The 72,089-nt window shown below is 41.0% G+C and overlaps 1 long non-coding RNA gene and 2 pseudogenes across 1 annotated transcript; all 3 read right to left on the bottom strand.

The window, feature by feature from the left end:
- Positions 1-29,735: 29,735 nt before the first annotated feature.
- On the bottom strand, positions 29,736-33,464 carry LOC141800549 (uncharacterized; annotated as a pseudogene).
- A 17,218-nt stretch (positions 33,465-50,682) lies between these two features.
- Positions 50,683-52,014, bottom strand: LOC141800249 (uncharacterized). The gene is made up of 3 exons (XR_012599310.1): positions 51,835-52,014; positions 51,606-51,681; positions 50,683-50,950 (listed from the first exon to the last, which is right to left on the bottom strand). It is a non-coding gene; the product is annotated as an uncharacterized LOC141800249 (long non-coding RNA).
- Positions 52,015-54,625: 2,611 nt separating this feature from the next.
- LOC141800548 (uncharacterized) overlaps positions 54,626-72,089 on the bottom strand; it is a 21,473-nt pseudogene continuing 4,009 nt past the window's right edge.

Raw genomic sequence — 72,089 nt, 5'->3', positions numbered from 1 at the left:
TGTCAATGAATTTTGATTGGAAATGTGTATGACTTTGATAGTAAGTGTGTGAGTTTGATAGTAAATGCGTACAAGTTTGATAGTAAATGAGTGAGAGTGTGATAGAAAATGTTTATGAGTTTGATAGTAAATGTGTATGAGTTTCATAGTAAATGTAAAAGATTTTAATTGTAATGTGTGAAAGTTTTACAGTCAGTGTGTCAGCATTTGATTGTAAATCTGAGACAGTGTCATTGTAAATGTGTGAGAGAGTTTAATAGTAAATAAGTGAGAGTTTGATAGTTAATGTGTATGAGTTTGATGGTTAATGTGTGAGAGTTTCATGGTAAATGTGTGAGAGTTTGATAAAAAATGTGTATGAGTTTGATCGCAAATGTGTGAGAGTCTAGTAGTAAATGTAAACGATTTTGATTGTAAATGTGTGAGAGATAAATAGTAATTGGTTGAGAGTTTGCTGGTAAATGCTAGAGATTTTGAAATTAAATGTGAGACAATTTGATTGTTTACATGTAAGTTTGATAGTAAATGTTTATGAGTTTGATAGTTAATGTCAATGTATTTTGATAGGAAATGTGTATGACTTTGATAGTAAATGTGTGAGTTTGATAGTAAATGCGTACAAGTTTGATAGTAAATGAGTGAGAGTGTGATAGAAAATGTGTATGAGTTTGATAGTAAATGTGTACAAGTTTGATAGTAAATGTGAAAGATTTTAATTGTAATGTGTGAAAGTTTTACAGTCAGTGTGTCAGCATTTGATAGTAAATTCAAGAGAGAGTGTCATGGTAAATGTGTGAGAGAGTTTAATAGTTAATGTGTGAGAGTTTGATAGTAAATGTGTATGAGTTTGATGGTTAATGTGTGAGAGTTTCATGGTAAATGTGTGAGAGTTTGATAAAGAATGTGTATGAGTTTGATAGTAAATGTGTGAGAGTCTAGTAGTAAATGTAAACGATTTTGATTGTAAATGTGTGAAAGATAAATAGTAATTGGTTGAGAGTTTGCTGGTAAATGCTAGAGATTTTGAAATTAAATGTGAGACAATTTGATTGTTTACATGTAAGTTTGATAGTAAATGTTTATGAGTTTGATAGTTAATGTCAATGTATTTTGATAGGAAATGTGTATGACTTTGATAGTAAATGTGTGAGTTTGATAGTAAATGCGTACAAGTTTGATAGTAAATAAGTGAGAGTGTGATAGAAAATGTGTATGAGTTTGATAGTAAATGTGTACAAGTTTGATAGTAAATGTGAAAGATTTTAATTGTAATGTGTGAAAGTTTTACAGTCAGTGTGTCAGCATTTGATAGTAAATCTGAGAGAGTGTCATTGTAAATGTGTGAGAGAGTTTAATAGTAAATAAGTGAGAGTTTGATAGTAAATGTGTATGAGTTTGATGGTTAATGTGTGAGAGTTTCATGGTAAATGTGTGAGAGTTTGATAAAGAATGTGTATGAGTTTGATAGTAAATGTGTGAGAGTCTAGTAGTAAATGTAAACGATTTTGATTGTAAATGTGTGAGAGATAAAGAGTAATTGGTTGAGAGTTTGCTGGTAAATGCTAGAGATTTTGAAAGTAAATGTGAGACAATTTGATTTTTTACATGTAAGTTTGATAGTTAATGTTAATGAGTTTGATTGTAAATGTGTATGAGTTTGATAGTTAATGTGAATGAATTTTGATAGGAAATGTGTATGACTTTGATAGTAAATGTGTGAGTTTGATAGTAAATGCGTACAAGTTTGATAATAAATGAGTGAGAGTGTGATAGAAAATGTAAATGAGTTTGATAGTAAATGTATATGAGTTTGATAGTATATGCGTACAAGTTGGATAGTAAATGTGTATGAGATTGATGGTAAATGTGTGAGTTTGAAAGTTAATGCGTAGAAGTTGGATAGTACATGTGTATGACTTTCATAGTAAATGTGAAAGATTTTGATTGGTAATGTGTGAAAGTTATACAGTCAGTGTTTCAGAGTTTGATAGTAAATCTGAGCAAGTGTCATTGTAAATGTGTGAGTGAGTTTAATATTAGATGTGTTTGAGTTTGATAGTAAATATGTATGAGTTTGATGGTAAACGTGTATGAGTTTGATAGAAAATGTGTATGAGTTTGATAGTAAACCTGTGAGAGTTTGATGGTAAATCTGTGAGAGTTTCATAGTAAATGAGTGAGAAATAGATAGTAAATGTTAAGAAGTTTTATAGTAAATGTTTATGAGTTTGATAGTTAATGTGAATGAATTTTGATAGTAAATGTGTATGAGTTTGATAGTAATAGTGTTAGTTTGATAGTTAATGAGTACAAGTTGGATAGTAAATGTGTATGAGTTTGATAGTAAATGTGTGAGTTCTATAGTAAATGCGTACAAGTTGGATAGTAAATGTGTATGAGTTTGATAGTAAATGTGTGAGAGTTTAATAGTTAATAATAGAGAGTTTAAAAGTAAAGTGAGAGAGTTTGATAGTTAAATTGTAAAATTTTGATAATAAATGTAAATGAGTTTGATAATAAATGTGTGAGTTTGATAGTTAATGCGTAAACGTTGGATAGTCAATGTGTATAGTTTCAGTGTGTCAGATTTTGATTTTAAATCTGAGAGAGTGTCATTGTAAATGTGTGAGAGAGATTGATAGTACATGTGAGACAATTTGATTGTTAACATGTTAGTTTGATAGTAAATGCGTACAAGTTTGATAGTAAATGAGTGAGAGTTTGATTAAAAATTGTTAATGAGTTTGATAATTAATGTGTATGAGTTTGATAGTAAATGTGTATGAGTTTGATAGTAATTGTGTATGAGTTTGATAGTAAATGTGTGGGTTTGATAGTTAATGCGTAGAAGTTGGATAGTAAATGTGTATGAGTTTCATAGTAAATGTGAAAGATTTTGATTGTTAATGTGTGAAAGTTATACAGTCAGTGTGTCAGAGTTTGATAGTTAATCTGAGAGAGTGTCATTGTAAATGTGTGAGAGAGTTTAATAGTAAATGTGTATGAGTTTGATAGTAAATGTGTATGAGTTTGATGGTAAACATGTATGAGTTTGATAGTAAATGTGTGTAAGTTGGATAGTCAATTTGAGAGATTATGATAGTAAACCTGTGAGGGTTTGATAGTAAATGTGTGAGAGTTTCATAGTAAATGAGTGAGAAATCGATAATAAATGTTAAGAAGTTTTATAGTAAAGCTGTGAGAGTTTGATAGTAAATGTGTATGAGTTTGATAGTTAGTGTCTGAGTTTGATAGTTATCGGTACAAGTTGGATAGTCAATGTGTATGAGTTTCAAAGTAAATGTGAGACAGAGTGATTGTTAACGTGTGAGTTTGATAGACAATGTGAGACAGAGTTTGATTGTAAATTTGATAAAGTGTGATTGTAAAATTGTGAGAGTTTCATTGTAAATGTGTATGAGTTTGCTAATAAATGTGTGAGAGTTTTGATAGTAAATGTGTATGAGTTTAATAGTAAATGTGTATGAGTTTGATTGTTTATATGTGGGAGTTTGATTAGAAATGTGTGAGGGTTTGATAGTAAATGTGTATGAGTTTGATAGAAAATGTGTATGAGTTTGATAGAAAATGTGTGAGAGTTTGATAGTTAACAAAAGAGAGTATGGTAGTAAAATTGTGAGAGTTTGATAGTAAATGTTTGAGAGTTTGATAGTAAATGTATGAGAGTTTGATAGTATATGTAAATGAGTTTAATAGTAAAATCTGCACGAGTTTGATAGAAAATGTGTATGAGTTTGATAGTAAATATGTGAGAGTTTGATAGTAAATGTGTATGAGTTTGAGTGTAAATCTGTGAGAGTTTGATAGTTAATGTTAATCAGTTTTATAGTAAAATGTGTATGAGTTTGATAGTGAATATTTGAGAGTTTAATAGTAAATGTGTATGAGTCTGAATGTAAATGTGTATGAGTTTGATTGTAAAATTGTTAGAGTTTGATAGTTAATATAAATGAAAGTTAGATTTCTCTAGGGGCCTCCCATATGTGTGTGTATGTGTGTGTGTGTGTGTGTGTGTGTGTGTGTGTGTGTGTTTATGTGTGTGTGTCTGTGTGCATGCGTTTATGTGTGAGTGTGTGTTTTTGTCAGTTTGTGGGTGTGTTTCTGTGCGTGCGTGTGTGTATGTGTGTGTGTGTTTTTGTGTGTTTGTGTGTGTGTGTGTAGAGTGTGCATATGATTGTGTGTAGACTTCACCATGAACATGAATTCACAGTTCCTTCCTGTGTCCCAGACGTGTGTTTCTCAGCAGATATTAATCCTGTGATAACAGAGGAGGTTATGGGAAACTGCAGTGAGTCATCTGCACTTTTTGCTAGAACACCTCGACACTGCGGGCAACTATGCCAGGATCTTGTTTGTGGACTTCAGCAGCGCGTTTAACACCATCCTGCCATCCTGCTATCCATCCTGGAGGATCAGCTTTCCTTTCTGCAGGTACCGGCCCCCACCAGGAGGTGGATAACGGACTTCCTTACCGACCGGTCCCAGCGGGTGAAGCTGGGGAAGAGCATCTCCGGCTCTAGGTCCATCAGTATCGGCTCACCACAGGGTTGTGTCCTTTCCCCCCTCCTAATCTCCCTGTATACCAACAGTTGCGTCTCCCTCCACCCCACAGTCAAGCTCCTGAAATTTGCCGACGACACCACCCTGGTGGGCCTCATCTCCAGGGAGGACGAGTCAGCATACAGGAGGGAGATTGATCGGCTGCGGAGTTGGTGCAGACATCACAACTTGGAGCTTGTTGGAAAAGAGGTGAGTTGTATGACATACATCTAAGTGTCACTCCTACTCTGCTTTCCCATACTGCCTTGCAGGGTACCTCTAACTGGGTGCTCAGTATCTTCCCACGCTGCTATCCTGACAGAGCTACTTTTTCTACGCTGCCTTACAGGGTACCTTTAACCGTGCACTAAGTCATGTTCCCACACTGTTATCCTGACAGGGTACATTTTCACACTGCCTTACAGGGTACTTTTTACTGTTCACCTCAGTTAGTTTCCCATACTGCGATCCTGACAGGGTACCTCACAGATAGTTTGTCACTCTCAAATGATGTCTTTGTTCTTAATTCCTCAAATACTTAAACTACTTCTTATTGGAAATGTGATGCTATCAATCTAACCAAAATACACTAAAATTATTAATCTGACTCCAATCTCCTCTCACCTCTTTCCGCGCAGTTCGTTGATGGGGAAGGATCAGGAGACGTCCTGGTTCTCAGTTGAACATAAATTTATTAACAATATGTCAAGAATATGCATTTACAGAGATCTCTGGTGCAGCCTCATTTCCCTGTTCCCTACATGTTGCAGAGACAGTTCATGAGACTGACCCCGACTCTCTCTCTCAGCACCAATATATAGTCACTAACAGAGTTTTTCTAAAGAATGTAGGTTGAGTCATCTTCTTATTGGCTCTCCAGGTGTTGTCCCCCTCTGATTGGCTGCCGGCCGTCTTCTGGCTCTGTCTGTGACTGGCATTCATCAAGTGGGTGATCAGCCCCCCTTCACTTATCTGTAGAGAAACTGTTAGACACACAAATCTCGCTTCCTTCCTTCCTTTAATAGTTTACCTTCCTCACTTCGACTGAAACACCTCAACTCTAAAAGAGTAATTGCTGACTTGCGTTATTGGTGTTACACAGTTACTTCCTTTTATTATTGGGTATAAACATTAACTTCACTTGTGGTCACCCTACACTCTGGGTGCTCCATAAAATCCCAGGAATCCCCAGCCCCCCTCAAGTGTCCTGCAATTCATACCAACAACAATGAGCACATGTGTACAACCAAGTTAGTAAAAGCACATCTGTATAGTATTGTTAATAAAAACATGTCTACATGGGCTAAATATTCTTTCAATTCCCCCTTTTGACCTCATTTACATGAGGTCACCTAAAAGAAGTTACTTTATTCAGTGTTAACAGCAGATCTTATTTTTCTGCAGTTGCCCTGCCATCTAGCAGGGAGGGGGTAATTTATTTTCTAAGAGATACTGGATCAAAGGATACGAAGAAATACAGGAACCCCCACTCAGGACCAGGACCACCACTCCTAAGAACAGAGACAAAAACACCTTTCCATTTGTTAGACCATTTATACATTACCAATGGATGGGAGAGTCTCTGAACACCATCCTGATGTTGCTGAGGTGTTGCTGTCATCCTGCATGGAGTGAGGTGGCCATTTCGTTGAGTTTCACTGCACCCGTCCACCGTGGCTCAGTCCTCTTTCTATTTATGACATTTAGCAACCCATGCTCGGAGAGTCTTGCACTCTTACCCGAGCTCCTCTGCGTCTGTTGCTGGCAGGACTCCTCAACCTGCATAGATATAAAAACTACCAGTGCAATTAGAATGATTTAACAGGATTCATGATCCAGCTTTGATAAGTCTAGGGGCGTCCCCCTTTAGACTTATTGTTGCTGGGTCCTAAATCACTGTCCTGTGCACAGCTCTAAAAGGAAAAAAACAGTACTATTGTTAGTTGAGGTCCTTATAGACGTGTGAGCTACTGGGAGGACCTCCACCCATGTTAGCTGTGAGTCAGCACAAATTATTGAAAATTCTGTCTTCAGGGTTCTGTTCCTGCACCATACCTGTATTTTTGTCTGAGGGTGATGAACAGCATCATCACACTTGTGTTTGATCCCTAAGGCCTCTTCTACTGTTTGGCAGTCTGAATTTTTGAACTGTATACCAATGTTAGACCTGACCTGTATTGAGAAACTTAATCTCCAGATAAACCAGTTACTAGACTATTTAAAAAAATGTACATGTATCTTCTTTCTTTGTTAGAATTGCCTCTATCCACTTGGTGGGAAAATTTTAAATAACCAGAATGTATCTTTACCCCTTATGGCACAAAAAATAGCACATACCTGACCGTTTCAGGGCAATTCTGGCAGAGGATGGACATGAGGTGAGAAGATGACAGAGATGACAAGTTGCAAGAGATAATGAACCCTAAAAAGTTAACTTGTTGCCTTGTATTGTAATTTGGATTTACTAACTTTAATCTGCAATGTTGCAGCCATACTAAAGACTGACAGAGTGGTATTGAGACATGCAAGTTGTAATGCAGCAGCCAAGAGGATATCATCTACATACTGGATCAAGACTGGTCTCTCGTTGACAAAATGTATCTCCCTACACCTTTGGCACAAAGTCTTTTCTTTGTGTCTCTTCAGAAAACGTGTGTATGTGTGTGATTTACGATGACTGGTACTTAGAGGAGCACAGAAAGGAGGAGGGAGTAGGAGGGGGGTTGGGGTAAGGGGTCAAGCTGTTCTTATCTTAAATGGTAGAATGACCTGGCCTCTGCATAGGGGTAAATACTATTCTCTAACTTGTGAAACACACTAAATGTGACTTCAGTGACATTACACAATAACCTATAATATGTGGACCTTATAAGATATCTCCTAAAAATATAATAATGGTACTCCTCCGTCTAATTAATGTGACAGCAGCAACTCCACCCTTTTCACCCACAGAAGGCACAGATAGTCAATTTATTAATTTGTGCCTTCAATCTGGTCATTAAAACACTCCTCATACACAAGATTAGGAGTTTTGGTGTGATTTAGAGTGATGTGGTAAGATCTTTAAGAGAGGCAAACAGCTTGATGGACAGAATCCACGGACACCATTGAGTGAACGGAGAAAGACTGCTTTCTTTCATCAAAGTCTTTGGCATTGACAGTCCCCAGAAAACATCTGCTGAAGTATGAGGAGGCTCTGAGAGATAGGGCAGACTTGCCACATCTCATAGTGTGTCCATCAGGTATTTTACTGTGGTTCTTTCAGGGAGGCAGGTGACTTCAGCACTTGTTTGACAGTCTGTGTCCCCACTTCTGTTGTTTGGGGGTGAATGAGCGGCACTTTGAGCTGAGAGGTGTTGCAGCAGGAGGTGGCACAGGTTGCAGTGGATGAGCTGCTGGAGGCGGCAGCTGTTGCAATGGCGTTTGTGGTTGCTGTTGATCATCTCATCAAGCTCTGGACCAGCAGTGAAGACCTCTGCATCAGAAGCAGCCTTGGGTCTTAGGACCATCACCATCTCGCCCTTTACCCCTCCCTCTGAAACCACCACGTCTGTTATCTGTGGACCATAACCTGGTCTCTGGTTGGGATATTTTGGGGGAGGAGGTTGCTGCTGTGGCCTTTGTCTGTTGTTAATGGGTAATGTTGACGCAGCGCATTGTTGAACTGATTTTAAGTGGGCCATATAGTTCACTATCAAGAATCAAGTTAGTTCCTGCAGTTCTCTTAATACTCATTAACTCTCCTGCACTCGAGGCTGCAACCACTAAGGCATGCATGTCTGCTATACCCAGATTTACGCCCTCTGTTAAACTTTCCAGAGCCCTAATCCAGGGTGCAGCTCCAGTTCTAAGGGGGGGGGGGGAGTTTTTCGAGTAGTAAGTGCATGTCTGTCATCTTTCACGGTTTAAACACATCCGGTCCTCTTCCAACCTGTGGCATTAAGGGGCCATAAAATGAGTCCAGGAAGGGCCGTGGTTATCTATTTGGTATTTATGATGTTTTGACTTTGCATCCCCACTATGCTGTCTGCCTCATTGTCCCTCAAATACACACCTTACCTCTGATGACCTTTTTGTTTGTGGTTTCCTCTCCATGTACAATGGACCCTTTCAAGTGAAACATGCTTTCACCTTCTAACCCCTCGTCATCCTCCTTCACCCCCTCTTCATCTGTTTCCTCTCCTTCTGCTTACTCTTCTCCTATCAGGGGTCAATGAGTCAACTTCTCCTAGTCCTGACACAAGGAGGGGGAGACTGGGCTATAGAAGGTTTGAGCTATGGCTATGAGTGGGATCACTCTTTTCAGGTCTATTTGTTCTGCTGTGGTGTTTTAACTTTCTCTTTAACTACCAATTTAATTAAATATGTCAGTGCTGCTCTATGTGCTGCTTTTTTTTTGTACTTTCTAAGTCTTCGTTTGACCAGGTTTCTTGTATTTCTGTAAGTATTAACTGTTTTTTATGGCATCCTCATGATACTTTCTACACAGAGAGATGATGTTTGCTTCTCCTGGTGCTATTCTTCAAGCTCTTTCTTCAATTTAACTCCTGCCAGCAGGATGTTGTTATTTTAGACTATAGTTGACCAAAGTTTACAAAAACAGGTATTACCATTTTTATGAAACTATGATCACATACAATCAGTTACCACACGTGCTGAGTCTGAGATTGTATGGACACAATGCCCCGAGACCACACTTGACCCGGAAGCTTCTACAGTACTCGGAGGGATTACTGCGCCGGGTCACTGGGGGTTCTATCCCAGTGTGGTTCACGGTTTTAATACAACCTCGACAGAGTCACCAAAATTACAACACAAACCACCCACAGTTTCCCCACACACACTTCTCAGAGCAGAATGCAATTCTTTTAATCACTCAATGAGAAGAGACCCAGCCCACACATTCAACCCCTGCTGGGCCTGGTTACCCCGACTAGAACCAAGGCCCTACATTTTCCTTTTTAGAGGGACATCCAGAGGGAACCCTTAATCTTTATACCATTGTTCCTTGTTTCCTTTACCATTTATTTCCTTTATTTCCCAAATTTCCTTTTTACCTTTTAACCAAAATTCCTTTTCGGTGGGACTTTAACCCCCGATATTAAGGTGGGTCCCCGACCCCCTTTTTTCCTTCCCTTTGAATAATAAGAATATATACGAGTAGGCCTTTATAATATTCTTGACGTATTGTTTTCCCCTAAACTATGACATCTGATTGTTCAATGACAACAACATCTTTTAGAAATCAGCCAATTTGCACAATTCTATTAAAAAGGTTTGTGCTCACCTTATTCCTGAACAGAGGGCTCTTGTTGTTGTTGTCACCGGCCGTAAGGATGTCAGTATTTTCAGCCTGAAATCAGCTGTTACCTAATTTCCAGGAAAAAAGACAATCATGTTAATTTTCATATCAAAATATCAGAATAATTATTTTTACTTACGTCCTCCTGGTCCATCCCCCTCAACGTCGGGGTCACCACTTGTTGGAAAAGAGGTGAGTTGTATGACATACATCTAAGTGTCACTCCTACTCTGCTTTCCCATACTGCCTTGCAGGGTACCTCTAACTGGGTGCTCAGTATCTTCCCACGCTGCTATCCTGACAGAGCTACTTTTTCTACGCTGCCTTACAGGGTACCTTTAACCGTGCACTAAGTCATGTTCCCACACTGTTATCCTGACAGGGTACATTTTCACACTGCCTTACAGGGTACTTTTTACTGTTCACCTCAGTTAGTTTCCCATACTGCGATCCTGACAGGGTACCTCACAGATAGTTTGTCACTCTCAAATGATGTCTTTGTTCTTAATTCCTCAAATACTTAAACTACTTCTTATTGGAAATGTGATGCTATCAATCTAACCAAAATACACTAAAATTATTAATCTGACTCCAATCTCCTCTCACCTCTTTCCGCGCAGTTCGTTGATGGGGAAGGATCAGGAGACGTCCTGGTTCTCAGTTGAACATAAATTTATTAACAATATGTCAAGAATATGCATTTACAGAGATCTCTGGTGCAGCCTCATTTCCCTGTTCCCTACATGTTGCAGAGACAGTTCATGAGACTGACCCCGACTCTCTCTCTCAGCACCAATATATAGTCACTAACAGAGTTTTTCTAAAGAATGTAGGTTGAGTCATCTTCTTATTGGCTCTCCAGGTGTTGTCCCCCTCTGATTGGCTGCCGGCCGTCTTCTGGCTCTGTCTGTGACTGGCATTCATCAAGTGGGTGATCAGCCCCCCTTCACTTATCTGTAGAGAAACTGTTAGACACACAAATCTCACTTCCTTCCTTCCTTTAATAGTTTACCTTCCTCACTTCGACTGAAACACCTCAACTCTAAAAGAGTAATTGCTGACTTGCGTTATTGGTGTTACACAGTTACTTCCTTTTATTATTGGGTATAAACATTAACTTCACTTGTGGTCACCCTACACTCTGGGTGCTCCATAAAATCCCAGGAATCCCCAGCCCCCCTCAAGTGTCCTGCAATTCATACCAACAACAATGAGCACATGTGTACAACCAAGTTAGTAAAAGCACATCTGTATAGTATTGTTAATAAAAACATGTCTACATGGGCTAAATATTCTTTCAAGCTTAACGCTCTAAAACAGTGGAGATGCGGGTAGACTTCTGGAGGAAAGCAGCCCAGCTCCGTCCTCTCATGCTGGGAGACACTCAGGTGGAGTCAGTGGAGTCGTGCCGCTTCCTGGGCATTACCATCACTCTGGACTTAAAGTGGGAACTGAACACCATTGCCCTCCTGAAAAAGGCCCAGAAGCGGCTGTACTTTCTTAGGCAACTGAGGAAATACAAACTGTCCAGGACCATGATAGCACAATTTTACACAGCCATCATAGAGTCCATCATCACCCACTTAATCATCACCTGGTTCCCCGCTGCAGCGGCGAAAGATCTTGCTAAGCTGCAGCAGGTGATACGCACGGCTGAGAAGGTGATAGGCTGCCCCCTGCCCTCTCTGAAGTCCCTCCATGACTCCAGATTACTGAGAAGGGCTAGAAAGATTATGGCTGACCCCTAACATCCTGGCCATGGTCTGTTCACCCTGCTACCCTCTGGTAGAAGGCTGCGCCTGCCGAAGGCTCTCAAAGAGAGATATTACAGACTCAGTTTCTTCCCCTCAGCCACAAGGCTGGTCGATGACTCTGCCCCCCCCTCAGTGTCACCAGCTTCAGATTTATATTTATAAACACACACTGGTCCTCTGCACTGCACTTTTATATTTACTTTATATTTATTTATGCCACTCTTTTTGCACTGAAGTGCTTGTTCTTTGTTACTTATTTGTTTTTGGACTGTTTATTTGTGAAAAAAGTACTTGTTTGCAAATACACACATGTTGTCACCAACACAAACTCCTATGTGTTAATTTACACAAATGGCAAATAAAGGAATCTGAATCTGAAATCTGAATCTGAATCTGAAATCCTACAGGATGTGATGGAAGCATGAGACTGTACTCTAGCCTTGGGCCAGGCAGCAGCTCATCTTTCCTTACCTCAATCTTTGCTGTCCTTCCTCCCACACCCTGTGATCCATGATGTGCTGGAGGCCCATGTTTTTACGTGTTTGATTTCTTCATATAATAATAAGTAATAATAATAATAACAAGTTTGTTTATAAAGCAACTTTTAAAAACAAAGTTTACAAAGTGTTTTAGCAAATGAAAACAAAGCACAGAAACACAAAAACAAAACAAAACAAAACAAAACAAAACAAAACAAAACACACAGTTAAAAGAGGCACTTGAGCAGAAAGACAACATGTATGAAAATATCAGGAAGCAAAGGGACCCAGACAATACAAGAACCATACAACATAAAATGAGACCATGAGGACAGAAATAAAAACTTAAAACATAAAATTCAGTAAGAGAAAGAAGGAAATGACAATGCAAAAGGCAGTACAAGGTAGTTACAGACAAAATCAGAACATCAAATATAAATATATAAAATTGTAAAATAACTATGAACAAAATAATGAAAGAATAATCATAATTAAGCAAAGATATGAACAAAAGATAAAACAATTAAAGGCCTAAAGGGTATAAGTGAAAAGGTTAAAAGTAGAACAATCGTGAAACATAAGTCATGTAAAATCAGGAATAGTAGAAGGTATTTACAATAATGTTAAAATAAAATAGAATAAATAAATAAATAAATAAATAAATAAAAACATATAAATAAAAGAGCGTGGATTTAAAAGGGTAAGAACAACAAGAATATAGAAAGGCTAAGAGAGCAAAAAATGAAAGAATGAAAAAATGAAAGACGAAAAATGACATCACATGAAAGCCAGCCTATAAAAGTGGGTTTTTAAAAGTGATTTAAAAGAAGCAACAGGCTCTGCATGCCTTATCTCTTATGGAAGGTTGTCTCGACTTTGTAACAACCAGGAGACCTTCGCTAGAGGATCTGAGGCTGTGAGCTGGCTCATATTTAATTAAAAGTTTAGAAATGTAGGTAGGGGCAAGACCCGTGAGAGCTTTAAAAGTGATCAATAAAATCGTAAAATCAATTCTAAAACCGACAGGAGGCCAGTGGAGGGAGGCTAAAACTGGGGTGATATGATGATGTCTACTAAAACCAGTTAAAAGCCTAGCTGCTGCATTCTGGACAAGTTGGAGGAGAGAGAGATTTTTCATTTAAACCAGGGAGAAGGGAGTTACAATAGTCCAGTCTTGAGAATATGAATGCATGATTTATTTTTGGATTTTGTATTTGTTTGACTTTTGAAATGGAGGGCAATGGAAGAAACAGGAGTGGGTGATTTTATTGATGTTGGTGGAGAAGGTGAGTTCGGAGTCAAAGATGACTCCTAGATTTCTTGCTGATGGTTTGATGTTTGATGAGAGTGGACCGAGAGAGGACTGTATCAGGGAGGAATTTGGTATGTTACAGAGAATTATTTCAGATTTTGAGTTGTTTAGTTGAAGGAAATTTTCTGCCATCGAACATTTGATATCACTGACACAATTCATGACAGCAGCAAGGCCCTGTGTGTCCTCAGGTCTCAGAGGAAGGTATATCTGTGTGTCGTCCGCATAGCAGTGAAAGGAGACTTGGTGGCACTCAATTAATTGGCCAAGGGGCAGCATATAAATAGAAAATAAAATTGGACCTAAAACTGAACCTTCTAGTACACCACAGGCAATGGTGGAAGTAGAGGAGCTGTGAATGCCCATGGTGACCGCAAAGGTTCGCTCTAAAAGATAAGACTGAAACCAGCTAAGTGCAGTGTTCTTGATACCCACCCAGTTTATAAGACGTTTAATCAAAATAGCATGGTCAACTGTGTCAAAGGCTGCACTGAGATCTAAAAGAATTCAAATTGAGCCCTCCCCTCTGTCTGCTGCTAAAAGAAGATCATTGGTCACTCTGAGGAGGGCTGTCTCAGTGCTGTGACCTGCTCTAATACCAGACTGAAATTTCTCAAAGAGGTTGTGTTCAGACATAAAACGTAAGAACTGTGTAGAAACCACCTTCTCTACGAGTTTGGATAAAAAGGAGAGTTTTGAGATCGGTCTAAAATTGTTAAGATCAGTGGGATCAAGGTTTGGTTTCTTTAAAAGGGGTTGGACCACAGCGTGTTTAAAGGCAGAGGGAAATACACCTTCTGACAGAGAACTGTTAATAATAGATAAAATGCTGGGCCCAACTATGTTAAAAAACCCCTTTGAGAAATCTAGTGGGGATAGAATCAAGACTGCACGTAGCTGGCTTCATATGGGCTAAAATATCAGATAAAAGGGGTAAGAACACCGGCTCAAAACTGCTAAAATAACAGAAAATTTCCCTACTTACAACTAATGGAAGATCAGGAGGAGAGATCTGCTGCCGTATGTCCATCACCTTGTTCGTAAAATGAATCAAAAACTTGTCACAGGTGTCTTGAGAAGCATCAGTAAAATAAGAGGGGGAGGGGTTAGTGAGGGAATCTAAAACTTTAAATAAAACTCTGGGATTTGAATGATTAACTAAAATCAAATTAGAATAAAATGCTGCCCGTGCATCATTAACAGCCTTCTGGTAGTTTTTCATGTAGTTTTTCCAGATTTGAAAAACCACCAGCCCAGTCTTTTTCCAATTACGCTCATATTTCCTGCATAGTCTCTTTAAAACGTGTGGACTCTGTAAGCCAAGGCTGGGGCTCTTTATTAAAGCTTTTTGCCTTTAGAGGAGCTCTGAAAACCTGCTAGCAGACGTTGAATTAAAAACCCTTGGATAAACTGGAGTATGATCAGTAGAAGAAGGCTGGGATAAAACCACAGAGAATAAAACCAGTTTGTGGTCTGACACACAGATATTCTTGGTTAAAAATCCACCAGGACTAAGTCCAGAAGAAAAAAAACAAATCTAGGCAATGTCCCTTTACATGGGTTGGTTCCTGTATTGCCTGGGTTAGATTAAAAGAGTCCAGAGTTTCAATAAAATCAGCGGTCATTGTTTGAGAGGGACAACAAACGTGTACATTGAAATCCCCCAAAATAAGAATTTTATCAAATTTACACATGAAATGGATAAAAACTCTGAAAACTCTTGAATAAAAACAGCTGCCTTTTGGGGCCAGCCTCAAGCTTTAATCAATCCAGCAGATATGTTAATGTTATTTCCATACCTGTATAAGAACCGCATCCAGTTGAAAAGGCTCATCTTGGATTTGCTGAAGACAGACTTGTGCCTCTCTGATTTTGTGGCAATGCCTTTGTGGTTAGTCCTCTGTTGACAAACCCTGTTGACAACACAGCTACTTGATCCGTTGAAATTCAACGCAAAACCATATTGCACAACGATCAACCAATCACACTCAAACCATTAGTTTGAATGTGATAGCAATCTAAAATGAACATTTTTATTGACAAAACTCATTAACAAAATAGACATACAGACAGATAGACGGATTGATAGATACAATAAAAGATTCACATACCTACATACATTCACACATACTTACATACATACATAGAACAACAAAAAGTAGTACTAGTGATAATACTAATTATTCATAAGTAATATGATTACAGATAAAGTTGTAAATACCTAATAAATTAATCAATCAATTTAATACTCTGACATAATCTGGTCCATTCAACAGAGATTGCTTAAATTTACTTACCATTCATAGAAATCTCCACGAGTGCAGTCCTTCATCTTCATTTTGTGGTGGCAAATTCTACATTTCATTTTCTTTTTGAAAAGCTTTCTTTTTTGTAGCCATTTTATAAGTTTCAAGTGGCATCTTTTTTCAGATCTAGAACCTTCAATTAACCCCCTCAATTCAGGGTTAAGCCGGGCATTCTTCTATTCCAGCATGAGCTATACAGATTTCCTGTTTGCGCCAAAAAAAAAAAAAAAGTCACAGTCATGCTGCGTTTGTGGGAAATGCGTCATCTAAGACCTAGGAGCATACGAATAACAAAGTCAGAGGTTGGAGTTATTCAAATTCATAAAAATGCATAAACTGTACAATTCTTAGCTGTTTACATGGTAAAATTGCATGGTCTGAGAAAACATATAACTGATAAAAAACTGCTCTTGTTCAATTTAGCCCTTAAAAAACATAAAACATTAACAACTATCCATAGCATGGTGTTTCGTTAGCATCGGGATGTACGACCCCCGATTCACACTTGAATGCAGCATCACTGGAAGCAGATTCAGGTCGCTGTAGTCCTGCTTCTTTAGCCTTCTGACATTGTGTGTTCTGACAACGTCACTGTTCTGGAACATTTTATTTCAATATGCCAAAAAGACTTTTCACAAGATTTAGAAAAAAACTCAAAGAGGACAACTTGGCGACGTTGCCGCCGTGCAAAGGAAAAATACATCCTGACGACGACAGCTGCACAACTGCACCTGACGTTAGCATCATGGTGGACGACAGTAGCAATGGCGGTGAACGCGGGAATTTGACGGAAACCAACGCTTTCCAAGATGAGGGAGATGATTTTTATATTTCCAGCGACACCCTTGATGCTGCCATAAGAGACGAATCTCAAACTTTAGGTAAGTAGGTTAATGACCTGTGGCTTTGCTTTAGCAGTAACTTTATTATTTGGTTTTCACATCTGAAAGCCCAAAGGAAAAAGGGAGTAAACAAGCGAATATAACATAACAGTATGGATTGGAAATTGAATTCTGTGCTCAAAATTTACATGTTTATATATATATATATATATATATATATATATATATATATATATATATATATATATATATATATATATTCTGTACAACAGCATTACCCCAGATGCTGTACAAAATGTAGATTATACAAAAGCTGGAGAAAATTATAAATACTTTAGTGTATTCATATGGTGATCCAAGTATTTATTTTGTTGAACTCATTTAATAACTTATCCTAATATCTTAAAATAAAAAAAAGAATTAAAAAAAATCATTACTTCAGCTGTTTTTGGATGTTGCTCTCTGTTCACTGGCGGGAGTGTGTTCACCTGTGTGTGGACGCAGCTGTGTGCGTGTGTGTACCATGGCGCGTCTGGTCCAATCTCCCCCTTGTGCAACACAGATAATCTACTGGAAAACCCTAGAAGGCCTGTATAAAACCCAGAAATGTTGTTTCCTATTAACCTTTATGATTAAAATGTCATCATTAGGTTAAGTAGAGGATATAAGCTTGGTTGCTAAAAATTGCATGTTGGGCAATATGAGTAAATAACATAATGAGCTTATTAATGGCAAAAAAAACAAAAAACAAAACAGGAAATGGCGATAATTTTGCTTTTAGTTAACTAAGAAAGGTGATCTATATGTATCTCTTATATGTTAGTTAACTTGATTGCAACCTGGCAAGTTTAAGCCATCACAAATAGGACTGCAAGCAAGATTTTGATTTTGAACGAATTAATCTCAACTTAGAACACTACTTACTTACTTAGACTAGCAAGGAGTGTTACTAAATAAATTAATGTGTTTTTCATTAGAACAAGCTAGTGTTGTTTTTACCTATTTGCATAACACCTTTTGTTCAAGGACAGTATTTGCTTGTGCAACCAAACAGCATGCCCAGTGCACAGTAATAGTAACAAAACACCAGGCTACCTTAAGCAAAGCAAATTCGGAAAGATATAATTGAACTAGAAAAGCAATTTCTGAAGAAATTGCGCTGTGAATGCAGAATGCTGAAGCAGCTTGCGCTGAACTGCTAATGCAGAATGCTGAACATGGATGACTGAAGATATGCCAGAAAATAGCTGAATGAAGTCTTAAATAACTCGCGCTGAAATGCTAAAGCAGAAGCTGAACATGAATGACAGAAGATTTGTCTTAAAATGGTTGAATGAAGTCTTGAAAAGCTTGTGCTCAACTGCTAATGTAGAATGCTGAACATGAATGACTGAGGATATGTCTGAAAATTGTTTTAGGAACTCCTGAAAAGCTTGCACTCAACTGCTAATGCAGAATGCTGAATTAGCCTGCCATGAACTCTGGGATGAAAGGAAATGAATGGACGAATAAATGGAATGGATGAATGAATTTAAAGTTGAAATGGTTGCGTCTATTCAAAAATTAAAGGAAAGAATTAAATTTTAAAGAACATTTATGGAAATAATGACCTGACTGAGGGAAAATGCAAGTCGGATATCTAAAACCCTGTTAAAATGTAATCCTGTGTGTCCTGTGTGTGAGTTTTTTAACCATGTAAGCCTGTAGGCTGAGGCCCATCTGAAGCCAGATGTTGCCATGGTGATCATTGTTTACCAACTGCCATCAGAGAGCTGGTGGAGTCTCTTGATTCCCCAACACATTCCCTTTGAAATCAGGGTGTAAAGGTGCTTGCAATTCTGACAAAAAGAATGATCATGAAGCATGAATCAGTGTAATCTAAAATTGGATTTAAAGGTTTGAATGGCTGAATCAATTCAAGAATTAAAGGAAGGAATTTAAATTTAAAGTAAAAAATCTCAGACAATAAGGAGCTGACTCAAGGAAATGGAAGTCAAATGCTGTTAAAGTGTGATACTTTCTGCCCTGTGTGTGTGTGTGCGTGTGCGTGTGTGTGTGTGTGTGTGTGTGTGTGTGTGTGTGTGTGTGTGTGTGTGCGTGTGATTGTTCAATCATGTAAACCTGTCTGCTGAGGCTTTTCTGAAGCCAGATTTTACATTGGTGATCACTGATAAATAAACACACACACATGCGTGTGTTTGTTCCTGGATGTTTTGATGAGTTACTATAAACAGCTGCATGAGATGAAACGTTTCGACGGAGCCCTGCCCCCTGTTCGTTAAGGGTGCAGGAGCAGAACTTTGCCCTTGTTACAGTAATCTTCTGAAGATTTCGTGGCAAAGCAAGAGTCCGAATCTCCTTGTCACCTTACCAAAACCGTGAGGGCTAGAACAAAAATGAACTCACCATAGGAATCCTGAGACCCAGAGGAAGCTGTCCATCTAAGTTTCATGCATGAAGGTCAAGAAATGGACCCATGAGAGTGATAGATAGATGAGAGAAATTTGACTGATCTCTGAGAAAACCCCTCAGGAATTAACATGGAGGTATATTGGGGTTTTTTTTGGACTTGTCATGACAGTTGGCCATTTTGTGAAAAAGTGCTCCATCCTTTTGCTTTAAAAACCACTTTGTCAGAAGCAGGACAAGCGTACCTCCATTTTGACATATAATATGCCTATGTGGGGCAAAAATAGTAACTAAAAGAGCAGTTTACCCAGGAAATTTCCAGGTCTTGTTTCCCCCTCTCCCTGCTCTGTCGTTTGAATCTCCCACTCTGAGCTGAAACATTCCGTCCAATACACACCAATGTTAAACGGCTCGAAGAGCTGAAAATCATCATGACCTTTGAAGGGTCATTGTGAAGTAACTATGAATGCTAGGAAACATTTGAAACCCACTGAATAAAGCCAAAAGATAGCTGAATATTTTGAAGTTTGAATGGAGTTTGTAGCTGAATGTATGACTGAATTAGGAGGGTTTGAAGCAGGCTGAAAAAATGTCCTGAAGAGAGGAAATTTTGAAAACTCCGCATTCATCTCTATGGGACCGAAATTTCATAAATCATTGAATATGTTAGAAAGTATTTGTGAAAAGTTTCTAAAGAATCATAGCCCCCTTGTCCCCACTGAAATACACGTTTTGAAGTTTGAACGGTGAAAATCGGTTGAAGTTTTTAGGAGCCTTAGCGGTCCAAAAAAGCTGGCGGAAGAATGAAGAAGAAGAAGAAGAAGAAGAAGAAGAAGAATTTTTGTCACAGAAGAACATGTGCTGTGAATGCATTGCTGCATTCACAGCAATTACCAGTAAAAATTAATTTGCCTGTTCATACATATATATATATATATATATGTATATATATATATATATATATATATATATATATATATATATATATATATATATACATACATATGTGTGTGTGTGTGTGTGTGTGTGTGTGTGTGTGTGTGTGTGTATTTTCTTACTTTATCTTAAAATTAGCTTATAATGCCATCATGCAACTCTTAGCAACCAAGTAAATTTCATCCAATATGCGGATAAATAACATTACAATCATAAAAATTCAAATGAAATTTTATGATTGGGTTTGAGAAATTTCCAGCAGGCTATGTAATAACATAAGCTTTAGTATGTTTATTTAAAGCACCTCTTTCATATAAAATATCTCGACTGTTTTGTTATGGTGCAGTGGACCAACAAATACAACTGACTTGACCCTATGCTGTCAGAGTGGAGTGTTCTGCCGATGTTCCATTGTATCTTACTTTGGTCCCAGTTCCCTTAACCAGCATGTCACATAATTCACCTTTTTTACAATATGATTTTAGATACTCAGCTTATTTGTCTTATTTTCAATCATGAGTCTAACAGCAACCATGATAATCAAAAAGGCTAAGAATAAAGGACACCTACTGAGACTGAAAATCCAGAAATTGAACAAGGAGCTTGCTTCCCTTTGTCAAAAAGTTGTAGGTAAGAGTTTTTCTGTCTTTTCAAAATTTTATAAAATTTTATAAAAAATATTATTGTTCTTCTTCTTATTATTATTATTATTATTTGCACTATTGAATTTTCTGTTCTTTTAAGCCCAGGCCAATGCTGGAGTGATGGAGTCCTCATCATCTGCTCAGCTCTCATCAGCAACCAGTTCTTCAGTCACCACCTCCTCAACATCTGCTGACTCCAGCTACTCCTCTTCCTCGTTCTCCCCCACCTCTTCAGAGGAAGAGAAAAGAAAGAAAAGAAGAAAACAGTTCAAAAAGAAAGGGGACAAAAAAGGAGCCACACCAAAAAAGGAAAAAAGATGAAGAAGGTAGCAAAAAGAAGGAAATCACTTGGTAGAAGAGGTAAGTCATGGTGACAGTTCCTACTTGAAAAGGTTTAATTGATGTTAGATTAAAAATCTGAAACTGCTATGTTATGTCAGTAGTGATTTCAAATTTTAACCATTTCAAAACTAAAGTCGTACTCTTCTACCCTAACCTGATATCATCATCAGGAGAACTTTACAAAATTACAAAAGCGAAAAAAACACTAACAGTTTTTTCCACTTCCCCAGATCAGGTTAGTGGGAAATGGCACGTTTAAACATCAGTTGTAGTGATGTATCCTATCACCCCTATGTAATGGAGTTGAATGGCATTTGGTTAGTGGTGCTCAAAGTGTGAAAAATTCATTGGACACAATCAAAAGCAGTGTTAACTTACAGAAATCACGACCAAGTAATTAAAGATAATCCACGGTCATTATTTTCTGTCCAAGGTGAGTGGCATGATAGCTTTCAATGAAACTGTTCACAAGGTTTGTGGATTATCTTGTATTGATTTCTGGAAAGATATGGGCTTTTCAAGTTTAATTAGCATTGAGCTTTTTACTCCACTATTGCAGTAGTAAGCATAGCAGCTAGATATACATACAAATATATAAACTGAGATTTCCCAGTAGTTGTGCACTACCTCATGATTTGTTGATTGACCATTTCATTCTTGTTAACTAATTCTTCACTTTCTTTTGTAGCCTCTCGTCCTATGGAGATCATTGCCGGATACAAAAGGGTGTTGAGAGCATACAACAGTGGAAAGAAATTGGGTGAAGCATGTGCATTTGCTGGTGTAACAGAGCTGACGGTGAGATGTAAAGCAGCAATCCCAGAGTTTGCCATAGCTTGCCCAGATCAGTTTGAAAAACTACTGGCAGGAGTCAGTAAAAGAGATGAGGTTAGACATGATTAAAAATGATGCAGAAGTCAGGGCCAAAATAGCCAAAAACAAAGCAGTGGGTAAGCGCATACCATACAACAAGAAGGAGCAGAAGTTATCATCTGGTCAGCTAGCCGCAGTGATGTAAAAAGTTACTTGTTATACAAAAGTTTTCAACATGACCATTAGCCACTGTACATTTTTTCATTAATACAGAACAGTAGGGTACTGTTGTGTCATTTTCATTTTTATTTTTCCCTTGAATTTGGAATAGGTGAGCATTTGTTAAATTAGAAGTGCGCCAAATCATCAATTTGTATCATTTTTTTGTTTATTGGGTTGTTATATAATTTTAGAATAATTGACGTAATTTTGCATTTTAATCTAGTCACATGTTATGTTCAGGGTTGATGTATGTTTATCTGGAAGATAGAAGGTTAGCTTCTGTCTCCAGCTTGTGTCTGTGAGGTCTCTTTGACCCTGTGTTAACTTTCACCCAGTCTCCTAGCTCCATGCTCTGATTCAACAGTCACACACTTTGATAGCACACCTCTCTGGAAACTGACATCAGCTGTGGGTTGAGACAGTTGTGTCAGTCATGTTTTTTGGCCAATTATTCTCGGGTGTTTAGTTTAACTCAACCTCTTGTAGGCGTAGCAATTATTGTTATAAAATTGTATTGCTCCCGGATATCGGGGCTCATTCTTTTGGGACCAGCGCTGTGAACTTTACCTGTGACCAGAATAAATGCTGAACTGAGAAATGGATCATCTTCTCGTGATCTTTGGGAGCTGTTCAACTAAAGAACTGGGTAGATTTTATTACAATTTGGTGCCGTGACCCTTGGACGACAAAACTCTCAAGGTCCGAGCAGTTGGACAGAGAGGATCACAGGCATGTGTCCTCAGACAATTCAAGAGGCCTCTAAGGAAAAAAGGTGGGCAGAAACCTTTTCTATAGAATTTCTGCAGATTGACTTTAACCAAATTTATAGAATTGTCTGAGAAACTGGCTTTTGATCATTGAATTGGTAATTGATTGAATATTTGAGAACCTTCAAGCATTTCTGGTCACATGCAAAGTAGCTTTGTAAATAAAAGTGTGTTTGGACTCCTGAGTGCTTGGGTGGAGTAGGACTCCCCGGCTCAGTTAGAGTAGCTCCCCGTTGGTTGGTTGTAGCCTAGAAAGGACTCTTGAGTGCTTGGGTGGAGTAGGACTCCCCGGCTAAGTAGAGGTAGCTCCCCGTTGGTTGGTTGTAGCCTAAAAAGGACTCCTGAGTGCTTGGGTGGAGTAGGACTCCCCGGCTCAGTAGAGGTAGCTCCCCGTTGGTTGGTTGTAGCCTAAAAAGGACTCCTGAGTGCTTGGGTGGAGTAGGACTCCCCGGCTCAGTAGAGGTAGCTCCCCGTTGGTTGGTTGTAGCCTAATAGGACTCCTGAATGCTTGGGTGGAGTAGGACTCCCCGGCTCAGTTGAGGTAGCTCCCCGTTGGTTGGTTGTAGCAGAAATTGGTCTCCTGAGTGCTTGTGTGGAGTAGTTGACTCCCCGGCTCAGTTGCAGAGTCTCAATTTATTTAGTTCATTGGCCATTTTTTTTTTTTTATTACATATATTTTCTGTGTTTTGTCTTTGTGTTTCTGAGAGTGACTGAGATTGTGTTTTGATGTTTTCTTTGTACTGTGTGGGCGATCCCGTTATTCAATGATATAATTACTAAAATTGGAGGAGACCAGTGCCACTGAGAATTTTGCCCCTTTTTTGTTGGATCCTGAATAATTTCTGGGGTGAAAGCTGGGGTGAATCTTCAAGTTGTAATGTATTGTGCTCATCAAACAGGGTTTGACCCAACTGGGGACGTAAATGTGCCCAAGAGCAAATTCGAGCCATCCAAATTGAGCGCTCCAGGGTTAATTGAGAAACTGTACAGGCTTTGAGCGATATAGAGCTCCAGAACCGGTTATTTTGTTTTCTTGTTCTATGTTGGTTATTGTGTGTGTGTCTTGTGATGTTAACCGTTTGTGTTGTTGATTTTTGTTTATTTGTTCTTGTTCTGCATCCGTTGGTCTTGTCTGATTTGTATTTGCTGTGATTATTGCAATACATTTACAACATGTTTTCCTGTGTGAATATTCTTTATTATTATTCTGTCACTCACTTTTTTGAACCCTTCAGACTTCAGAACATTTAGATCATTCAGGAATGGCTGTGACTTTTCACGTCCTTTCGATTTCCTCCTTGCATTAACATTGGGGGTGTGTTGGACAATATGTCTCAGGTGAGTTTGTGACATGCACACTAATTCTTCCCTTTCTGTGTTCAGCAGTTCAACACAAGCTTTTCAGGATTTCGTTCAACCACTTTAAAATAGTACTTCACTAATTTATCTTCTGCATTAGCAATTTAGTGCAAGCTGCTTTGGTTTTCTGCGCTTACAGTGCAATTACTTCGGATTTTTGTTCTTGTCAGACTTGTTCTGTGGCTTATTGTTTTTCTTGATTGTGTGGGTGGTTCCTGTTCGCAGACAAATTGTGGAGACTAAGAGAGGAATGTAGTGAGGATTAGAGACTCACAAATTCTTCAAATCTAGTCCTCCGTCCCGAACAGTTCTGTGGGGACTGGGATGGGTTAGATAGTCAAAGGAATATTTGGTCACATTAGGTAGGGACATTGGGTGAATGTCTAATTGATGTCATAAACATAAGGTAACGGTCGACAGGCCATAGGTGAACCGCAGTCTCCCAGGGAGACTGTAGAAGCTTGTTCACGCTGTCCCATCGTCCTCTGTTATGACTGAGATTCATTTGCGTGTTTAAAATAACATCATTTTTGGAAAAATGGCTAACAAATGTGTAAACCTATAGAAGAACTGTAAAACAGGTTAAAGAGAAAAGAATAAGAAAAGTTGATAAAGTCTGTGGGTGTGTGTGCGAAGGAATTTCTGCCTCTCTCCATGTGTGTGTGTATGACCTTCAGCCTCTCGTTGTGTGCCTTTATCTCTCCATGTGAGTCGATCTGACTCCCTTTCTGCTCCTGTGTGTGTGAGAGTGTGGGACAGCAGATGTCACTCAGAGAGACTCTGCTTCTGTATGTTTCTTCCTCAGGGGGACATCAACCATTGAAAATAAAAGAGGACTAGCTTAAAGTTATTATGTTAAGGTTTGGTTTCAATGAAAAAAATTAAATAATTTTGTAAAATGTTTTAAGCATAAACACAAGTTAAATTTGAAAAATGGGCATTATAAGAAGAGACTACGCTTTGTGTGTGTGTGTGTGTGCGTGCTATGTGTTTTAGCGGTGCATAAGGTTTGGGGAATTTATTTTTGACGTCCTTTGATTACAGTTGATAAATAAGAGATGTCTTATGAAATGAACTTAAAGTTTAAAAATTGAGTTTTTATGGTGGACAATATAATTATTTGGAACTGATCCTTGCCTATTTAAAGATTTTTTTTTTTCTCATGAGCTCAAATGGTGGCAAAGCATATACAAATTGACAGAGGCCACCTCACACTGTGTCAAACCGTAGACTGATGTGGTTTAACAATAAATTAAGCAATTGGGTAAACAAAAACTCACTATATGATCACAACCAACCTAACCTGATTGAAAAGACTTTTGGCCATGTCAAGACTGACCTGAGAGGACGGGATTCTGACTCTGACTTTCAACACTCTGACAGAACAGCCGGCTGTAGACTACAATAAGACCTGTGGACTTTAAAAAGGAAAACTTGGCTTTAGAGCCACTGCTACATTTCTTAGTTACAATTGGCATAATGATGACATTCCCTTTCATTTGGAATTAAAATATAGATAAATTGGAAAATGGGGTCAGTTGGTATAGGTGTAAATGTCAAAATAGGTAAGATATTTCAAATGGTGTAACCACTGTTTCTCATGAAAATGATGAATCATCTGCAAATGTATTATTTTTAATTGATTTTAAACTAACTGACCCAAAATAGAGAGAGAATATTGATTTCTCTCATACTGACCTGCTCAGTGCAACAAAACCTGTATTATCAAGTTTACAAATTTAATGTTTTGAAAATGTTTTAATACTTTGAGATTATATTTAATGGAAAAACCCAACTCCTGAGGACACTGAGAGCTTACATTAGTCCATTTACTGTATTTTAGGGTGTCCTGTTTCTGTTTTATCTGAACACCGTTTATTTGGAATGAAAGTAGAGATTCCAGTCTCTCTGAGGAGGATTTCCCACCCTCCAACAGCAACAGCTCTGCTGTGTACATTACAAGGTCACAATACTGTGATACCAGAATATCTTATCATTTGAGAGAAAGGGCAATGCCGTGTCTACAGAACAGCATTGGAGGCTTTGTTAAATCATTCAGGGGCACTGTCTCTGTTGTTTGATATTAACTTATGGTCTGTAAACAGAAGAAGAATAATTATTGTAAGATTTTTTGTAATAACTAATGGGAAAATCAAATTAAAGAGTCTGTTAATTTTGACCAGTTGGGTAAAAATCTTTCTCCCTTTCACCAAGTCAGGGACGATTTCAACCTAAAAAAAAAAAAAAAAAGATTTCATTTAAAGCTTATAGTTTTGTTTTAAAATGAAGAGGAACTATAAACATTGCAGAGTGTTATTGGAACCAGAGAGGGCAAGTTTGGTTTTAAACAGTTTGAGGTGAAAACATGGGAATGAGTACCTCGAGCTCACATTAAAGATAAGAAAGTCTGTGAGCTGTAGCTTCAGACCAAAGGAGAGGGAAGCTGCATTTATTACCAAGGCTGTCAACTATATATTTTTTTAAACTTGCCTCTCATGCCTTGTGTTTTCATTGCAAGCTATTTAGTTCACCTCCAGGATCCTGGAAGTGTGTCATAGTATCTGTAAGGGGGTGACCCCACACAAATTGTTGAATATTGACCAATCTCAGTTATGAAAAATAATGATTTTTTTTGGGGGGGGGGAACTCAAATTCCAATAATTAACTAATTATCAGCACACTGTGGCACCAGAAGTGTTTTTAATGTAGTTTTTCTCATACTACAAGATCTGACACAATGATTGACTACACTTGAAAAGATAAAGGTTTAAATAATAGAAAATTATTATTGAAACAGGGGGGGGATAGGTAGTACAGAGAATATTGTTAATTAATAATATGTCTAAGTTTATAATAAGTTCTCATTTTCCCCTACCCACTGAAGCACAGGCTGGGTGATAAGAAGCAGGGAAACCAGCTTGTCCTTGGGCGCATGTTGATATAAACACGAGTCTGATACTCACACACTCTGCAGCCGAGATATTTGGGAAGAATATATTTGGCAGATCCTTTTCTAAAGTTGAAACACTTTTAAGATACATTTTTAAAAAGAAGAATGAGCTGCAGATAAATAGATGGGGCGCCTTCAAAGTATTTATTAAAGAGATAATGCTTTTATTTTCATCAAGCCACAAATAGAAAGAGATTTGATCAAGGAATTCAGAGTTTGAATTTACTTTAACATCAAACCCAAAGGTTCACTTAGAAGAACTGCTAAAAGTTCATTGATGATCCAATGATATTTCTCAAATCAAATCAAATTAAATGTCTTTCTGAAGTTAAAAAAGAAAATTTCAATCAATCAATCAATTATTTTGAAAAATGTAAATAAAGAATTTCTCATTGGCTAAAAAAGTGGTGTCTGGGCAGTGGTACTGCAAGATTGTGGTGTATTCATTCCAAGCAAAGATAATAGCATTTATAATCATTCAGATGGCTCGTGTAATAAGGAACTGACTGAGAACTCATGTATAGACAATTCTATGTCAGCATGGTTTGAAAAACCTTCCAGCAAATGGAGAACTTTTGTCAACTCAGTAATTGTTTAATGGTAATTTCCCAGCACCACTACCTTTTCAATTAGTAAAACATGCTACAGAAACTATTCCTTCAACAGGTTTCCAAACTCCAAAGGATGAAGAAAAAGAAGACCGTATTTTCTTCCCCGCCCCCTTGTAAATACATCTGATATGCTAATGATACCACATAACCATATATAGTGGCTTTCCTCTCTTTTCTATCCCTCTTGCACACACTTAGGAGCATGATACTCTTAGGTCTAATCATATTAGAATTAGAAGGTTTAAATTGATTTTAGATTAGAAGTGAAATTTGCTAATTCTTACTTTTTACTATATTTACTGTTTACTGTTTAAATGTTTAGTGACTTAGAGATTTCCACAGCTCTGTGCAATGAAGAACGCTTGGGCTGTAGTTGCAATGAAGACCAGCTTACACATATGCATCACATATAGGTCAGCATCTCTGCTCTCCCACAATAGTTCCTGATAAAGTGTACTGGGTTTGGGGGGGCCCAGGTATACACTATATGATTTATGGGACTGTAACTGGAAGGATAGACATGCGGCAATTAGGAATCCTTTCTCACTTTTTTGATTGACTTAATAAAATTAAGTCAAGAGAGGGATTGTTATATAATTTTAGAATAATTGACGTAATTTAGCATTTTAATCTAGTCACATGTTATGTTCAGGGTTGATGTATGTTTATCTGGAAGATAGAAGGTTAGCTTCTGTCTCCAGCTTGTGTCTGTGAGGTCTCTTTGACCCTGTGTTAACTTTCACCCAGTCTCCTAGCTCCATGCTCTGATTCAACAGTCACACACTTTGATAGCACACCTCTCTGGAAACTGACATCAGCTGTGGGTTGAGACAGTTGTGTCAGTCATGTTTTTTGGCCAATTATTCTCGGGTGTTTAGTTTAACTCAACCTCTTGTAGGCGTAGCAATTATTGTTATAAAATTGTATTGCTCCCGGATATCGGGGCTCATTCTTTTGGGACCAGCGCTGTGAACTTTACCTGTGACCAGAATAAATGCTGAACTGAGAAATGGATCATCTTCTCGTGATCTTTGGGAGCTGTTCAACTAAAGAACTGGGTAGATTTTATTACAGGGTCAACTATAATTTGTGGTTCACATTTATGTTAAATATCATATAATGTTTGCAAGAAAATTGCAGTTTTGTAATGAAGGTTTGTTCATAATCTGTTGACTTTTTAAAGTCTCTCTCTTTCTTTCACCCTGTTTATTTGTAGTGCAGTGCTGCAAATCAAAATTTACCTCAAGGTTTGGGCAGTGATGTGTAAGCAATTGGTTCTGAAAATAAACTGCCATTTCGGATCATCAAATGTTACTTTATGGTTTACAAATATCTTGTGAACCATTTACAAAGTATTACAAAGATCAGTCCCAACTTTACAATAACTATCAAAGTAGTGTTCATAGATGGTTTAGAAACCATTCATAAACCATTTACAAAGTATTACAAACATTAGTCCCAACTTTAAAGTAACCGTCTTAATAATGTTTATAGGTGGTTGAGAAACCTGCTATAAACTATATACAAAGCATTACAAACCATAGTCCCAACTTTACAATAACCATCTTAATAATGTTTATAGGTGGTTTAGAAACCAATTATAAACCATTTACATGGTATTACAAACATTAGTCCCAACTTTACAATAGCCATTAAAGTAATGTTTGTAGGTGGTATAGAGACCAATTATTGAGTGTTTGTTAATATTAAATTGACTATTAACTGAAACTACTGAACTACGTATCTTTTTGCATGTTTTAAATGATGTTTAAAAATTACTAAACAATCTATTGATCATTTATTAAAAGTCTATATATAAGTTATAGACAATGATTCAACATTAATAAACTATCTGTTTACCATTTTAAAAATGGTTTATTTACCATTTATAAATGATGGTTATTGTAAAGTGTTACCAAATCATGACATAAAAATGTTTTGTTATTGAGTGATCTGATGTTTAAAAGTCCACAGTTTGCAGGTTTGCTGTTAAAAGTGGGGTAGGGTAGCCGTGGAAGCAGGGGAATGTGGATGAGATTTGAGGGGATACAGTTCCTGATAGAGTGGAGGTGAGGACGAGAGGAGGTGATGTGAATTGGAATTAAAGAACTACTGATTAAACCAAGGTTAGGGAGCAGAGGAAAAGGGGATTGGCAGGTGAGTGGGCGGGACAGCCTGGAGAGGATCGATTGCCCGGCTGCTGGGCCCTCGACCGGCTTGTTGGAGGAGTGCAGGGAGACCATCCAGGGTAGCGTGGCAGCGGAGGCAAAGACCAGCTGTGGTGCCAGAGCTGAGGGCGACAGGCCGGAGGCCTGCATGAGCAAAATGTGTTTCGCCTGAGCCGAGGCTATGGATATAAAGCCCTCCAGCAGCTTGTCCTTTTCACGGATATCATTTTGCTGACGGCAAAGTTTCTCTTCCAACCGTGAATTTTCCCTTTTGCAGCCCACACACAGCCATACAGAGTTTTTAAGTGCTTTTAGCCCCACTCTTCTGGGTCTTGTTGGCGCTGAGGGGACGAGCCTCAGTGATTCCATACTCAAATCAACCTGAAATGATTTCCCTGATGGCTGAGAACAAAGGCCTGGTTTAAAAAGTGTCCAATCCAGCTAAAAAGTTTTAAAAAAGGTTAAAAGATGCCATAAAAACTCGTTAATAGTCCAGTTTTTCAGCAGAACATCTGGCGGACGGAATGGATGCTGACGCATGCACAGTACCTTGTTAGGGTACTGCATGAGCAGAATGATAAGATGTTTCTCAAAGATGTGGGTAGTTCCTGCATATTAATTAAGGTCAAATTAGTCCAGACTGGTCCTGCAAATCATGCACTGCAGACTAACTGACTGAAGTCATGATTCATTCCTGCCGTGAGGAGCACACACACAGTGCACCTCTCCTTTGACTGGGCAGCTCTGGCACTTTATTACACATTCTTTTTTTCTGCCATTCAAAGCACAGGCTGTCTTTATTCTCCATCATGGCAGCAAGACGCAGGATGATGCAGTAGCAGCTGAACGTGGCTTTGGTGAGGTGTTGTGGATTGGAGGTTTTCCTGTCTTAAAATGACCTACCAATGTCGGCCGTGAAACCATGGTCCCACATGGAGGGCCAGAAAGTCCATCAGAGTCCTACAGCTCGGCTGATCACCATACAAAGACTAAATAAAGCCACTCCTTTATTGCTGCTCTTCATCCTGTACCCACAGGGGGGCACGGCCCCAGCTGCCGTGTCCTGGTCCGTTTCTCTAAACCAGTCAGACCGACAGGACCTCTTAGTGTTAGCTTAGCTTAAGATTACTGTTCCACAGCAGGGATGCTAAAGACAGATGAACAGGGAGACAGGCAGGCAGGCAGACAGACAGACAGGCAGACAGGCACACGACAGACAAGCAGGCAGACATACAGACAAGCAGGCAGACAGGCAGACAGGCAGGCAGGCAGGCTAACAGGAAGGCAGACAGACAGACAGGCAAACAGGCAGACAGACAGGCAAACAGGCAGACAGACAGTCAGGCAGACGGACAGGCAGGCAGACAAAAAGACAGGCAGACAGACAGGCAGGCAGACAAAAAGACAGGCAGACAGACAGACAAACAGGCAGGCAGACAGGCAGACATACAGATAGACAGGCAGAAAGGCAGTCAGACAGGCAAACAGACTGACAGACAGATGGAAAAGCAGGCAGGCTGACAGGCAGACAGACAGACAGATGGATAAAAAGGCAGGAAGGCTGACAGGAAGACAGGCAGACAGACAGACAGGCAGGCGAAAAGGTAGACAGACAGACAGGGACTGACAGCCAGACAGACAGGCAGGAAGACAGGCAGATGGACAGACAGACCGACAGGCAGACTGGCAGGCACACAGACAGGCAGGTAGACGGACAGACAGACAGATGGAAAGGCAGGCTGGCTGACGGTCAGAAAGGCAGACAGACAGACAGACGGATGGAAAGGAAGGCAGGCTGACAGGACGACAGGCAGACAGAAAGACAGGCAGGCCGATAGGCAGACAGACAGACAGGGACTGAAAACAGACAGAAAGGCAGGCAGACAGGCAGTCAGACAGACAGGCAGAGAGATAGACAGACAGATGGAAAGGCAGGCAGGCAGACAGGCAGGCAAACAGACAGACAGGCAGACAAACAGACAGACGGACAGACTGGAAAGGCAGCCAGGCGGACAGGCAGGCAAACAGACAGACAGGGAGACATACAGACAGACTGACAGGCAAGCAGACAGGCAGAAAGACATACAGGAAGGCGGACAGACAGACAGGCAGGCAGACAGACAGGCAGACAGACAGGCAATAAGATAGACAGGCAGACAGGCAGTCAGAAAGGCAGACAGATGGACAGGCAGACAGACAGACAGGCAGGCAGCGGGCAGGCACACAGACAGGCAGGCAGATGGACAGACAGACGGATGGAAAGGCACGCAGGCGGAAAACAGGCAGACAGATGGACAGGCAGACAGACAGATAGACAGACAGATGGACCGAAAGGGATGCCAAAGACAGATGAACAGAAAGACAGACAGGGAGACGGTCTGACAGACAGAAAGACAGACAGAAAGACAGACAGGCAGACAGACCAATGTAAAGGCTGGCAGGCTGACAGGAAGAAAGCCAGACAGGCAGACAGACAGAAAGGCAGGCAGATAGGCAGGACAGACAAACAGGCAGACAGGTGGACAGACAGGCAGACAGATAGACAGACAGATAGAAAGGCAGGCAGGCAGACAGGCAGGCAAACAGACAGACAGGCAGACAAACAGACAGACGGACAGACTGGAAAGGCAGCCAGGCGGACAGGCAGGCAAACAGACAGACAGGGAGGAATACAGACAGACTGACAGGCAAGCAGACAGGCAGAAAGACATACAGGAAGGCGGACAGACAGGCAGGCAGACAGATAGGCAGACAGACAGGCAATAAGATAGACAGGCAGACAGGCAGTCAGAAAGGCAGACAGATGGACAGGCAGACAGACAGACAGGCAGGCAGGCAGACAGGCAGGCAGCAGGCAGGTACACAGACAGGCAGGCAGATGGACAGACAGACGGATGGAAAGGCACGCAGGCGGAAAACAGGCAGACAGATGGACAGGCAGACAGACAGATAGACAGACAGATGGACAGGAAGGGATGCCAAAGACAGATGAACAGAAAGACAGACAGGGAGACGGTCTGACAGACAGACAGAAAAACAGACAGGCAGACAGACCAATGTTAAGGCTGGCAGGCTGACAGGAAGAAAGCCAGACAGGCAGACAGACAGAAAGGCAGGCAGATAGGCAGGACAGACAAACAGGCAGACAGGTGGACAGACAGGCAGACGGATAGACAGACAGATAGAAAGGCAGGCAGACAGACAGACAGGCAGGCAGGCAGAAAGGCAGGCAGCAGGCAGGCACACTGACAGGCAGGCAGATGGACAGACAGAAAGATGGAAAGGCAGGCAGGCTGACAGGCAGGCAAATGGACAGGCAGTCAGACAGGCAGGCAGAAGGGCAGGGAGGCAGACAGACAGGCGGGCAGGCAGGCAGACAGGCAAGCAGACAGGTGGACAGGAAGGCAGACAGACAGACTGAAAGACAGACAGCTAGGCAGACAGCTAGACAGGCAGACAGACAGACAGAAAGCTAGGCAGACAGTCAGACAGACAGGAAAACAGACAGGCAGAAAGACATACAGGAAGGCGGACAGACAGACAGGCAGGCAGACAGGCAGACAGAAAGGCAGAAAGATAGACAGGCAGACTGGCAGGCAGACAGGCAGGTGTAACCCAGGTAAAATTAAACCTTCAGCTGCCTCTCAGCATAATCTCGGGTGCGTCATGACGTCACGCTGTATGTCATGCGGTCAGGTGACCGGGCATAGCAAATTAAATCGGCGCAGGCCGGGAGGGAAATACACAGTTCAATCGATCGTGGATAGAGCCCTCTCTGGAGACGATTGTTGCAGGTACATACATCCATAAAAGTCTATTTTTGCCGTTAATCCTCACTTCAACTAAACTAACATAAAATGAAATCACAGGACGCCAACTACCAGCGCCGACGACGGACCGATCGCATTGATTTAACTCTGGAACCGGTGAGTTCTGAAACTTAGCTCCGCTTAGCCTAGCCAGCTCCATTGATTTACCTGGAGCGGCTAGCATGGTCTTTTATGCCCGATTTCTCAACATGTGTTTAACCAAATGAAACGCACTTTATGTCGATTCATTGTTGAAGTATTCTTTGTATGTGATTGTCATTTAGTAGCTATTTGTTGCACTTTGATGCTCCAAACGTATCATTGTTTGGGTCATTGTTACACGTGCTTCAAGGCACTTTAAAGCCACACTTGAGCTGCTATGATGCATTGATGCACTTTGACAACGTTATATGAACTCAGTATGATGTTTGTATTACAGTGATGGTATAATATTGTACAATACGAGATTATTTTTCACTTAAGTATGATGCAACCTGCGTTGTTTATGCTGTGAATTGATTAGACATTTTGTGAATGAAATGAACTTATGTGTGCACACAAAGAGTTTACTCTGGTCCTGTTACTTTTTATTCAGGCCAGGTTTGATGGCGAGCTATGAGCCTATGATGAATCCAGTGACTTCTATGAGCCTATGATGAATCCAGTGACTTCTATGAGCCTATGATGAATCCATTGACTTCTATGAGCCCGTGATGAATCTATTGACTACTGTGAGCCTGTGATGAATCCATGATCGGTTAGGTCACAAACCCCAGGCAGCTCATCCTGCTCTGCCCAATCCATCCTCCTGCTCTGGCCGGGCTGGTAGGAGGCTTCTTGCAGCCGCCTTTCTTTATTTCATTCTTTCTTCTCTCTTTCATTCTCCTTTGTCCTAGAACCCTCAATTCACGCACTCACGCCTCACACTAACACGTCCCCGAGGGAACAAAAAGGACTGAACTTTACAAGGGAAGAATTCAGTGATCGAACGCACTGCATTTATGAACTGATGTTGAGCTTCTACTGTGTGTTTATTGTGCAATTGTTGTTTTTTTGTCATGTGTGTCTTTATAATATATGATGATCATCAAAACATACTTGTCTCAGTCTCTCTCTCCGCTCCTTGAGTCAAACTAAGAGTCTTCTGATATAGTAGCCTTACCAATCTCTTAACTGTTCATGTGATACACATGCTACATAATTTTTGGCGAGCTAGCCAGGAGCGGAGATAGTGTTTAGACTGTTGTATTGTGATTAATTATATATTTACAAATCATGGAAACATTTGAGAAACATGGCATTAAAATTCCTAATTCAGTCTTAATACAGGACGCGACCAAAACAGCAACCAATGATGAAGCCATAGACTTTTTAAAGCGGTTCGGCTCGGTTTCTAAAGCAGTGGTTATTGATGAGCCTGATTCGTTCTTTGATCAATCCATTGTAGTAGAGTATAACTCAGGCGCTCCACTGGTTTCGTTGCGAAAGATTTTGCCTCACACATACGTGTGTGAGAATGATAAGGTAACGTATGAGATTTTGGACTTGTCTACACTCTGTGCCGATGAAGTAGGTAAACTTCAGACAAAAAACTATCTAGAAGAACTAGAAAAAGTTGCTGGACTAACAGGACAAGATTATGCTGTTGTGTTAACCGGGGTGATGTCTCTGCTTGGCCAAACTGTCACCAAGCTTCAACCCACTGTTGATGAGGACAGTAAAGGAGAGCTGCCACTGGCTACCAATGTCAACATTCTTCCTTCTGCACTACCGTCAGTCACTGACATGCATCATCCAAGTGTTCCAGTCGATCCAGCCCTAAACCCAAGCCAGGTTAAATTGGAATCAGACCCCACTGTCCAGAACCCACCAAGACTCTCACTGCCAACTATGACACAACATGAACTGAATCCTCCTGAAATTCAACGCTATGTTGTAGAACACATAGTGAAAAATGAAGACAGCACAGCTCACTATTTGGGCCAGCGCATCAGGATCTTCTCTGGCAGATCACAAAGACCTCAAAGTGAATCAGACTATGACACCTGGCGGTCCAGCATTGAACTGTTATTAAAAGACCCCGCCATATCTGACTTTCAGCGCTCCCGTAAGATCTTTGACAGTCTGCTGCCACCTGCAGCTGATATGGTGAAGCACCTGCAACTGGATACTCCACCAATGGTCTATCTTCAGACACTCGACTCGGCTTATGGTACTGTTCAGGACGGTGAGGAGCTTTACGCAAAGTTTTTAGACACCTTTCAAGATGCTGGTGAGAAACCTTCCAATTATCTGCAACGCCTTCAGGTTGCTCTGAACTCAGCAGTTAAGCGAGGAGGAATCTCAAGCAAAGACACTGACCGACACTTGTTAACCCAATTCTGCCGTGGTTGTTGGGATAACTCGCTCATAACTGAACTTCAACTGAAACAACGAAAATACAATCCACCAACGTTTGCTGAATTTCTGTTACTGTTGCGGACAGAGGAAGACCGGGAAGCTGCTAAGGCCGTAAGGATGAAACAGCATCTTGGTTCAGCAAGACCCAGAGCCTCTGCTCATGTGCAGTACGCTCATACAGACAGGACAGAGAACAAAGAAATAGCTGCTCTTACTACAGTTACACAGCAACTTGCTCAGCAGCTGGCAGATATCCAGAAGCAACTTTTATCACTCACAGCTGCTCAGTCACGTTTCAGTCAGTCTGCTGCTTTCAAGACCACATCTGGCAATAAGTTGGGGGAGGGTCAGAGGGCAGGCAAGCGACCAAAGACCCTGTCCTCTGCACCTAAGCCCGGCTATTGTTATAGGTGTGGTGAAGACGGCCACATCAGGCCCAACTGTGAAAATCCTCCAAACTCTGCTTTAGTTGCTACCAAGAAAAAACAGTTTTTGGACAGACAAGCCAGATGGGAGAAAACAAACCCCACATCCCGACCATCTTTAAACTAGATCCAGTTCTTGTTAAGGGGCGAACCGGAACTGTTGAGGACCCACAATGTCCCAACCAGATGAAGAAAACAGCAAAATGTGAAAGACTGACTCCACCTACTGTGCCCTCTCAATTACCCAAAGGGTTAATTGGGTCCTGCTGCACTGCTAGTATTAAAGTTGCCGACATTGAATGTAATTGCCTCCTGGACACCGGATCACAAGTCACAACTATTCCAGTATCCTTTTACAATCAGCACTTTTCAGACCAACCTTTGAAATCCCTGCAAGATCTTCTACAAGTGGAAGGAGCTGCTGGACAGGATGTTCCATATCTCGGGTATGTGGAGATGATGGTTACGTTCCCAAAAGAGTTTCTTGGCACCGACTTCCACGTGAACACCCTCGCACTTGTTGTTCCAGACATTCGACCAGACGTCCCATCCTCAGTTTTAATTGGTATGAATACTCTGGAGCCCTTGTACCGCCAGTACATGATGAGTGAGTTTGCGGGTTTTCAGCCAGCTGCTCATGGCTACCGTGCTGTTCTCAATCTTCTACAGCTATGTCATCAGCAACAGCAGGCTGGCAATGATGGAATTATAAGGTTAGCTAGCAGGTCTTCTATCCTCATCCCTGCTGGGCAGACCACTGTTGTGAGCGGCTCCATTCAAACCAGCATGCCAGCTCCAGGTCAGTGTGCTTTTGTTGAGCATCCAACTTCACCACTGCCAGGTGGGTTGTGTGTCAGAAATTCGCTCATTATGCTTCCAAGACAGACGCATAAGAAGATTCCTGTCATCCTCACCAATGAGTCAGATCATGAAATAAGCATTCCACCTCTGAGTGTCATTGCTGAGCTCGCTCTGTCACCTCAGATCCTGTCCCATCAAGTGTCCTCAGACCGGTCATCAACTGAAAAACAAACCAATGTTGTAAGTTTGGATTTTGAACAGTCTCCAATTCCACCAGAGTGGAAAGAACGGATAACAAACAAGCTGAATGAGATCCCTGATGTCTTCTCACATCATGATTTAGATTTTGGGTGCACTAACAAAGTGAAACATCGAATTAAATTGCATGATGAAACCCCTTTTAAGCATAGAGCCAGACCCATTCATCCACAAGATGTCGAAGCTGTGCGGCAACATCTGCGTGATCTGCTGAAGGCTGGGGTTATCAGAGAGTCAGATTCACCCTTTTCGTCTCCAATTGTGGTGGTTCGTAAGAAGAATGGAGACATTCGTCTGTGTATTGATTATCTTAAACTGAACCTGCAGACAGTCAAAGACGCCTACGCCTTGCCCAACCTGGAGGAGTCGTTTTCAGCTCTCACAGTTTCCAAGTGGTTCAGTGTGCTTGATCTCAAATCTGGATATTATCAAATCGAGATGGATGAAGTTGACAAAGAAACAACTGCCTTCGTCACACCAATCGGATTTTGGGAATTCAATCGAATGCCGCAAGGTGTAACAAATGCTCCAAGTACATTCCAACGATTAATGGAGAAATGTATGGGGGATCTCCACTTGAAGGAAGTGCTTGTTTTCCTTGACGATCTCATCGTGTTCTCAAGTTCGCTGGAAGAGCATGAGCAAAGGCTGCTGCGGGTACTGAATCGACTGAAACAATATGGTTTGAAGCTCTCTCCGGAAAAATGTAAGTTTTTCCAGACTTCAGTGAGATATCTTGGCCACATTGTTTCTGAGAAAGGAGTTGAGACTGACCCAGAAAAGATCATCGCTTTAAAATCCTGGCCAGTTCCAAAGAACCTGAAAGAACTCAAATCATTCTTAGGATTTGCAGGCTATTACAGAAGGTTCATCAAGGGGTATGCTGCCATCGCCAAACCTCTGAATGATCTCACAAGGGGCTACACATCCACCTCAAAGTCTCAACCCAAGACCAATCCAGTCAAGACTCAAGATGCGAAGCAGCCGTTTGGAGAGCGATGGTCGCTCACTTGCCAGCAAGCATTCGACTCCCTCATAGCAAAGTTGACCAGTTCCCCAGTTCTTGGTTTCGCTGATCCCAAGCTGCCCTACATTCTCCACACAGATGCCAGTACCACTGGATTGGGTGCGGCTTTGTATCAAGAGCAAGATGGCCAGCTAAGGGTAATTGCTTATGCCAGCCGGGGCTTGTCACCAAGCGAATCAAGGTACCCTGCTCACAAGCTCGAGTTTCTTGCTCTGAAATGGAGTGTGACAGAAAAGCTTCACGACTACCTGTATGGAGCTGACTTTGTAGTGGTAACTGACAACAATCCACTCACCTATCTTTTAACATCAGCAAAGTTAGATGCTGCCAGCCACAGGTGGCTCGCTGCCCTGTCAACTTATACCTTCAAATTGCAATACAGAGCTGGAAAACAGAACCTTGATGCTGACGCTTTATCCCGCTGCCCTCGCAACCAACTTGCTGACACTACATCAAAGAGAGACTGGGACTTGATTGATGCGTTCACCCGAGAACATGCCAGTGAACCAGGAAAAATGGAGGAGGTGGGACCTGATGTTGTTTCTGCCATTTGTCATTGCTGCCTTGCCACCAGTCAGCTAAGTTGATCAGCAGAGGGTCCTATCACCTTGGTAGAATCATTAAGCATGTCATCTGAGGCTATTCCCTATTGCTATGCCAGTGAAACTGACCATGGGCTTTCAGTTGTTCCTTCCTTGTCCCATTCAGACCTGAAAGACAAACAACGAGCTGATCCAGTGATAAAAGAGGTCATTCACCAGATGGAGACAGGAGAGAAAGTACCTCCCACAGCACGGCATGAGCTCCCAGACCTGGCATTGCTGTTAAGGGAGCTAAATCGTCTTGAGTTACAGGAAGAAATCCTGTACAGAAGAAGACAAGACGGAGCACAAGTCTCACTCCAGTTGGTGCTACCCACAGAGTTGAGGTCTGTTGTTTTAAAAAGTCTTCATGATGACATGGGCCATATGGGCATTGAGCGAACCTTGGATCTTGTGCGCTCCAGGTTTTTCTGGCCACACATGGCAGCTGACGTCGAGTCTAAGATCAAGTCATGCAGCCGTTGTGTGAGACGAAAAACTCCTCCAGAACGATCTGCACCCTTGGTTAACATCAAAACCACTCGTCCACTGGAATTGCTGTGCATGGATTACCTTTCCATAGAACCAGATCAGAGCAATACTAAAGACATTCTTGTTCTCACCGACCACTTCACAAAGTTCGCTGTTGCCATACCCACCTCAAACCAGAAAGCCAAGACGGTAGCAAAATGTTTATGGGAGAATTTCATTGTTTGTTACGGAATACCTGAACGTCTACATACAGATCAGGGAACCGACTTCAAGTCAAGATTAATCAAAGAACTGTGCCAACTCGCTGGTATTGAAAAGACCAGGACAACACCTTACCATCCTCGAGGTAACCCTGTAGAGAGGTTTAATCGGACACTACTCAGCATGCTTGGGACTTTGGAACCGAAACAGAAGACCCGTTGGAAAGAATATGTAAAGCCGTTGGTCCATGCATATAATTGCACTCGAAATGATGTCACTGGCTTTACGCCGTATGAACTGATGTTTGGTCGATCACCTCGCCTCCCTGTAGATCTCGCTTTTGGACTACCCCTGCAAACGAACCAGTCCACTTCACATTCTCAGTATGTTGAAAACCTTTGATCTCATCTTGAGGAGAGTTTCCAAATAGCATCCAAGAATGCCACCAAATCAGGTGAAAGAAACAAGATTCGCTTTGACAAACGAATTACCCCCTCAAGTTTGACTGAAGGAGACAGAGTGCTTGTCCGTAATGTCCGTCTTCGTGGAAAGGACAAGCTGGAAGATAAATGGGAACAAGAGGTCTACATTGTTGTGAAACGTGCTGGGGATTTACCTGTGTACACTGTGCGGCCCGAAACAAAAGATGGACCAACTCGCACACTGCACCGGGATCTCCTTCTCCCTTGTCCATTCCTGGAGAGCAGTCAAGATCCTGATCCTTCAATGAATCGTCCTCAAACCCGAAGCCAAAAACCTGCTATTTCTGATGATGAGCAGGACCAGGATGAAGCTGAGGAACTGGAGTATCCTAAAGCCCAGATCCCACCTACCTCTTTCATGTTCAAGAGTGAGCATCCAGTTCCAAACAGTCTTGTGCCTCAAACTGGATCTGTAATTGTGCCTCCAGCCTGCTCAGAGAAACCTGTCGACACTGTGCCTGCAACCAGCTTACCTGAAGATGGGGAGTCTTCTGCTGAGCCCAAAGCTTCTGGGTCTGTGAGAGAAGGACTGGAGCCTGATGATGGGAACATACTTGACGGGGTACAGCCCACTTGTGTTCCGGAGCTCCTTGAAGAACCAGAGCTACCTGGCCAGGCAGAGACATCACCCATTACCAATGAGTCCTTGCCTTACTCGGTTGCGACTAACACTGACATACCAATCTCACCTGATACTGCTGTTGAGTCAGATCCTGTATTCCGATGGCCAAGTGGACAACGTCAGCCACCCAGTCGTCTCCAGTACACAGCTTTGGGTAATCCACTCATTTCTGTGGTGCAGACTCTTTTCCATGGGTTAGCTGACGCTTACAGTGAAGTTTTTAGTGCTTCTGCAGCAAATGACCTTTTGCAGCCTCGTGTTTATGAAGTTTAGTATGCACCGGGAGTTGCATGATTTAAGTGGGGGAGGGTGTAACCCAGGTAAAATTAAACCTTCAGCTGCCTCTCAGCATAATCTCGGGTGCGTCATGACGTCACGCTGTATGTCATGCGGTCAGGTGACCGGGCGTAGCAAATTAAAACGGCGCAGGCCGGGAGGGAAATACACAGTTCAATCGATCGTGGATAGAGCCCTCTCTGGAGACGATTGCTGCAGGTAAATACATCCATAAAAGTCTATTTTTGCCATTAATCCTCACTTCAACTAAACTAACATAAAATGAAATCACAGGACGCCCACTACCAGCGCCGACGACGGACCGATCGCATTGATTTAACTCTGGAACCGGTGAGTTCTGAAACTTAGCTCCGCTTAGCCTAGCCAGCTCCATTGATTTACCTGGAGCGGCTAGCATGGTCTTTTATGCCCGATTTCTCAACATGTGTTTAACCAAATGAAACGCATATGGAAGTATAACTGTGCCATCAGGATTTGAACATGAATTTCTCACACTGAATTTTTTCAGCATCGAAATTGGACGTTGAATATTAAAAAACATCGAATTTCAAGCGCTGATTGGTTATTCTCCCCCTTTTATATTTGTCCATGTTGAAATAAATTCAGTGTAAAAAAATTCAACATCTCAAAAAATCCAGTCGAAAAAAAATCAGTGTCAAAAAGAATTCAACATAAAAAAATATCTATGTCTCGAGAAATTCGGTGCCAGAAAATTCAGTGTCAGGAAATTCAGTGTCAAAAATAATCCAGTCTCAACATCCGGGTAACCAAGGAGAAGCAATCGATCCCTGTTCAAGTCGTACAACGCTCAGCCAATCAGGTTACGCTCCACTGGTCATTTGACACCATGACAGGTCACCAAGGGTCAATTCGTTTTGCAAAGCAGAAGAGGTACCTTGAGAAGAGGAGCAGCGACTAGTAGGAGAAAAATACGGAGAAAGAGAACAAAAGAAGTTAAAAAAAAACATACAAACAAACGAGACAAGAAGAAACCGGCTACTCAGCCATGTCGAGCAACGGAAGAGATATGGCTTCGGTGAGTATTACTGACATTAAAAGGCAACTCCGGTTTTTTGACACCTGGACCTTATTTAGCATGTCCGCGACTCAATGCGAACTGGTGGTGCGCTTGTGGACAGTGTTCGCCTATGGCAACAGAAGAGGAGCGTGTTTGTGATAACGATGGATGAAAAAATATAGCCGAAATGAGCGATTTTGCAGAGATTATGTCCCGCGCTGAAGCTCCCTTGCCGTGTCCCCCGCTAAGTGCGGCTAAAATCGGTTGGATCTAAATAACTTCTGAAGGACTCCGAGCTGCACGATGTTTGTCTGAGTGAGTATATGAGCATGCACACACCTATAAATAAGGTCCAGGTGTCAAAAAACCCGAGTTGCTCTTTAAACACCGACATTTAAACTGTGATACACGGCTGCAGTATAACGTAATGTACATTAGTCAGTTTTCTTTTGGCCGCCGCCCTTGGGTGCATGGGGGTGGGGGACAGCGGGCATAACTCCACGGACCTACCTGCTTTACGCAGCAGTCTGGTTGTGCACCGCTGTGAAGTTAGTTTTGCGTTGGGTCTTCGACGGTTAAGCAGTTTTATGTATATAAGGACCAACAGGTGCCTGGGAAGATCCAACCTGAAACGAACTTCACCGAGGTGGGACATGACAGCCATAAAGGATTAATATTGTCCTGCAGAGGCCCAGATTCGCGTTTCATCCGGTGAATTTTAGATTGATTTTGTGATACAATAGTTTAACATTCATTTTTATATCCACTTTGGGGACGCGCATGAGAAAGGACTCTTTCACGCAGATACCTGCTATTTATAAATGGAGAGAGTGAGGATCAGAAGGTCACTGTCGAGTTGTTGTGTAATAATTGTCAATAGCCATCTAATTTTAAACTGTTCAAGTATCTGAAGCAATTACTATTACAAGTTGCACTCTCTGAATAGTAGAACTTATCATGGGTCTGCTTTTCTATGGGTAATTTTTTTAATTTAATTTTTTCTCTCCTAGGAGCAACTGCTTAATCATCTTTTGGATAGGCTTCGCTCTCGATTGGAGAATATTCTGGGACGCATGCCTCTGGACCTAGACTTCTTGGAGTTTACTTGCACACAAGAACTTGTGTTTTTGAATGCTTTGTCAGGTCAATTGACTGTTTGTCCAGCTATTTTAAACGAACTGACACAGCTTCACAGTCTCATCAATTTAGAAAAGGAGGAAAGAGAGCAACATACTGCAGTTGTGCTGTTTGAAGAAGGACCAGCTGGACGACAGCGGATGACCATATCCCCAGACTACCTTAGAAAACTCCTGGAACTTAATCTGTCTGTTCCATCCATTGCTAAACTCCTAGGAATGTCCAGGCGAACGGTATACCGCCGCATGACTGAGTTTGATCTCTCTGTAAGAGCACTCTACAGCACTATGACTGATGACGAGTTAGATCAATGTGTGAGAGACATCCAGACCAGGCAGCCTAACTCTGGGTACCGTATGATGAAGGCCCTTCTCCAAGCCAGGGGATTTAGGGTGCCTTATAGACGTGTCCGAGCCTCCATGCACCGTGTTGACACCACTGGTGTCATCAACAGAATGTGCCATGTTGGATGTATCGCTCGACGGACCTACTCAGTTCCAGGACCCCAGTCTCTGATGCATATAGATACAAACCATAAATTGATTCGGTAAATTCATAATAGGCAGTCTTTTTGACTAAATGTATGAATAACAAAGAGTGGTTTTAAAGCATGTGGTTGTTACCAGTAGGGCTGGGATGATATGCTTTTCTCCTGTTTCAATTTTTAGCAAAATCAAATTAATTAATTTAAAAATTGTCAAACAAAAAATCCTGATACTTATGTGAATTGATATTTTCTCCCACCCCTAGTTACTAACACCATGACACATTTTATACTGCCAACTTTAGGTCACTCCATATGCACCATAACAGCTAACCTGTTAAAGTGGTTGTCATGTTGTCTGTTTCATTATACAACTGTATGTTTAACACTGTAAGTTTTGCAGTAAGTTTTAGTTGCTCACTGTTTCTTTTTCAGCTACAACATTGTTGTCTTTGGAGGCATTGATGGTTTTTCCCGTAAGGTTAGCACCATTTTTTCAGATAAAGTGCACACATTTTCCTTATTTAAGCTTGTGTAGTTCATAGAGGTGTAATATTTTTTGGTCTGCAGATAATGTATCTTGGTGCCGCCAACAATAATCTTGCATCAACCACCCTGGCATTCTTCCAAGAATCGGTTGAGAAATTTGGTTTTCCTCTCAGGTAAATGGATATAGGGTTAGAGTAAGGATTTTACACCACAACAGAACTACCATTGGTGGAAAGTTACATTTATTCAATCACAGAACTTAAATATACTTCAGAGTGATGTAAAGATTTGTGTAAAAAAAATTGAAAAATCAAAATCTAACTACACCTTACATTTGATATTTTACATTATCTTATATCTGGAAGATAAGTTTTGTTAGTGTGGATAATTGATTGGAGGTTTTTCTTTTGCTTGAACTACTTTAATCTGTTTACTCACTGGTGTAAGTGAACACTAGAATTTGGAGTAGCCTACTGAATGTATAGTATTAACCCTTGTGTGTGGAAGAATTGGATGGTAGGAAAAATACTGGGTCAGAGATAAGTACATTTCATACATTAATGTGGCTATATAAAGCCTATATTACCCCTACTTCCCATCTTTTAGTACAAAAGATAGAAGAAGAGATAGTGAATGTGGAGCTCAAATGACTTAACTTTTACACTTTCTTCAGAGTTCTGCCTTGACATACTTAAGTCATTCTTATGGCACTGTTATTAGGTACTTTTTGTAAAGAAGCTCTTGCAAATATAGCTAAAACCATGGACAAACAACTGGTGTGATTTTTTTCTGGTGACCTTCTGCCACTTTTACAGTAATATTTGCCATTTAAGGAATGTCTTAAATAGTTTAATGTAAATATTAAATGTCACACAAATATAAATGTTAAATTTAAATATGAATAGATTTATTTGTATATTTATGAACTCTACAAGTGTGTTTTGTTCCCTACAGGGTGCGTGCAGATCAGGGAGTCGAAAACGTGGATGTTGCTCGCATTATGTTCACGGTCCGTGGCACTGGAAGGAGCAGCTTTATATCCGGGAAGAGTGTTCATAACCAACGGTATGTTCAGTAATAGAGATACCAGATGCTAGGTTGCCACCTCTTTCATACTGTGCTGTGGTAGTATGTTGGCAGACAACTACTTACTGGGGAACTTTCATGTACAATTTTTTTTCACATATGCATAGGCTGTATTGACATGCAGTATGTATGAAACAAGTTCTAAATCTTAAGTGGGTTGTGCAAAAATACAAAACAAAGAAATTCATTGTTTGAAATATATTTGATATTTTAACATTTAATTTTTGTGCATCCATTGGGGATAAAAATATTTTAAACAAATTAAACAGATAATTAGAAACACTTTTTTGATTATTTTTTAAAAATGTATTTACATTTTCCAGAATTGAGCGGCTGTGGAGAGACCTGTGGACAGCTGTAACCTGCATCTACTATGATGTTCTCCACTACCTTGAAGAAGAGGGCTTCCTCAGCATCACCAATGAAATGCACCTCTTCTGCTGCCACTTTGTGTTCCTCCCACGCCTGCAGGATGACCTCGATACTTTCCACAGTGGCTGGGACAACCATTCACTAAGAACAGAGGGCCACATGACTCCTAACCAGCTGTGGGAGCTTGGTCGCACACATAATCCAGTTCCGGGACCAGACAGCATAGAGGTTATGCATATGTGTAATTAGAACAAATCATTTAATTAAAGATATTGAATCAGATCTGCTAAAAGCACAAAATATTTTGAAGTGTGTCTACTTTTACTTTATACAATCTAAAATGCTTTCTATTTGTAGGGCATGGATATCCCCAACATTGACTGGGAAGAAAGTGGACTTCCTTGTGGTGATCACTTGAGTGTCATTGTTCCACACACTGCATGCCCACTGACTGATGAACAACTGACATCTTTGAGAGATGCAATCAACCCAAGAGCTGCATCCCAGTCTTTTGGCTGTGATATCTACATATCTGCAGTTCAATTTTGTGAGCAATTTCAAGATACCTAAATAAAATGATCAGGAAGACTTGTTTTGTGTTGAACCTTTAATGTAATGTCAGATCAATCTGAACAAGCTTGAAAACATAGATATAGTTCTCTTTCCTTTATCTCAGACATGTAGATTTTTCACCTACCTTGACATGTTTCGGCGGAAACTTCCGCCTTCCTCAGAAATGTCACCAGATGATAGGTGTGACGTGTTAAATCTGCTGGTGTTACCCTCCTGTCAAATTTTCTGACAGGAGGGTCACGCCTCCCGCTGTCCGTTCTCCTGTGCAGGACGCTGCTCCAGGTGTGTGAGAGCATGTATGCCCCCACCTCCCTGTTCATCATCCCTGGGCCCTGTTTCCTGATCTCGATGGCTTCCCTATTCGTAATTCAGGAAACGGGACCCAGGGACGATGCACAGGGAGGTGGGGGCATACATGCTCTCACACACCTGGAGCAGCGTCCTGCTCAGGGAAACGGACAGCGGGAGGCGTGACCCCCTGTCAGAAAAATTAACAGGAGAGTCACACCTCCATAACACCAGCTGATTTAACACGTCATATCTATCATCTGTTGACACTTCTGAGGAAGGCGGAAGTTTCCGCCGAAACATGTCAAGGTACGTGAAGAATCTACATGTCTGAGATAAAAGAAAGAGAACTATATCTGTACAACTTCAAGACATAATGAACACCTAAGCTTGAAAACAACATTTAACTTCAGCCACTATGTCTGACAAGCATAAACTGAGGCCCAGATGTAGCTCACACAAGACCAAATCCAGTATGACAAGTGCAAATACAGGCCAGGATGTCATTTTTGAAAGATGGGTAGTCCTTATAATGCCCTGGGATGCGCAAGGTCTCAAAACAGGTAGATGATGTGAGGTATCTGCCCCCAATGATTTCCACAGAGAGACTCTGTGGTACGACCTCCCATCCGGTCCAGAATTTCACCAAGTTGGTGAGTTCAGCTGGTGTTGCTACCAAGTAGATTCAAATGGGTGATGATTAGTCATTAGAATAAATAGCCAACTATTGCACAAACAGCTTAACTTAACAGAAGATTAGACAAACTCTTAAGACGAGTAAACTTACCATTGGTTATGAACTGTCACAGATAGCCTGACATGCGGCACTTAGTTTCGATGGAACAGTCTTCATCATCACTGTCATCCTCACGAGGCCATGTGATTCGCTGAAGAAGTACCTATGTTGAAAAAAAAAAAAAAATGACTAAGACAATAATTTTGATTCTTAAATCAATACTCATTACACTCTTTGGTCAAACATAACTGGTTGATACCAATGATGTCAATTGTAAGTAATGTATAGGAAGACATCAGTAACAAGAACAAGACAAAAATGGACAGTATTGGATGCCTACAAGGTATAAAAAACATTTTCTACAGCACTAAAAGATAATATTAAAATAAATTCAACCTCCGCGCAGACATTTCCTGCCACATCTTTAGGAAAGAGTAGGGCCACTGTGTCAGGTCTTTTGGTCATCAGTGTCCACAATGGTGTCTCTTTAAGACCTTGTCTCAGCTGTTTTATTTGCCGTGTCACACGTCCTATTACCTGTTAAAAGTAAAAAGAGAGTAAGAACAGAAACCATCAGGAAAAAGTGCAGTATTTTTTTATTTTTTTATTTTACCAAAAAGTAACTCAAAAGACTCAAAGGACTCAAAAACAAATGTACAGTCTGTTTGGATAGACATTTATCAAACTAAGTTTCACTCACAGCATGGATCAACAGCTTCTCAAAAAGCCACCTCCTGTTGTTCTCAGTTAGGGAAGGGAGGTCCCATGCAAAGGCCAAGTCCTGGACGCTTTGTTTATCTTTATCAGACAGTATGGATCCCCCTTCAAGCTTTAAGACAATAAGGAATGTAAAATGTCTCATCAAGGACAATGGATACCAGAGATGGCAGTTAGTGATGGCATGTTGTGGGCTGATACAAATACTCTGCTGATATTAACACACATTCCTAATGGATACACAATAAAAGGGATATACGGATTCATTTTGGTGTTGGGAGTATATATTTGTATACATATGTGTTTTTGTTTTTTATAGGGCAGTTACTTTAATGCATTAATTAGATTAATTACACCACAAATTAGTGCGTCATAAAAATGTATCGCAATTAATCATAGCACACAAACATTTTAATATTGGCCAGCAGGAGGACTTGTACATGGCAGTGGCACGTCACTTCACACATGCGTCTCTAGTCAAACAAAACAAAGCCCAGGTGACAACAGGAGTGATATTTAAGACTTAGTCTTGTTTTATTTTTGAATTGATTTATCTATATTTTTACTACATTCTTTAATAATGCATCAGGCCTAACTGGTTTGCTGGATGTCCTCAACCTTTTTCTTATTTTGAATTTGATTTATGAAACACACTGAAAGTGAAATTTGAGTTGCCTGATTGAGCTAAGAATTTTCTAGACAAGTTGCCCTGACTTTTGTTTTATTCAATCACCAATAAAAATGTGGATTTATAAATCTTCACTTCTTAGTGTATTCATTTGATTAGTCATGCACAACAATTTTATAATATCCTAGAATTCAAATTCTTTATTAGGGTACTTTAAGCAAATATGAGATTAAAATGTGATTAATTAGATTTATTAATAATAAATCTGCTAATTAATTAGATAATTTTTTTTAATCGTCTGACAGCACTAGTTTTTATATATGTTTATATGTGTATCCATAAAATGAAGAGTTTTATGCTCTACTGTTAAGTGTCTTGGGATAACACTTGTTATGAATTGGCACTATACAAATAAAGATTGATCAAATAAAAAGGTATCCACATTGTACAACGTATTACCGAAAGACAGAAAACTGTTTTTTAATTAAACATACAAGCCTAATTGTTTCCCTGATGTCCAGGTCTGGACAGTCCTCCAATGTAACGGTGGCAGTGTCAGGACTCCCACCAAGCAGAACATGTACAAAAGCAGGGCTGAGTCCCTGAAGACATGGTCCTTCATGAAGAAAGGAGTGGCCTATCATTCTCCCCGCCATCATGAACATCTCACTCTCCACTAGAAAGTGAGAAGCTGAGGGGACTAAATGCCCAGGCTCCCCCTCAAAAAGACGTGTAAGCTTTGTACCTGCTGTTAAGACATAAAAAACATTAATCAAGAACAATAAGAAGAAATAGGCCTTGTAGTATATTGGATTACCAGAAGTGCTATACTAAGTTTGGTCCATAGGTGGCACTGTAGCTTTGTGGTGTTGTTACTTTGTTGATGTTGAGACCACAGAATAAATGTGGCGATACACTGAAATGAACATGGCTCTGTCCGCATTTGTGTTTCCCCTGGGTGTGTATGAGAGTGATTCCTCAGAAACTGCATTTTATTTTGGTGATAGTCTGGCCTACATTAAGAGGAGCTTTTTGAAATTTGACAATGCTGAAAATGCTAAAAAAAAAATACATACCAAAATTTATGCAAAACCCTGACTTCAGTTTTTCTATGCATGTTGAGAAGAAAAAACGGGTTACGCCCTCTCCAATAGCAGTATCTCCTGTAAAACAATGTAAATTTTGGTTGCAAAAGCACAAGGTAAATAAGTGAGTTAGATTTTGACAATTGTAACTTTTAACTGAAGCTACCTTCAAGTTTGCAATTGAGGGGTCGTCCCCATTCCACATTAGGCCGCTTGTAGAAGGAGATCAGTGCCATGTCCTGTTCTTCAAGGCTTTTTCTGATTTCCATGCTCAGAAGTAAGGGACTCTCTGTTTCATGATTACGCAGAGAACTGCCAGCACACTGAGAAATGGCCTTGCTGGGGTCAGTGATGGTTAACCAGTCTAATATGAAAACAAAGGAAATGTGGTTGTTTCATTACCAATATTTGTTGTCGAGACAGCAAAAAGAATTCAAAATTTCAGATGTAACATTATATCTTCCTTAACTTTCCTATGCTACTGCTAAGCCTGAACAGCACCTACCATCTGTAATAGCTGTAGAAGATCTGGATGGTCCAGGCATTGCTTCTTGGTCTCCCTCAAATGTAACGCTTTCATGTGTCACCTCTTTCCCTGCCCTTCTACCCTCACAAAATTATTTTTGTTACAACTGTAGAATAGGCAGGACAAAGACTGAAAAGACAATGAGAATAAAAAGTACATAGATACCTTTCCACACACGAGGAAGCATGTACCTCAATGATATCAGTAGGAATCATCTTCGCGCAGACAGGACATTCCTGCACACCTGCTGATTAGAGGTTGAGAAGAGTGTTATTTTCTGTTTTTTCAATACCAATACTCACAAAAGCTGAACATTAAGAGTTCTTACACTGTCTCTCTTCAAGCTGACTGGTTTCCCCATTGGCCAGGTTATCGTCGCTACAGAAATCCATGACGTCACAAGATTTGATGTGCTCTGTCAGGAGTGGAAGGGGAACTTCTAATCCACACTTCTGACATGTGGCTTTTGGCATGTTGCTGAATGCTACATCAGTTAGTGGCAGGGGGTTTGTGCTGAGTTCTTCTTGGATTGGGGCAATGTAAAGGTTTTTACACCCACGACTTAAAGATTTCAGCATCACGCCAGTATAGCCAGTATCACTGGGAGTCACAAGATTGAGTTGTCGGCTCCCCCATCCACCTACAGGTAGCAGGAGTGGAAGATTACATTACAATCAAAAGTTATTAGATAATCCAAACATTTAGTCAAAGCACCTAAATATGTCATCAGAACAGACCAGGCTGAAGAAGTAACCTAAAACAAACCTGGTGTTTTTTTTTTTGTTTTGTTTTGTTTTTTCCCACTTCTGCCAAGGAAGCTATGCAATAATCAGCATCTGTTTGTTTGTCTCTCTGTTCGTTACATATCTAAAAAAAAAAAATGGACGGATTTCAATGAAATTTTCAGGAAATGTCAGGATTGGGACAAGAAACAAATGATTACATTTTGGGAGTGATCCTGATCACCGTCTGGATCCAGCATGATGAAAAATGCAATTTTTTTGAATAACCACTGAACTAAATTAGATATCATTATGAATCCACTTGCTAATGGTATGTTTTCATAGTCAATGATTTTAAATAGTTAGATGAAATAAAGGTAGGACTAATATTAATGGTGAAAATTACAATCTGAGTGAGGACTGTGGTGCTGGCGGAGGTCTGCGCTCTCTGACCTCAGCTCAGATATGCTATATATTAAACATGCAGAGTTCAAAGTAAAGAGGTTACTGTGAAGAATACATTTTAAGTAAAATGAAAAAGTACCAGTATAACACAAACTAGTGTTGGCCTACCTGAAGGTTTGTAGAGCAGCCACCCACCAGTAACTGACCCCAATTTTGGGAATAAAACTTTGAGGGCATCACATAACTGTAAGCAAAAAATGTATACACATATAATCTTCCCCAAAAATGGTGTCAAAACTTGAAATCTTTAAGAGCATCAATAACACTGCATGGAATTCTAAAAACTCCATATAACTTCAAAACCTACAATACTAAGTTAACAATTGCATGTTTTTACCTCCTCATGTGTTGTGCTTTCATCTAGATGAGCAGTCCTACGGCCCAGTCCTGCATGCATATGGACTATTTGCTCCTCCTCTTTTGGAGTTTTTTCACATCGCTTTGGCAACAAATAGAAAGCCACATCCAGTGGCCTAGGCCTCCTGGCAGGAACAGGACTTGCTGTGGGAAATCGCCTTTTTCCCCTGCCCCTGGTGAAAATACCTGGAAAGGACCTACAGAAAACAAACAAACAAACAAACAAAAAACACTAACTACAACCATATGTGACATTATTAGAAGATTATGTATTATCAAGTCCTGCTATAACTTAGCTCATTTCATAATTAATTTAATATTAGCCTTAAGTGAGAAGTTTATGTTTTAAACTTAAACAAACTTTTCTTCACCTGGTCATTTCCATTTGAACTGGTTCTGTTCGTCTCTGTTCTCTGCAGAATTGTATCCAAGAAAATCTATTAATAATCAATACATCTAAAATGTATGAGTAGTATAAGCCATATGTACACAAAGTAAATTTCAATACTAAACCTCATTTGTTGATTTGTGACTCCAACACTTGCTGAACCCTGCTGACCTGATGAGTTGAGTAGTTGTAAAAGGCGGTTGGCTGACTGTAAAATATTATCAGCATGACTGCCCTGCAACAATGCAGAAAAAGCAAGAGGAGCATTAAAAATTGGCAGAACGAGAACATGAATACATTTTACAAAGTTACTCGTTACTGCACTATAATTATGGTGACCCTACTGTGGTTTCCAAAGGGTGAACACTTAAGGTATGTGTCCTACATTATACAACAATTTGAAACAAGCTATAAAACAATATTATGTATTTCTTTGGGAAAAGACACTAATTCAGGGTTATTAGACATGCGTAACAATGCCCCAAATTATCTTCATTCAACTCTCAGCAGAAGAAACATCACATGGTATGATATTTCAGTAAATAACACTTCTGTGTCAGATAAAAAACACGACAAACCAGTCCCGTTAAGTGAGAACGAACTCGAATCTGCGAGGCTCAGGAGGCTAACACACACCGGGTCTACGAGATGAGCTACCGCAGCGGCCCCACACCACGGCGAAGAAGTTTTATCAGGTCGAGATTGCCATTACTTGCCAGATAACACAGCGATTGTTTACAACAATCAGATAACGACATCGTTGTTCCTCAAATCAAAAACGTTCATCCGTGTTGCCCCAAAACACCATGTACGTACCGTTAGCAAGCTGCTGACGCAGTTTTGGCGAACGCCACGTAATAAAAGTTGAGTATTGTTATCGTTCAAAATAGCCGGTTAACGTGCAGCATGTTAAGTCATAGCTATAATGCAATTTTCAAAACACAAATGACAAATAGCATAAACAGGCTTACCAAAGCCGCATCATTGGAGTTGGTTGACATAGTTCACTCGAAACTGTCATGGTGTCAAAAGACCAGTGGAGCGCAACCTGATTGGCTGAGCGTTGTACGACTTGACCAAGGGATCGATTGCTTCCCCTTGGTTACCCGGATGTTGAGACTGGATTATTTTTGACACTGAATTTCCTGACACTGAATTTTCTGGCACCGAATTTCTCGAGACATAGATATTTTAACACTGATTTTTTTTTCGACTGGATTTTTTGAGATGTTGAATTTTTTTACACTGAATTTATTTCAACATGGACAAATATAAAAGGGGGTGAATAACCAATCAGCGCTTGAAATTCGATGTTTTTTAATATTCAAAGACCAATTTCGATGCTGAAAAAATTCAGAGTTAGAAATTCATGTTCAAATCGTGATGGCACAGTTATACTTCCATAAACGCACTTTATGTCGATTCATTGTTGAAGTATTCTTTGTATGTGATTGTCATTTAGTAGCTATTTGTTGCACTTTGATGCTCCAAACGTATCATTGTTTGGGTCATGTTACACGTGCTTCAAGTCACTTTAAAGCCACACTTGAGCTGCTATGATGCATTGATGCACTTTGACAACGTTATATGAACTCAGTATGATGTTTGTATTACAGTGATGGTATAATATTGTACAATATGAGATTATTTTTCACTTAAGTATGATGCAACCTGCGTTGTTTATGCTGTGAATTGATTAGACGTTTTGTGAATGAAATGAACTTATGTGTGCACACAAAGAGTTTACTCTGGTCCTGTTACTTTTTATTCAGGCCAGGTTTGATGGCGAGCTATGAGCCTATGATGAATCCATTGACTTCTATGAGCCTATGATGAATCCAGTGACTTCTATGAGCCTATGATGAATCCAGTGACTTCTATGAACCTATGATGAATCCATTGACTTCTATGAGCCCGTGATGAATCCATTGACTACTGTGAGCCTGTGATGAATCCATGATCGGTTAGGTCACAAACCCCAGGCAGCTCATCCTGCTCTGCCCAATCCATCCTCCTGCTCTGGCCGGGCTGGTAGGAGGCTTCTTGCAGCCGCCTTTCTTTATTTCATTCTTTCTTCTCTCTTTCATTCTCCTTTGTCCTAGAACCCTCAATTCACGCACTCACGCCTCACACTAACACGACCCCGAGGGAACAAAAAGGACTGAACTTTACAAGGGAAGAATTCAGTGATCGAACGCACTGCATTTATGAACTGATGTTGAGCTTCTACTGTGTGTTTATTGTGCAATTGTTGTTTTTTTGTCATGTGTGTCTTTATAAGATATGATGTTCATCAAAACATACTTGTCTCAGTCTCTCTCTCCGCTCCTTGAGTCAAACTAAGAGTCTTCTGATATAGTAGCCTTACCAATCTCTTAACTGTTCATGTGATACACATGCTACACAGGCAAACAGACAAACAAGCAGGCAGACAGACTGACAGGCAGGTAGACAGACAGACAGACAGGCAGGCAGACAGACAGACAGGCAGACAGAAAGGCAGACAGACAGGCAGACAGACAGACAGGCAGACAGGCAGTCAAACAGGCAGACAGAAAGACAGGCAGACAGACAGACAGGCAGACAGATAGAAAGGCAGGGATGCCAAAATCAGATGAACCGGAAGACAGACAGGGAGAAAGACAGACAGACAGTCAGACAGGCAGACAGACAGAAAGGCAGGCAGACAGGCAGACAGAGAGGCTGACAAAAAGCAGACAGGCAGACAGACAGGCAGACGGAATGAAAGACAGATGGAAAGGCAGGCAGGCTGACAGGCAGACAGACAGACAGACAGACAAGCAGGCAGGTAGGCAGACAGACAGACAGACAGCTAAGCAGACAGTCACACAGGCAGCGGACAGGCAGAAAGGCAGGCAAACAGACCAACAGGCAGGCATACAGACAGAAGGTCAGGCAGACAGAAAGGCGGACAGACAGATAGATGGAAAGGCAGGCAGGCGGACATGCAGGAAGACAGGCAGACAGACAGATGGAAAGGCAGGCAGGCTGACAGGCAGACAGACACCTAGGCAGATAGGCAGACAGACAGACAGACAGTTATGCAGACAGGCAGAGAGACAGGCAGAAAGGCAGACAGACAGACAGGCAGACAGGCAGACAGGCAGACAGATAGATGGACAGATGGAAAGGCAGGCAGGCAGACAGGCAGGCAAACAGACAGACAGGCAGGCAGACAGGCAGGCAAACAGACAGACAGACAGATAGACAGGCAGGCTGACAGGCAGACAGGTAGGTGGACAGACAGGCGGATGGAAAGGCAGGCAGCCTGAAAGGAAGACAGGCAGACAAACAGACAGGCAGGCAGAAAGGCAGATAGACAGACAGGGACTGACAGACAGACAGACAGGCAGGAAGACAGGCAGACAGACAGGCAGGCAGACAGACAGTCACGTAAACAGACAGACAGATGGAAAGGCAGGCAGGCTGACAGGAAGACAGGCAGACAGACAGACAGGCAGGCGGATGGGAAAACAGACAGACAGGGACTAACAGAAAGACAGAAAGGCAGACAGGCAGTCAGACAGGCAGACAGAAAGACAGACAGGCAGACAGGCAGTCAGACAGGCAGACAGAAAGACAGGCAGAGGGACATACAGGCGCACAGATAGAAAGGCAGGGATACCAAAGACAGATGAACAGGAAGACAGACAAGTAGGCAGATAGGCAGACAGGCAGACAGGCAGACAGACAGACAGGCAGGCAGACAGGCAGACAGGAAGACAGACAGGCAGACAGATAGAAAGGCAGTCATGCCCAAGACAGATGAACAGGAAGACAGACAGGGAGATAGACACACAGACAGGCAGACAGACAGGGAGAAAGACGGACAGACAGGCAGACAGGCAGACAGACAGGCAGGCAGACAGTTAGACAGGCAGACAGATAGAAAGGCAGGGATGCCAAAGACAGAAGAACAGGAAGACAGATAGGGAGATTGACAGACGGACAGGCAGACAGGCCTGAGACAGATAGACACACAGACAGGCAGACAGGCAGACAGTCAGATGAACAGGAAAACAGACAGGGAGATAGACAGACGGACAGGCAGACAGGCAGACAGGGACTAACAGAAAGACAGGCAGACAGGCAGGCAGACAGAGAGGCTGGCGGAAAGCAGCAAGGCAGGCAGGCAGACAGGCATGCAAACAGACAAACAAATGGAAAGGCAGGCAGGCTGACATGCAGACAGGCAGACAGACAGACAGACAAGAACGCAGATAGGCAGACAGGCAGATGGACAGGCAGACAGATAGAAAGGCAGTGATGCCAAAGACAGATGAACAGGAAGACAGACAGTGAGATAGACAGACAGGCAGACAGACAGGCAGACAGACAGACAGGCAGACAGAGAGGCTGGCGGAAAGCAGCCAGGCAGGCAGGCAGACAGGCATACAAACATACAGACAAACGGAAAGGCAGGCAGGCTGACAGGCAGACAGGCAGACAGACAGACAGACAAGCAGGCAGACAGGCAGACAGGCAGACATACAGGCAGACAGATAGAAAGGCAGTCATGCCAAAGACAGATGAACAGGAAGACAGACAGGGAGATAGACAAACGGACAGGAAGACAGGCAGACAGGCAGACAGGCAGACAGACAGACAGGCAGACAGGCAGGCAGACAGAGAGGCTGGTGGAAAGCAGCCAGGCAGGCAGGCAGACAGGCAGGCAGACAGGTAGACAGAGAGGCTGGCGGAGAGCAGACAGGCAGGCAGGCAGACAGGCATACAAACAGACAGACAAACAGACAGACAGATGGAAAGGCAGGCAGGCAGACAGATTGGTAGCTGCTGTACACTCACTGGAAAAAATCCAGTTCTGTCAGTGCATAAAACATAAGGAGCACAGGGTGAAAAGTTTTTGTGTTAAAACAGGAAGGTGAACTTGAGTGAACTTCTGATAATCTTATCAGCTTCTTTTTGGATGCCTGTCAGTCAAACTGGGCATGGTCTCGGTTCAGAAGGCCCACAGGACATCAGCTGCTGTAAACCCCAACCCCATGAGCTGACAGATCAGCTGATCACAAATACATATCAGAGAAGAAAACTTCTTTTCATGTTTCAACTATCTTTCCAATCCCCCCAGCTCCTGCTCTATGCTGTGTCTAATTGTACCAGGGCCATGTTCGTTGTCTCTGTCCTGTACCCTGTGGGCTGCTCTCTCTGCCTCAGCTTTTAATGCATGCACATTAAAGAGAGGAGGTTGTGCTCGTTCGACCTCAGGGTTGTGCATCCCACATGGGCAGGTGGAAGGGTCTCAGAGAAATATGCATCAAAGGAGTGACAGTCATTTGATGAGGACGATCCAGGCAGTTTAGCACCTGATTATTTAACTTTTTTCCTGCCCAAGTATCAATAATAAGTTGCCAGCGCCAGCCTTTTTGATCCTTCCCACTGAATACATCAAATTAAAGAAGAGACTTTAATTTTTTAAACACAAAAAACTATTTTAATCTATCTTCACTCATTCTTAAGTAATCAACATTTAAACATTGGTTGTTTTTGTGAAAAAAACGTCATTCTGAACATAAAAATGGAGAAAAGGGCATTTTTATCCACAACATTCTTTAGATACAACTGATTAGATATTACATTTTTTACTCTTTCTTATCTACAAACAGTATTAATGTTTTCAAAATTATAAAATATTGTCATGGTTTGGGTTTTTTGGTTCATGTATTTCTGGGTTTTCTTGGGTTTTGGTCTTCTTGTGTGGTTCTGTGTTTGTCCTGTGTGTCTGTGTCACCTGTGTTCATCTTTGGTTTTGATTTAGTTCTAGTCATATGTGTTTTTGTGGTTGTCTTTGGTGTATCAGTGTCTTTTATGTATTTGGTGTCTGCCTGAGTTTCCCTGTGTTTGGTTTAGTTCTCCTTCTGTTTCCCTTGTGGTTGATTGCTCATGTGTTTCACCTGTGTCTTGTTCTGCACCTGTGGTTGATTACCTTTCAGTCTATATGGTCTCTGTTTTTCATGTTCTGTCTGTCGGTTCATTGTTTGCCGTTTGCTGTCGCCTCACGTTATGTATCGTGTGCTCCTGTGCCTCTTGGTTTTTGTTCAGTAAGTTTCGTAGTATTTTTGATTTTGTTCCTTTGGTTTTGAGTTTTTGGATTTTGACTTAAGCTAAAATAAAAGTATTTTTTGTTGCATCTGCATTTGGGTCCTCCTTGCTTGTTTTTCCTGGTGAATTCATGACAAATATAGCAATAATGGTACCAAGAATAGCAATAATCACTCTGAATATATTCCAAAATTCACAAACTTTCTTACAAACTTACCCAAACTTTACACAATACTTCTTATAGGACACAGGATTCCTGATCAACTTAACATATTTACAAAGATCAATAATAGTTCATCTACATATCAGTTAAACCTCTTGTATAAACATTTTTACGTTGCTTATTTGATTGCACCTGTTTCCTCTTAATCTCTGCCGTCTCTCCCTCCTCCTCTTTCCACGGAGTATCCGCTGTCTCTCTCATCTCCGTGCCACTCTTTTTTTCTTGAAGTCTCCCCTGTGTCCATCTCTCACGCCTTTCATGGAGTCTCTGCAGTCCTGGCCATCTCCGTGTCTGTCCCTGTGCGTCTTTTTTCCGCTGCCATCCTCACTTGTCAGTCGCCTACAGCGTCTCCCTCACCTTCACTTTTTCCGTTGCTGGCACTTGAATCTTCGGACTGTCAAATTGTCAGAGTCTGAGTTCAATAGTACCTCTTGAGCTTCTGAACCACCCGTGCTGATCCTCCTTATGTTGATGGTGGTCTGAGTGGTCTTTCATGCCTGCCAGAGGGAACCGATTGGTCAGAGGGCGGTCTGTCACACCCCATGAGCTCTTATCCTAGAACTTAACCCGCTCCGGACCAGGTTTGGCGTTCAGCATCAGTTACGTGTCTGGATAAAAAGAGATCCACATTTGTAGTACGGAAAACCCAAAGCTTATCCAGGAAGTTATCTCTCCAAGAGCTAACCCAGCTTTGTCGTACAGGCCCCAGGTCAGCTACTTTGTATTTTTGTTTTGTGCACCCAGGAGTGCATGGTCATTCACAAGATTTGCAACAAGGCCCCTCACCATATGATGGTGATAACACGGATTAATGGAAAAACAATTTGGGGAAAGCATTGTGACGTGATTGACAGAATATCTTGTCAATGGCGGGGAAAGAGTTAATGATAGTAATCATCGGAGTCCGTTCCTAGTACAGTGCACAGTTTTGGGGAGATTCTTTCATGATCACACACAGACAGGCTTTTCGTAGACACTGTCTCATCCGGTGTCCGTCCTCTAATAGCAGCATATGTTCTGACATGTTCATATGTTTGGTGAGCTCAGGCCTCAGAGCAGAACAGAATACCCTGCTCATTTCATCCTGAGGGAAGAGTCCTCCCTAATGAACAGTCAGATTAACCTTTGGCAGATTCATGTAGAGTGAGACCAGTGTGTGGTGACTGGGAAGCTCCAGGAGAACTGTGGGCTGTAGTGCTTTAACTGCAGTATTATCACGCTCATTTTCCTGACTCAGCTCCTTGTCTCACTGCCATTTTATGGCTGCTCAGAGACTGAAGCCAGAGATTAAGGACTCAAAACAAGTTGCTTCATGTAGAGTGTCATCTCTTATGTCCTTTTAGCACAGAATGCAATGAGCCACTAGGCCTGACTTATTTACCCTGTGCTCTGTTCAGACTCTAAAATGACACTTTTCTCCTGTATGAGTGGCCAACAGAAGCAACTCTTTGAATAAAGTGAGCTGGATGTGGAATCAAAGACAACCTCTTGGACAGAGTCCCTTCTACAAAATTCTTCCCTTAAGGGGAGTAATGCAATCCATGTTTCACCATGACTTTGCTTTCTGGCACATTCTGACACTTTCTAAATGCAGATTGAAGTCCAGAAACAAGATTTACTGAAGCTGGTTAAGCCTCATATAAATGTCCAACCTGTGAATACATGAGCAACTCTGTGGTCCCTGCCCTGTATAGGGGTACGTGAGTGGCTCTGTGGACCTTGTTCTGCAGCAACAAAGGTAAGCAACTCTGTGGGCAATGTTTTGGTGACTATATGAGTGACTCTGGAGACCCTGTTCTCTAGAGGGGTGCATGAGCAAATGTGTAGTCCCTGTTTTGTAGAGTGTTATGTGAGTGACTGTTCAGTCCCTGTTTTGTAGAGGGTTATGTGAGTGACTGTTCAGTCCCTGTTTTGTAGAGTGTTATGTGAAAGACTGTGTGGTCCCTGTCCTGTAGAGGGGTATGTGAGCGACTTTGTTGCCCCTGTGTTGTGGAGGTGAGATTACAAGATCACAGGAGAACCATGTGTTTCTGCAGGAATCCCACCCATGACAACGTACTTGTATGGTAATTTATTGGTGTGTTAAACTTACCTGACCCTTCCTTAACTTCAGCCCCTTTAGTCCATGCATCTTCCTTTCTGTTTGTGTCCTAATAGAAAGAATGTGTTGTGTCGTACCCTATCCTTTTTCCATCATTGGATTTCCTCTGGATCTGACCTGCTGATGACTCAGGCTATGTGCCAGTGACGTAGTTTGGATAAACAAGAATGAGATTTATGATCGGGAGCCAGAACATGGAGCTTTAGTTTTGGGCTAGTTACTGACTAACAGGCCTTCTGACTTTCCGACTAACTGCATTCTGACTAAAGGGCTTTCTGATAATAAGGTGGGCTCCCTTACACCACTTGTGGGTGATAGGTTATCAGGAGTGTTGTCAGCTGCGGTTGGAGAGAGAAAAGTTTCCCATTTCAAAGTTTTCAATCCAGTCCACAGACCATCAAGGTAAGTCCTGAAAGCAGCTGGCCTGAGTGGAGGTTTGGGAATCTACTTCCTAACCCCTGTTTGGAGTAACTATCAGCATTGAGAAAATGATGCATTGAATTAATAACAACAATAATAATAATAATAATAATAATAATAATAATAATAATAATAATAATAATAATAATACATTTTATTTAAAAGTGCCTTTCTAGCACTCAAGGACACTTTACAGAAAACATAATAAAAACCCACTGCATTAAAAACACAATTAAAATAAATCAAAACAACATACAAGAGTAACACAGTTAAAAGAGGGAGGAAAGTTAAGGGGAGAGTGCGCTTCGAAACAGATGGGTTTTGAGTTTTGATATGATGAATTGTAACTGTGGGGTCTTTATTTGGCTCCAGCTAATTTGGATCAGTATCTTTCACTTCAGGCATGCACTGGATCGGGGTCTGTTTAACACAGAGTGGGCCTGGTTTAAATCAGTGGCTCTAAAAGAACTTGGAACTAACTTTGTTGGTTCACTCGGCTCCAGGGACTGTAGTCTTTATGCTGAAATAATGATACAATTCTTTAGTCCCAGAGGTGAAATTACGAAGCTTTGCCAGAAATTAATAAAAAAAGGTCTGAGACTTTTGTTTCTGATCATCTCCAGAGGGGCTCAGAGGAAGCATCATTCACATTGGCTCTGCAGCAGACATTGGGCTAGATGTTTTACTTGCCTGTCATTTTGATGGACAGGGTTGTAAAAATTCTGTCATAATGAACAATGATCCCTAAATTAAAACATCAATAATTACACCTGTTGATAATTAATTATATATTTTAACATGTCATCACTAAAGTGACTCAAATATAACCTGTAACATGAATTATGCAGGGCAGTTTTATTTCTTATGAGCCAGAAAGAGAAAAAAAAAAAGATAAATAAAAGACAAATAATTAGGCAATAGAAATAACAGTACAGATCCTGCTGCCAGCTTTATAAAAAAAAAAAAAAAAAAGACAAAAAACAAACAAACAAAAAAACAAAAAAACACTCACAACAAGCAGAACACACTTTTTTAATTAGACAGAAAAAAACCAGAACTGTTTTCAAGTTAAAACTGAACTTTTCTTTCCTTTTCTTATTTTTAAACTTTGTTTTTATTATTATTTTTTAACAAAACAAATAGACAATAAAGAAAAAATTCAATAATACAAGCAGCAGACAGGGTCATTACGAGTTCAACAGAGAACATCTCATGGAATCAAATTTACTTGTGACGCAATTAAGTAAAGAGTAGGTGGAGAGAAACGGTATTACTGAAAATCATATTAATTCACCTTCTTTACAGTTGTAACAAGAAACAAATCAAACAAACCACAGGTAAAGGGAATTTTTTTTTTTTAAAGTTACACAAAGTGCTAAGTGCGCAGAAAGTGCGCTGAAAGCTCGCCGGCTCCAACCTTCTCTATTCTCGGCACAAAGCGGAGCGCACCCTCCGCAGCTGTAATTTGGTGACAGGTGCACATGTGCGCACATGTCAACAAATCCTTAGAGACAGGTTTCCAGACTGTCAGGCACATTTTAATGCAATAAACAATCACAGTAATCACTATTTAATGTAACTGTCTGAACCAGCATATACATTTGTATCTATATTAACTGTCCGTCACATCTGATGTCAGATTAAAGCCGTTTGTCATAATGGAAAGTTAACCTGACGGCAGCTGGAAGTTTGATGCACATCTTACAATTAAACAATAAACAGCCTTAACATCTGATACTGAGTTTATATCTGGCTTCTCTCATTTCATTTAATTCAAAGAAAATAGGGAAAGAAAAGATGAAGAAAAAAGAGACAAAATAAATGTGTGTCACTCAGGATTTACCCGTGATTTCCCATATTTCTCTGTTTTAGTCTTTATTTTTAACGTGATCTAAAAAGATGGAGTACATTATTGTAAGGAGGATGAGGTGGAGACACTGGGAGAGTATACAGTATATCACCAAAGGTTCTGCTATTTGGCAATGACAAACCAGGAGTGCAGGTGGATCAAAAGTATTCTGAATGGATAATCCAGCTGTGTAACTGTCTCTTCATTTTGTACTCCAATTAATGACAAAGGAACAGATTACATCTGCCCCGGGAGCTGGTCCACAAGGTGACGCACTTCATGTCCTCCGATGCGCCCTGCTGTCCATTCTCCTGCTGCAGGGACAGCGGCTCTGACCGTCTCCGCTACCAGGTCTTTCCAGCACACTGTTTCAGCGGTGCTGGGGATCAGTCAGACCAATCAGACTTTGCGCCTCGCCGGCAGGGCATTTCAAGGCGGGGCGCTCATTTGATTGGTGAAAACAGTGCTCGGCTGTGTTAAACCCACTCACTGCTTTTCTCCTCTCTCCCTGCCATCTGCACGGTGGGAGGCGTGGACGTGCTCCTCTGCGCTACTCTGTGCTCCTCTGCGCTCCTCTGCGCTCCTCTGCGCCTTGACTGCACCTTGACTGCGCCTTGACTGCGCCTCTCTTGGCACTGCAGGAAACTTGCAAAGTGCGCCGGTCACACCCTGTCTGCGCCGCGAAGGCTGGCGCAAGGCAGGTGCGCCTGCGCTCGCGCCTGGTCTACGAAATTAGAGCCCTTAATCCTAAAAGACAGAGCTATTTCTGAGCCAGTAACTAATTTTAATTCTTCAGCAAAAGTTTTTCCAAAACTGGTGAAAGCACTTGACAGTCCCAGAAAATATGTAAATGTCAAGCAGATTTATGCCCACACATCCTCCAACAGCAACCAGCCTCAGGTCTATTAGTCTGGGATTCTTTAATCTTTGGGGTGATGAAATATCTTAACATATTCTTCCAAGCATATCCCCTCCATAGACTAGAGCTGGTGGTGGAAGAATTTGCAAATGTTTTGCCAGTCATCCTCAGATATCTTTACTTTGCTTATTTTTCCCATCTTTTTTTCCACATAAAATGTGGAGTGGCCTTTTTCTTCTTATAAAAAATTATAACTTTTTGATATCAGCTTCCAAAAATATGTTAGTCAGAGGTATCTGTAAAAATCACTTTTCTGTAAGTTATATATTCTTCTTTATTTTCCAATGTAAAATTCTGACATTTTTTGCAACTTCCTTATATTTCACTATTTTATTCCAAGTGTTCAAGGGAACAGCTTACCAAGTGGAAAGTGTATTTAAGTGTTCATTCAGAGGGTTTGTGTCTCCTAATGAAGAGGAGAGGGCTATGCTTTTTTTGTATTTGCTCTATGGTCTTCCATTTAGCTTCATATGTGTCATCACACCAACAAATTAAAGAACGCAGCTGTGCTGCTTTGTAATAATCTTCTAGGCAAGGTATTACCAACCCCCCTCTATCTCTTGGAAGTTGTAATGTCTGAAACTTTATCCTTGGCTTTTGTCCGTCCCAAATGAAGGATGAAATAACTGTTCCATTCATTAAATTATTTAGGGGGTATTGCTACTGGTAGTGACTGAAAAGAAAGAGCAGCTTAGGCAAAATATTCATTTTCACAATTTCAGTTCTGTCATACAGTTGTGCTCTTGAGTTTACATAGCCTGACACATTTTATGATTTTTTGGCCATTTTTCAGAGAATATGAATGATAACGAGGAAACTTTTCTTTCACTCATGGTTAGTGGTTAGGTGAAGCCATTTATTATCAAACAACTAATTTATATCAATATTCTCTCTATTTGCTTGAATCAAGGGCTCAATAAAAAAGGCAAAAAAGGCAGGGCATAGGGGTCATCCCTGTCTACAGCCCCTTTCAAGAGGAACAGTTTTAGATAAATCCCCATTTTTCAAAATTCTGACTGTATAGGGGAAACAGTATAAAGATTTCAGACATCCTGAGACCTTGAGTTGAATCCCAATCGTTTCAGGGTCAAATATAGAAAATCCCAGCGGACTGAATCAAAGACCTTTTCAGCATCCAAGCCAAGAACACCTGATTTAGTATCACAATTTTTCATATTGCTAATAAGATGAAGGACCCGCCTTACATTGTCCTGTGTTTGTTTTTCACAAAGCCTGTTTGATCCATGTTGATTAAGTCTGGGATAGTATTTTCTAAACGTTTTGCCATTATGGATGCAATTAATCCGTAGTCTATGTTTAGAACTGAAATGGGTCTATAGGAGCAACACTCAGTCTTGTCCTTACCCAGTTTAGGAATATTTGAGATCACAGCTTGTCTCAAGGAGGAAGGGGTCTCCCCACCCTGCAGTGCATGATTACAATATTTTTAATAAAGGTATTACTATTTCTCTGAAGGTTCTGCAATATTCTGCTGGGTAGCCATCAGCCCCTGGCATTTTATTTACTTTCAGATTTGAAGTAGCCTTATCAATTTCTTTTCCCATTATTGCTTGAATCAACCATTTATTCTGTTCTGTACCCACAGATGGTAAGTCTAAAGATGATAAGAAAGTTGTTACATTTTGTAGCCTAGCTGCTTGAGTTTATATAGAATAATCAAGCCAACAAACAACTATCAATTGCTGCAACAGTATACTTCAATCTTCAACAGATGAGTCTTCAGACATCTCTTAAAAGTAGAAAGGGACTCTGTGGATCGTGTAGAGTTAGGTGATTCATTCCACCATTTGGGAACAACAGAAGAGAAGAGTCTGGCTAGAGATTTAGAGCCGCGCTGGGCTGGGACCACCAGGCGTCTTTCACAAGCAGAGCGTAAAGGGCGAAAAAAGAGTGTAGAGCTGGATGAGGGACCCCAGGTAGGCAGGAGCTGAGTGTCAGGAAGAGCTGAGTGTCGTCAGCATAGCAGTGGTAGGAGAAGCCATGAGAGTGGATCACTGCATCAAGTGAAGTAGTGTATAAGGAAAAGAGTAGGGGACCAAGCACTGAGCCCTGGGGTACCCCTGTTGGTAAGCCATGTGATTTAGACTATTCTCCTCACCATGACACTCTGAAGGATCTGTCTGTGAGGTAGGACTTGAACCATGACAGCGCAAAACCTGAGATGCCAAGTTCAGAGAGTGTGGAGGGAAGGATTTGATGGTTTACTGTGTCAAAAGCAGCACACAAGTCAAGCAGTAGTAGGACGGAGGACTGGCCAGCAGCTCAAGCCAGTCGCAGTGATTCTGTGACTGACAGGAGTGGAGTCTCAGTGGAGTGGTCGCACCTGAATGATCAGGTTATTTTTCAGTAGATGCTTAGAGACTTGGTTATAGACTGTTCGCTCAAGTATTTTTGACAGGAGAGGCAGTAGTGAGACAGGCCAAAGGTTTAAAAGCTGTGGGGAAGACCCCAGATTCCAAGGAGGAATTGACAATGTGTGTGACTGCAGGTTTGATTTGGGGTAAAATGGTCTGCAGGATGCTGGTAGGTATAGGATCAAGAGGACATGTAGGTTTGGAGTTCAGGAAAAGTTTTGAGACCTCCTCCTTACTTAAAGGAGCAAAAGAGCAGAGTGTGGCGTCAGTAGCAGGTTGGATCTGACAGAGCTGGTCAGGCTCAGAGAACTGGTTGTTGATGTTTGCAACCTTCTCAGTGAAAAAGGAGGCAAACTCGCCCGGAGTCAGTGCAGTAGAGGGCTGAGTAGTTGGAGGAGAAAGTTAGGAGTTAAACGCCCTAAACTATTTTTTTTTGTGTCAGTGGCAGCACAAAACTTGTTATGGTAATAAGCTTTCTTTGCTGCTTGAAGACAGGATGTGAATGATGCCAGTTTAAGCTGGTAGGAGGACAAATCAGTGGGTTTTTGAGATTTATGCCACTTCCTTTCTGCTGCCCTGAGTCCTCCTGTTTGTTCCATTAGAACTTCAGAGAGCCAAGGACTAGGTGGCTTCGTCTTAGCTGATTTTGACTCCAGGGGGCAGAGTTTGTCCAGAGCAGATGCCAAAAAGGAACAGAGTGTGTCTGCAGCCTGATTAGTGGACAGTAAAGACAACTGAGAGTGGCCTGGCATGGTGGAGGACACTGCATCAGCCAGCTGTGTTGCTGTGAGGGACCTCAGGTTTCTGCAGAAGGAAACCATCATTTAGAGTAATAACTTAATATTCTTGGCAAAGAATATTTTAGATATAAGAAATTGAGATATTTGCCTTCAAACACTGCATGACCTGAACATATGACATCTGTCTGCTAGTAAAAAAAATAGGAACATAAAATACATAACACGACAAACATATTGAACAGTTGTGACTTCCATTTCTGAAGCATAACCTTGACTTCAAAGAAGAGGGAGGAAGTCCTATTCCCCAAAGGGTCCCCTCCTCTTGTGGGAATGAGTCTCCAACAAGTGATAATGAGAGCAGCGCACATAAAAGTGATGTTTGCTCCCAGGTGAATGGTCATTTTTACTCATGCAATGGGGAACGTTCTTACAGAATACCCACATATCAATGTCCAGCACTTAAGGATTAGAGTCTCAGCTTTACTTGGAATCTTTATCATGTCTAAAAGTTTTTAATTTTTCGCTAATGTTCCTCATCTGTGTCTCACGACTCAGAGTGTGTGATGGTAGGCAGGCTCTGTGCCATATCACGTAACATCCACTTTATGTCCATCCATTGGTTTGATGAAATGACATCATGTGTGGGTCTCTGTTGTTTGCGCCTGCTTGCAATCTCTGTTCTGATTTCTCTTTAATCCATTCAGGCTTCTCTTCTTTGGTTTGGGTTTGATGCTCAGGACAGCAGCCAGCTAATCAGCTCGGCTACTAAACAGCACATCTGGAGACATTTTAAGCAGCTCCCTCTGTGGAGGGCCCTCGAGGAGAAGCCTTTGATCAGTTGTCTCTTTAAGGAAGCATCAGCTAATTTTGCCCGATGGCTCTTCTCTCTGCAGTCTTTGTGTTGAGCCGCTCTGTCAGTATGGATCTCCAGATTAGACTTACTAATTTGTCTGCAACACACATCACACACAGCACACATAGCACACACAGCACACACAGCAGTGCATACAGCCACAATGATTGTGTAACTTTTTGTTTAAGGAGCAGTTCCCTCCCTCCCATCACAGCTCTGTCAAGAGCACCAGGTTTTTCTATCCCTGTGATTGCAGCATACACTACCTGTCTGTGTTCTTTCTCTCAGGGGGAGTCTGTGTGTCACCATCACTGACCCTCGCTGGTCTGTGTGCCTGGCCTCCTGACGCTACAGCTGATGCGTGTCCAGATGCAGCCTGTCAGATTTGTCACACTTGGACTTGGCTGGCAGTGCTGGTGACACAGAGCTGCATCGGGCAGGATGTGAGGAGCGACGCCTGCAGCAAACCTTTGTTTGGATTTGCTTTGCCACTGGTTTTGTGCATCATTTCACACTTTCAGCTGTGATTGTTTTTCCTGTCACTAAAGATGATTTAGATCATTCCTCCAGAATGAAAAGAAGTAGGATTTTATTCCAGCCTTTTTTTTCCTTGAACATCAAGCTCTCCAAACCTCACCTATGCTCTTATTCAAAACAGTTCAATCTGCTGCAGATTTCCCCAAACAAAAACACAAAAGAGAGATTTTATCAGCAGGCTTAGACCAAGGTTTTAGTTCATTATAAAAACTATCAGGCCCGTTAAGGGTAACCACACGGATAAGTCTGTGACTTTGATTTGGACCAAGCTGGAGTAAGAAGCCTTACTATTCATCAAAATGATTGTTTTTTGTTTTATTATGCTCACTGTGACTCTGTGCTAAATTAATCTTCCTCACAAACTAAGATGGTAAAATGGTTGAGGCAAAACTGAATTTTATAACTGAATATGAATATTACATTTTTAATTCAAAGGTCGGGTAAGTCAGATTGAGAAAGCCACTTTTGAATGATACAACCGAAGCAACCCCACCCCCTCCCTCCAGGCTTCCTCCAAAACCCAGCCTTCTGAACCACATGAACGCGCAGAGGCAGACGACAGCTGGAGGATGAGTACAGGTAGCTGTGGAGGGACAACTTGCTACATTGTTTGCAGTAATTTTTCATCAAAGAGAAAGAAAAGAAAGAATATCTCATTCTCATGTAAGTAAATTCACTTTACCACATCAGAAGTAGATGAAAATGAGGATTTTTGTAATGCCATGTCACAAAACAAAATATTCATGAAGTTCCACAATAAATTGTATTCTTCTAAAAGGAAGGTAGACAGGTCTGTTAGTGGTGTCGCATTCATTGATTAACAATCTGAGGATGGCTGACATGAATGGAGAACAGCGGTAAGTTCCCAGAATCCTCTAGTCCTTAGGCAGGGGTTGTCCTGTAATAGGAACCACAAGAACATTTTTAACTATGCCACATTTTGAAGACATCAAATTGACTCCAAGAGTGCCAACTGTGTTTACTTTCAGAGCAAAGCATTATTTTACCTGTACAGTGTACAACCTCTGCCTCAGATACTTATTGACATTTACTCAATTTATCACAAGTCTTTATTTCACAGCATTTTCTTTTAGTCAGTGTCCCTTTAAAAGAGTATGACAAAATCATCACTAGTTTGGAGTGTCGTACTGGGAAACCAGAGTCTTTGGGTTCCAGGGGGAGTATGGTTGCAAATCTGAAACTTGAAGGATTTGACGGAAGGGCACCATGAGGAATTAGTTTGACTCAACACAGGGAACCTTACCTAGTCCGGACCGTCAGGAACATAAAATACATAACACGACAAACATATTGACCGTCAAACTCGAAGTTGTAGTCTGAAGACGGTAGACGAGCTGACTTTATGATAACACTGGCAATGGATGAAAAAATATAGCCGAAATGCCCCTCTTCTCCATGCTTGTTTTGGTTACTCATCGTGTTTTTCCACCAATTTCACTTCTGGTCAGCGACAGACATTTACAAAATAAAAGAATGTGAGCAACATGCACTAATGTGCGATAAAGTATTTAACGGCGTTAATAGATTGACGGGTTAACGCGAAAATAACGCGTTAATTTGCCCAGCACTAATATATATATATATATATATATATATATATATATATATATATATATATATATATATATAAATATATACAGCAGTGTAAGGAGCGTGAGGGTGAGAAGAAAAAAGGTCATCAAACTCAGCAGAAACTGTCAGTGTTGATTTGACACATAAGCATTGTATTCTTGAACCAGCAGCATCTCTGCCTTAAACAAATGCCACCGTGTTACCCTTTTATGTTGTTTTATTGTTGTTACTATACGATCCCATGAGGAGTTTTTTCTCCTTGGTTTTGACATGATTTTGTCATTTTGGCAATTGACACTTGGGGGCTTTTTATCTACCCCGGACGCGCGCTTATCCGCAGCTTGGAACAGTCTCGCTTGAATAAGCGCCTCTTAAAATCAGCTGAGCCTCGTTAGTGGAACGAGTTGCAGCTTAGAATAAAGTGGCCGCCAATTCAAGCCACGCTTTCTGGCAATAGCCCGGCCTTTTTTAGCCAGCTTCGTGGAATACCTCCCTGCTTGCTGTTCAGTCTGTCACTCAGTCTCAGCTTACAGTTTGCAGTTTGTATAGGACAGAATGGCAGAGCGCAAAAGAAGTCCTGGGAAGCTACTTTAGCTCCACAAAGAGCCAAGACACTGTTTGTGATATATGGAGAGCACTGTTGCTGGAGTCGTTGAAATTACACTTTCCAGTTCTGTCTTTTTTTCTCACTGATCAGACTTTTGCTCTCACTGTCAGCTTTCTGGATTCTCCTGCCTGACTTTTTGATTGCGACTTTTGGCACAACCTCTTGAGTGGGTAGGCTTTGGCACAAATCGAATTCCATAAAAAACATGCTTCGATGAATATCTACATGAGTTTTTTCAGAGAAACAATACATGGATCAAGTAAATAAGCTCACATAGGCAAAAAAAAAAAAAAAAGAAAAAGAAAAAAAGGAAAAAAAAAGCCCTAGATTAATTCAGATAATGTTCCCAAAAGAATTATTCATTTAAAGTAAATTACAAACACCAGGTGTTATTAAATTTCAACAAACTATTGGAATAAAACAGTGATGGTGAGTTGAGATATATATTTTAAAAGATGAATAGAAAATAAAATATAATTTCTAAAATATATCAATTTTAATTTACAACCTGTCTAATTTGTTTTATCTGTTGAATAAATAATTAAAAATGTGGGTATTGCCAAACTTGTGCAATTATTGAGGCATTTATTTGTTTCATGAAATATTGTACTGGCCATAAGAATTGAGTGACATGATTAAAAGGGCATTAAGAGACTTTTCTTGAAATACTTTACCAGACACATTATATATGTTTCCACAAAGTATTGGTATCACATTAGTATTGGCGATACCAGCTTGATTTTCATTCAGTATCAGATTGGAATGTCACGGTTGGTTTAACCAGCTGGTTTACTTGGACCCAAAAGGAGAGGTGGAGGCAGAAGCAGTTTTAAGGGTTTTTATTGTGAGTTGTGTTTAAGATGAACAGGTGATGTGAGGGAGAGAGTGGCTGTCACGTGAGCAGCTGCAGGAGCATTCTTAAAGAGGCACTGGAAAACACACACGGGTAAGTACTGGAGGTGTTTTTGCTGGGTGTCGAGAAGGCTGCGTTTGGCGTTTGGCGAAAGAACATGGTTAATCAGTGGAAACATTTAAGGGAAGAAGGTTCACAACATGGAGTTGGCGGTTGGCAACGACTGGGCTGTGAACAGTGAGAGGATGGCAGAAGGTAGTGGCGGTGGTGATGAGTTGGATAGTGAGATGGAAGTGTTGAACGGGCAAGTTGAGTGGAGCACGGTAGGAGAAAGCCCGAGAAATCATAAAAAGCAAAAGAGTTCTGCATATCCAGGTGAGACTGACAGTGAACATGATGGTAACTTAAGGAGGAAAAATCAGGAATTTAAAGTCTCGGTTAAACTCACTCAAGAGGGGGCTTCATTTGGTGAATGGAACCCATTACAGCTAACCAAAGCAATTAACAAACAGGTAGGTGAGGTAAAGAGTGCCAGGATACTCCGGAGTGGAGCATTGTGGATTGTTTGTAAAGATAGAGCCCAACAAGGGAATTGGTAAGATTGAGGGTAAAAGAGAGCCTAGCGAGATAGCCTTGGAGCTACCTCGCTGAACTGAGCGCGGTACCTGGCAGTCTCGCTACATGGTTTTACGACGC

Source organism: Halichoeres trimaculatus, unplaced genomic scaffold (genome assembly GCF_033239565.1).
Source record: "Halichoeres trimaculatus isolate MK-OKI-2021-1 unplaced genomic scaffold, fHalTri1.1 fHalTri1_scaffold_12, whole genome shotgun sequence".
Lineage (NCBI taxonomy): Eukaryota > Metazoa > Chordata > Actinopteri > Labriformes > Labridae > Halichoeres > Halichoeres trimaculatus.
Note: the sequence above shows the minus strand (reverse complement) of the source record. Positions and strands in the feature narration are given on the sequence as shown.